Raw genomic sequence first — 72,089 nt, forward strand, 5'->3', positions numbered from 1 at the left:
TCAAGCAAATACCCGAGTTGAGAGATATGAAGTCTCCAACAAGTTCTATAGCTAAAAGATGGAGGAGAATCGCTCAACTAGTGAGCATGTGCTCAGATTGTCTGGGTACTACAATTGCTTGAATCAAGTGGGAGATAATCTTCCAGATAAAATAGTGATTGACAGAATTCTCTAGTCACCATCACCAAGTTAGTAGAACTTCGTGATGAACTATGATATGCAAGGGATAACGGAAACGATTCCCAAGCTCTTCGTGATGCTGAAATTGACGAAGGTAGAAATCAAGAAAAACATCAAGTGTTGATGGTAGACAAGACCACTAGTTTCAAGAAAAGGGCAGAGGGAAGAAGGGGAACTTCAAGAAGAATGCAAGCAAGTTGCTGCTCAAGTGAAGAAGCCCAAGTCTGGTCCTAAGCCTGAGACTAAGTGCTTCTACTGCAAAGGGACTGGTCACTGGAAGCGGAACTACCCCAAGTGATTGGCGGATAAGAAGGATGGCAAAGTGAACATAAGTATATTTGATATACATGTTATTGATGTGTACTTTACTAGTGTTTATAGCAACCCCTCAGTATTTGATACTAGTTCAGTTGCTAAGATTAGTAACTCGAAACGGGAGTTGCAGAATAAACAGAGACTAGTTAAGGGTGAAGTGACGATGTGTGTTGGAAGTGGTTCCAAGATTGATATGATCATCATCGCACACTCCCTATACTTTCGGGATTAGTGTTGAACCTAAATAAGTGTTATTTGGTGTTTGCGTTGAGCATGAATATGATTTGATCATGTTTATTGTAATACGGTTATTCATTTAAGTAAGAGAATAAATTGTTGTTCTGTTTACATGAATAAAACCTTATATGGTTACACACCCAATGAAAATAGTTCGTTGGATCTCGATCGTAGTGATACACATAATCATAATATTGAAACCAAAAGATGCAAAGTTAATAATGATAGTGCAACTTATTTGTGGCACTGCCGTTTAGGTCATATTGGTGTAAAGCGCATGAAGAAACTCCATGCTGATGGGCTTTTGGAATCACTTGATTATGAATCAGTTGATGCTTGCGAACCATGCCTCATGGGCAAGATGACTAAGACTCTGTTCTTCGGAACAATGGAGCGAGCAACAGATTTGTTGGAAATCATACATACTGATGTATGTGGTCCGATGAATATTGAGGCTCGCGACAGGTATCATTATTTTCTGATCTTCACAGATGATTTGAGCAGATATGAGTATATCTACTTGATGAAACATAAGTCTGAAACATTTGAAAAGTTCAAAGAATTTCAGAGTGAAGTGAAAAATCATCGTAACAAGAAAATAAAGTTTCTACGATCTGATCGTAGAGAAGAGTATTTGAGTTACGAGTTTGGCCTTCAATTAAAAACAATTTGAAATAGTTTCACTACTCACGCCACCTGGAACACCACAATGTAATGGTGTGTCCGAACGTCATAACCGTACTTTATTAGATATGGTGCGATCTATGATGTCTCTTACCGATCTACCACTATCGTTTTGGGGTTATGCATTAGAGACAGCTGCATTCACGTTAAATAGGGCACCATCTAAATCCGTTGAGACGACACCGTATGAACTGTGGTTTGGCAAGAAACCTAAGCTGTCGTTTCTTAAAGTTTGGGTTGCGATGCTTATGTGAAAAAGTTTCAACCTGATAAGCTCAAACCCAAATCGGAGAAATGTGTCTTCATAGGATACCCAAAGGAAATGTTGGGTACACCTTCTATCACAGATCCGAAGGCAAGATATTCGTTGCTAGAATGGATCCTTTCTAGAGAAGGAGTTTCTCTCGAAAGAAGTGAGTGGGAGGAAAGTAGAACTTGATGAGGTAACTGTACCTGCTCCCTTATTGGAAAGTAGTTCATCACAGAAATCTGTTCCTGTGACTACTACACCAATTAGTGAGGAAGCTAATGATGATGATCATGTAACTTCAGATCAAGTTACTACCGAACCTCGTAGGTAAACCAGAGTGAGATCCGCACCAGAGTGGTACGGTAATCCTGTTCTGGAGGTCATGTTACTTGACCATGACGAACCTTGCGAACTATGAGGAAGCGATGATGAGCCCAGATTCCGCGAAATGGTTTGAGGCCATGAAATCTGAGATAGGATCCATGTATGAGAACAAAGTATGGACTTTGATTGACTTGCCCGATGATCGGTAAGCCATTGAGAATAAATGGATCTTCAAGAGGAAGACGGACGCTGATAGTAGTGTTACTATCTACAAAGCTAGAATTGTCACAAAAGGTTTTCGACAAGTTCAAGGTGTTGACTACGATGAGAGTTTCTCACTCGTATCTATGCTTAAGTCTGTCCGAATCATGTTAGCAATTGCCGCATTTTATGAAATCTGGCAAATGGATAAACAAAACTGCATTCCTTAATGGATTTATTAAAGAAGAGTTGTATATGATGCAACCAGAAGGTTTTTCAATCCTAAAGGTGCTAACAAAATATGCAAGCTCCAGCGATCCATCTATGGACTGGTGCAAGCATCTCGGAGTTGGAATATACGCTTTGATGAGTTGATCAAAGCATATAGTTTTATACAGACTTGCGGTGAAGCCTGTATTTACAAGAAAGTGAGTGGGAGCACTACAACATTTCTGATAAGTATATGTGAATGACATATTGTTGATCGGAAATAATGTAGAATTATTCTGCAAAGCATAAAGGAGTGTTTGAAAGGAGTTTTTCAAAGAAAGACCTCGGTGAAGCTGCTTACATATTAAGCATCAAGATCTATAGAGATAGATCAAGACGCTTGATAAGTTTTTTCAATGAGTACATACCTTGACAATATTTTGAAGTAGTTCAAAAATGGAACAGTCAAAGAAAGAGTTCTTGGCTGTGTTACAAGGTGTGAAATTGAGTAAGACTCAAAACCCGACCACGGCAGAAGATAGAAAGAGAATGAAAGTCATTCCCTATGCCTCAGCCATAGGTTCTATAAAGTATGCCATGCTGTGTACCAGATCTATTGTATACCCTACACTGTGTTAAGCAAGGGAGTACAATAGTGATCTAAGAGTAGATCACTGGACAGCGGTCAAAATTATCCTTAGTGGAATAAGGAATATTTCTCAATTATGGAGGTGACAAAAAGGTTCGTCGTAAAAAGTTACGTCGATGCAAGTTTTGACACAGATCTGGATGACTCTAAGTCTCGATCTAGATACATATTGAAAGTGGGAGCAATTAGCTAGAGTAGCTCCGTGCAGAGCATTGTAGACATAGAAATTCGCAAAATACTTACGGATCTGTATGTGACAGACCCGTTGACTAAAATTATCTCACAAGCAAAACATGATCACACCTTAGTACTCTTTGGGTGTTAATCACATAAACGATGTGAACTAGATTACTGACTCTAGTAAACCCTTTGGGTGTTGGTCACATGACAATGTGAACTATGGGTGTTAATCACATGGTGATGTGAACTATTGATGTTGAATCACATGGCGATGTGAACTAGATTATTGACTCTAGTGCAAGTGGGAGACTGAAGGAAATATGCCCTAGAGGCAATAATAAAGTTATTATTTATTTCCTTATATCATGATAAATGTTTATTATTCATGCTAGAATTGTATTAACCGGAAACATAATACATGTGTGAATACATAGACAAACAGAGTGTCACTAGTATGCCTCTACTTGACTAGCTCGTTAATCAAAGATGGTTATGTTTCCTAACCATAGACAAGAGTTGTTATTTGATTAACGGGATCACATCATTAGAGAATGATGTGATTGACATGACCCATTCCATTAGCTTAGCACCCGATCGTTTAGTATGTTGCTATTGCTTTCTTCATGACTTATACATGTTCCTATGACTATGAGATTATGCAACTCCCGTTTGCCGGAGGAACACTTTGTGTGCTACCAAACGTCACAACGTAACTGGGTGATTATAAAGGAGCTCTACAGGTGTCTCCAAAGGTACATGTTGGGTTGGCGTATTTCGAGATTAGGATTTGTCACTCCGATTGTCGGAGAGGTATCTCTGGGCCCTCTCGGTAATGCACATCACATAAGCCTTGCAAGCATTGCAACTAATGAGTTAGTTGCGAGATGATGTATTACGAAACGAGTAAAGAGACTTGCCGGTAACGAGATTGAACTAGGTATTGAGATACCGACGATCGAATCTCGGGCAAGTAACATACCGATGACAAAGGGAACAACGTATGTTGTTATGCGGTCTGACCGATAAAGATCTTCGTAGAATATGTAGGAGCCAATATGAGCATCCAGGTTCCGCTATTGGTTATTGACCGGAGACGTGTCTCGGTCATGTCTACATTGTTCTCGAACCCGTAGGGTCCGCACGCTTAAGGTTTCGATGACAGTTATATTATGAGTTTATGAGTTTTGATGTACCGAAGTTAGTTCGGAGTCCCGGATGTGATCACGGACATGACGAGGAGTCTCGAAATGGTCGAGACATAAAGATTGATATATTGGACGGCTATATTCGGACACCGGAAAGGTTCCGAGTGATTCGGGTATTTTTCGGAGTACCGGGAATTACGGGAATACGGGGGAGAAGTATTGGGCCTTATTGGGCCATACGGGAAAGAGAGAGGGGCTGCCTAGGGCAGGCCGCGCGCCCCCCAGGCCTAGTCCGAATTGGACTAGGGGGAGGGGCTGCGCCCCCTCCTTCCTTCCCTTCTCCCTTCCCCTTCCTTGTCTCCTACTCCTACTACATGGAAGGTTTCCTAGTTGGACTTGGGAAAAGGGGAATCCTACTCCCGGTGGGAGTAGGACTCCCCTAGGGCGCGCCATAGAGAGGGCCGGCCCTCCCCTCCTCCACTCTTTATATACGGGGGCAGGGGGCACCCCATAGACACACAAGTTGATCATCGTGATCATTCCTTAGCCGTGTGCGGTGCCCCCCTCCACCATATTTCACCTCGATCATATTGTAGCGGTGCTTAGGCGAAGCCCTGCGACGGTTGAACATCAAGATCGTCACGACGCCGTCGTGCTGACGGAACTCATCCCCGAAGCTTTGCTGGATCGGAGCCCGGGGAGCGTCATCGAGCTGAACGTGTGCCAAGAACTCGGGAGGGTGCCGGAGTAACGTTGGGCTTGGATCGGTCGGATCGCGGAAGACGTACGACTAGTTCCTCTACATCGTGCAGTCAATGCTTCCGCTTCGCGTCTATGTGGGTACGTAGGACAACAGCTCTCCCCTCTCGTTGCCTATTGCAGGTCACCATGATCTTCGCGTGTGCGTAGGATTTTTTTTGAAATTTACTACGTTCCCCAACACTATGTGCTAATGACCTTTCAAGGACTTCAGCAATGGGGATGCGTGTCGTTGAAATGATAGGCATTTCGCCCCAAGTTCTCAGCTTTTCCATGTGAATAGGTCGATCTCAGTGTGGATGAGGTCTTGAGGCGAGACTACAGAACTGACATCTTCAAGTAGCCTGAAGCTTGAGTGAATGTTGTTCATGTAAAAATTCAAGGTGAGACTATTCTTTGTAAGCCATTGTTTTAGCCAATCGGAATGCTTAGTTTAACTTTGTGAGACAGTATGTGAGAACCTTAGTTTGATCCCCCACAGGACCAAATATTTTTATTTTTTAGGTAAAAGTATATTTATAGGCACAAACAGCCCATGCAGGGAAAAGAAAAAATAGAGAAATTGCGCATGGGCCTTTGAGAAATATATGACGGACAAAATAAGCACAGGCTTGTTAAGAGCAACTAATTGAGGAGCGCTCATTCGGGAGCCTCCCTAAGGGTCACTTGGGGTGGGCTGAGAGCGTGCCACTTGGCACGTTCTCAGCCTCTGGAATTTTTTTAAATCTGCACTTGTTTTCGGATTTTTAGAAGTTTTTTAAGCTTTTCGGTTTTCATGGTCTTTCTTACCTATTAGACAAAAAATTGAAAAAAATGCGAAAAAGTGCATTTTCTTTCTTTCATAGGAAGCACGATTTTGCTTCCGCGAGAGGCACGGTCATGCCTATCGGAAAGAAAAAGAGAGAGTGTTTTTCTCCTTCTGCGAGAGTTACGACCGTGCCTCTCAGAAACAGAAAAAATACACGCTTTTTATTTCCCCCAAGAGGCACGGTTTTGCTTCCACAAACCGTGCCTCTCGAAAACGGAAATAAAACATGTTTTTCCCCTTCAGCGAGAGGCATGGTTTTGCTTCCGTGAGAGGCACGGTTGTGCCTCTCAGAAATGGAAAACAAATAAACAATTTTTTCCTTCCGCGAGAGGCACGTGATTACTTCTCGTGGAGGTACAAATTTGTTTCCGTGAGAGGCACAATCGTGTCTCTTTTGGAAATGGAAAAAATATGCTCCCGTCTTGTTTTTTGTGAAAAAAAGTTCATCAAAACCTATCAACATATGATCTAATTTTGAAGACCTCGACGCGAATAATCCAGCAGTGAAAATGGTTCAAGTTTTGGACGCACGGTTTAAGAGATAAAACATTTTGAATAAATGGATCTACAAAAAAAAGAAAAACTCCCAGGTTGCGACAAGTGACGCATATGCTGTGCGCCACTTGTTGCAACATGACGAGGTGGGAGTGACCTTTGCAAGAAATGCTCCTTAATTAGTGATTTCATGATTTTTTTTCTTTTGAGACAATCCTACATGGAGACGAAACAGAGTTTGACGTACCAAGCAACGGACGGACGAAAAAAACATACCAAAATGTGGGAGGAAGAACTTGTTCAGGGCTTTGAGGTATGGAGCCATTGAGGTATAGAATAGGTAATAGGTATATTAAAACAATGTTCATGTTTTTAAAATTTGTTCAGGGCTTTCAAATTGTTCTCGGTTTAAAAAATTTGGTCAAAATTTTTAAAAAGTGTTCATGTTTTAAAAAATTCTTGTGTTTTTCAAATTTGTTCCCTGTTTCAAAGTTTTGGTTCTCAAACTTAAAAAATCACACTAAAAAATGTTCAAGATAAAAAAAGGATTTGTCAAACAAATGTTCACGCTTTAAGAAAATGAAATTTCAAATTTTTTAGAGTTTTTCAAAAAGTTATTGGATTTTCAAACATTAGCCTTCTTTAAAAAGTTATTCACAATTTCCAAACAAATCGAAACAATTCAAAAAGGTGTCTGGATTCTACGTTATAATTACAGTTCTTAAACATGCATGGTCCTCATTTTTCACTAACATTCGTCAACCCCACTAGTTAGCTAGTCTCCCTTACCCGGAAGAGGTCGGAAGTTCGACTCCCGGCTAGGGCTCCCAGTCGATGGTCTATGGTTATTTAACACTGAACGAGACAACAATTTTTTTAATGTAATTAGTACCACCTTGGATAATAAAAATTATCAAAAATAATGATATGGGTGGACAGACCAAAAAAATGAAGAAACTCGCCGTCCTTTATTACAGGTATTCAAAAAATGTTCATCTTTTAAAAAAAATCAGGTTTTCAAATTGTTCTCGGTTTTAGAATTTGTTCAGAAAATTCAAAAAGTGTTTGCGTTTTCAAATTTTGTTCGTGATTTTCAATTTGTTCCCAGTTTCAAAACTTCGTTTCTAATTTTTTTAATGTTCAGGGATTGAAAAAATGAATTGTCAAAAGAATGTTCACACTTTTCAACACAAACGAAATTTCAAATTTTGTTCGAGTTGTTAACAAAATTGTTGTATTTTCTAACAATAGCTATTTTTTAAAAGTTATTCATAATGTTCCAATGAAATTAGAAAAATTCAAAAAGGTGTCCGATCAACGTTACAGTTAGTTCTTAAACATGCACGCTACTCATTTTTCTGTAATGTTTGTCAACTCCGCTGGTTAGGTAGTGTCCCTTACGTGGGAGAGGTCGAAAGTTCGGTTCCTTAGCAAGGGCTACTCTCTTTTTTTGCAAGTTTGATTCCTACCATGCTAACAGGCGCGCTTGCACAACGGCCACTTATGGGCCGGCCAGTTGGGACTCTCTAGCTTTTTGTCGATTTTTTTGCAAGTTCAATTCCTAGCATTCTAAAGGGCACGCTCACAGAGCGGCCACTAATGGGCCGGTCCAGTCGGGGGAGTCTATGGCTATTTGACGTTGAACGAAAAAGTGATATTAAAAAATATAATGATATGGGTGAAGAGATAAAAAATCGGAGAAATGTATCTTCCTTCATTATTAGGTAGAGATATAGATATAGATATAACATCAAGACCTTATATCTTATACTCCCTCCGTTCTGTTATGTAAGGTGTATTATTTTCAGCATTGTGACCAAGACACGAAATTGTAAACATGTTAGGACTAAATCATCCTTGGAATTTTTATGATTAGTGGTAAGTAAATCAATTAGTTCAGGAAAGTAAGAGATGCATGCAATCGACAGAGAGATACTTTCCTTCTTTTGCTACAAGGAGAGATACAGACAATCAAGAAAGAGATACCTTTCATTTTTCTAAAGGGCTAACAAGAAAATTGTGAGGAATTAGAAGAAATGCACCTTACATTATAAAATTTTATTAAAAGTAAATACACCTTATATAAAGGAACGGAGAGAGTAGAATCAATCGCTAGCCTTGTTAGACTGGGTCGCACCATTTATAAGCCCACGACAAGGGAAAGAGCTCGACACCTAAAGAAAGCAGAAGCGACCTCATTAGTAGAAAAAAGAGCTTTCGTTCGGGCCTGGCCAGCCCATTAGTCCCGGTTCTTCCACGAACCGGGACCAATGGATGCATTCGTCCCGGTTCGTGAGCCCAGGGGGCCGGCCGGGGCCTCGTGGGCATTGGTCCCGGTTCGTATGGACCCATTTGTCCCGGTTCCAGGCACGAACCGGGACCAATGGGCCTCGCTCCTGGCCCACAAACATTGGTCCCGGTTCTTGGCTCGAACCAGGACAGAAGGCTGGGCTTTAGTCCCGGTTTCAGCCATGAACCGGGACAAATGAGTTGCCTATATATACCCCGTCGCCGCAGCAGAGCACTCCACAGTGCTCTGTTTTTTCTGGCCGGCGAGAAGAGGGCATTTGCACTAGTAGAAAAAGGGTCAAACGTGAAGCACATTAGTGCCGGTTTGTATTTGAGCCGGCACTAATATATACATTAGTGCCGGTTCCAACGGCTAGCCGGGCCGCTTTCATTAGTACCGGTTCGTGGCGAACCTTTAGCACCGGTTCGTGCCACGAACCGGTACTAATGAGAGTGGTGGCAGGATGTTGTCAGACTGGGGCCCCTCCAGCCCCTTTAGTACCGGTTCTTGGCACGAACCGGTACTAAAGGTCGTCCTACATAAACCCTTCATCCACCCGAGCTCGCTCTGTTCTTCCCCTTTCCCCTCTCCTCTCTCTGTTCTTCCCCTCTTCCTCTCGAGCTCATCACACATTTTGCCCAAAATTTGTCAAGATTTGAAGGCCCCCATCCATTCAAATGATCACAAAGGTTAGCAACTTTGTCCTTTCATCTCTCATTGCTAGATTAGCTCTTGCAATGCTTTATATAGTGATTAATTTGTGAGTTTAGTAATTTGGGAGGATATATATATATATGTGCTAGTATTTGATTTATATGCAATTTGAGGTCAAAAATAACACTTAGTTTGCATATGTAGGTGTGGTTTACTTAGTGCCTTCTAAATCTCCGTCGTAACCACCGTCGATCGCCCGCACCGTCCCGTCGCCGGCACCACCTTGTGGTGAGCCTCTTGTTCATGAAATTTTATATAAAAATTGATGTTTGTGTGATTTGGATATATAGTTACTCGTATAATTATCTTACCCGTACGTTGTTTGTTATACATATAGTGCCATGGTTTTGATATCCGTCCCCGTCGGCCCTCGTCCTTGTTATGATTCGGATGTGGTATATATATTCTCTTTTAAAACTAGTTGCATTTCGTGTTTATGACAAATTATGCCCATCAAGTTGACATAGAAATTTTTTCTAGGAGGTATGTGAACCGGAAATTCCAACCGACCCTATTGTCGAGAGGTTAAATTTAGTTGAAAGAGAAAACGAGTACTTGAAAGAAAAATTGAAAAGAATTGAGGGGGAGAAGATGGAATTGGAGTTGCATGTTGCCGATGTCGTCGATGATCACAAGATCAAGATGGAGAAAATGCGCTTGAAGATTAGAAAGATTAGAAAATATGCCATCGATAGTGAGGCTTGGTATCATTATGCTGTTGGATCCATTGTTACCTTAGTTGCGATCTTGATCGCATTTGTTGTTGCATTTCAATGCTGTAGCTAGAGAGTTATTTGTTTGTTGCATTTAAGTGTTGTATGAACTTATGTAACTTGTATTAATTTGGTCTATTCGGTGTTGTGTAATGAAGATGAGCCGGCAATGGATGTACGATGACCGATGCTCTCCCCAGTTCGTTGAGGGCGTGCATACTTTTCTGCTTGCGGCTGAGGCAAACAAGCGGGCGGATGGTTTTATGCCTTGTCCATGTGTTGGCTGTAAGAATGGTCACAATTACTCTACGTCAAGAACCATTCACGTCCACCTGTTTAAGTCCGGTTTCATGCCCCACTATAATGTTTGGACCAAGCACGGAGAAAGAGGGGTTATGATGGAAGACAATGAAGAAGAAGAGGACGACGACAGCTATCCTGGCCATGGGTTCCCTGAATACGATGATACAACAATGGGGGAAGAAGCTGAGCCGGTAATGCGGGAAGAAGCTGAGCCGGCAATGCGGGAAGAAGCTGAAGAAGAGGCATCAGATGAGCCCGTTGATGATCTAGGTCGGGCCATTGCCGATGCAAAGAGAAACTGCGCAAGTGATTTGGAGAAGAAGAAGTTGCAGCGCATGTTAGAGGATCACAAAAAATTGTTGTACCCGAATTGCGTAGGTGACAAGAAAAAGCTGGGCACCACACTGGAATTGCTGCAATGGAAGGCAGAGAATGGTGTATCTGACAAGGGATTTGGAAAGTTGCTGGTAATGATAAAGGATATGCTTCCAAAGGACAACGAATTGCCCGAGAGTACGTACGAAGCAAAGAAGGCTGTCTGCCCTCTAGGGTTAGAGGTGCAGAAGATACATGCATGCCCTAATGATTGCATCCTCTACCGCGGTGAGTACGAGGATTTGAACGCTTGCCCGGTATGTGGTGCATTGCGCTATAAGATCAGCCGCGATGACCCTGGTGATGTCGAGGGCGAGCGCCCCAGGAAGAAGATTCCTGCCAAGGTGATGTGGTATGCTCCTATAATACCACGGTTGAAACGTTTGTTCCAAAACAAAGAGCATGCCAAGGCGATGCGATGGCACAGAGAAGACCGTAAGAAAGACGGAAAGTTGAGAGTACCCGCTGACGGGTCGCAGTGGAGAAAAATCGAAAGAAAGTACGGGAAGGAGTTTGCAGATGACGCAAGGAGCGTATGGTTTGGTCTAAGCGCAGATGGCATTAATCCTTTTGGGGAGCAGAGCAGCAACCATAGCACCTGGCCTGTGACTCTATGTTTGTATAACCTTCCTCCTTGGTTGTGCATGAAGCGGAAGTTCATTATGATGCCAGTGCTCATCCAAGGCCCTAAGCAACCCGGCAACGACATTGATGTGTACCTAAGGCCATTAGTTGAAGAACTCTTACAACTGTGGAATGGAACAGGTGTACGTGCGTGGGATGAGCACATGGGGGAAGAATTTGACCTAAAGGCGTTGCTGTTCGTGACCATCAATGATTGGCCTGCTCTCAGTAACCTTTCAGGACAGACAAACAAGGGATACCGCGCATGCACGCACTGTTTGGACGATACCGACAGTATATATTTGGCTAATTGTAAGAAGAATGTGTACCTGGGACATCGTCGATTTCTTCCGAGCAGGCATCCCGTAAGAAAGAAAGGCAAGCATTTCAAAGGTGAGGCGGATCACCGGACGAAGCCTCGCCACCGTACTGGTGCTGATGTACATGATATGGTCAAGGATTTGAAGGTGGTCTTTGGAAAGGGTCCTGGTGGACAACCTGTTCCGAATGACGCTGACGGACGCGCACCCATGTGGAAGAAGAAATCTATATTTTGGGACCTGCCCTATTGGAAAGACCTAGAGGTCCGCTCCGCAATCGACGTGATGCACGTGACGAAGAATCTTTGTGTGACCCTGCTTGGCTTCTTGGGCGTGTATGGGAAGACAAAAGATACACCTGAGGCACGAGAGGACCAGCAACGTATGCACGGAAAAGACGGCATACATCAGGGTCATGCAAGCTACGCTCTTACCAAAGAAGAGAAGGAAATCTTCTTTGAATGCCTGCTCAGTATTAAGGTACCGTCTGGCTTCTCGTCGAATATAAAGGGAATAATAAACATGGCAGAGAAAAAGTTCCAGAACCTAAAGTCTCATGACTGCCACGTGATTATGACGCAACTGCTTCCGGTTGCATTGAGGGGGCTTCTACCGGAAAACGTTCGATTAGCCATTGTGAAGCTATGTGCATTTCTCAATGCAATCTCTCAGAAGGTAATCGATCCAGAAATCATACCAAGGTTAGAGAATGATTTGGTGCAATGTCTTGTCAGTTTCGAGTTGGTGTTCCCACCATCCTTCTTCAACATCATGACGCACGTCCTAGTTCACCTATGCGAAGAGATTAACGTTTTGGGTCCTGTATTTCTACACAATATGTTCCCCTTTGAGAGGTTCATGGGAGTCTTAAAGAAATATGTTCATAACCGTGCTAGGCCAGAAGGAAGCATCTCCAAGGGCCGTCAAAATGAGGAGGTCATTGAGTTTTGTATTGACTTTATTCCTGACCTTAAGCCGATTGGTGTTCCTGAATCGCGGCATAAGGGCAGACTGGATGGAAAAGGCACGCTAGGAGGGGAACAAATAATATGTATGGACGGACATTCTCTCACTGAAGCACACTACACAGTTCTACAGAATTCCGCCTTGGTGGCTCCGTATATGGATGAACACAAGAATTTGCTACGCTCCAAACACCCGGAGCGGTCTGATGACTGGATTACACGTGAACAAACCAGGAGTTTCGCCAGCTGGTTGCAGACACGTACCATGCATGACACCTCTATTGAAGATGACCTGTACTTGTTGTCCCAGTTACCATCTTCGAATATAATGACTTTCAAAGGGTACGAGATAAATGGTAATACATTTTACACGATCGCCCAAGATAAGAAGAGCACCAACCAAAACAGTGGTGTCCGCTTTGATGCAGAAACCAAGACGGGAAAGGAAACATATTATGGTTATATACAGGACATATGGGAACTTGACTATCGACGTGGTTTGAAGGTCCCTTTGTTTCGGTGCAAATGGGTCAATATGACACGAGGCGGGGTAACGGAAGACCCGCAGTACGGAATGACAACAGTGGATCTCAACAATCTTGCGTATGCAGACGAACCATTCGTCCTAGCCAATGATGTGGCACAGGTTTTCTATGTGAAGGACATGTCTACCAAGCCAAGAAAAAGAAAAGATAAGGAAGCGAATGCATCGTACGATGAGCCAAAGCGGCACATAGTTCTTTCTGGGAAGAGAAACATCGTGGGAGTGGATGACAAGACAGACAAGTCAGAAGATTATGAAAAGTTTGATGAAATTGCTCCATTCACAGTGAATATTGACCCGAGCATCCCGTTAAATGATGAAGATTTTCCATGGTTACGGCGCAAAGGGACACACGCGAAGAAAAAGTTTCACACCCAAAGATCTGGGATGTGATCGGCTTCACTATCATCACTTTCTTCTGTGTTTCACACCCAGAAGGGAATCTCTGTAATAGTTAGGGTAGTTAATTATGTGTTTTGGCATTTGAAACGCGAAGAAATTTTATGTGCAAACAAATTCTTTCATGCCTTTACTGATTTTTAAAGTTAAGTTATTCACAAACTAGTGATTCACACTAATTTCAAATAATTCAAAATTTAAACTATTCAAATTTGAAAACTACGGGCACTAACAGAAAGTTTGTAATTTTTTGTACCTAAAGCAAAAATATTCACAAAGAAACTCTAAATACACAAAAAACAACTCAAAAATAAATAAAGCAAAAAAATAAAAAAAGCCCGCCTACTAGGCCAGAGCGGCCTGCATACGACTAGAAACCCAACCTGTTGTTGGGCCAGGATGCAGGCCCGCAAAGGCCCAGTAGGCCAACAGGGCAGCACAGAACATGTAGGCCCAGTAGGCCTGCTTTGGAGAGGAGCTCGAGAGAGCTACCGCACGGGGGTTTATAAACCAGTGCGGTCGCCCCTCGGCTAGCGAGGTGGGACTAAACTTGCGCACCGCACCTGCGCCAGCGCACCCCCTTTAGTACCGGTTCGTGGCACCAACCGGTACTAAAGGGGGGCCTTTAGTACCGGTTGGAGCCACCAACCGGTACTAAAGGGGGTGCGGTTCCCGCCGCTTGGCCTGGCCAAAACAGGCCTTTAGTACCGGTTGGTGGCTCCAACCGGTACTAAAGGTGCCTTCTATATATACAACACTTACGAAAATTTCATTCTCCCTCTGTTTCTTCCTCTGTTTCCCCATTGAAGCACCGCCCGCGCGCCCCGATCGATCGACGCCGTCGCCGTCGCGCCCCCGTCCCCGTCGCCGCCCCCGTCCCCGTCGCCGCCCTCGTCTCCGTCGCCGCCCCGGGCCCGTCCCCGTCGCGCCGTCCCCGCGTCGCCGCCCCGCGTCACGCCCCGGCCCGTCGCCGCCCCCGGCCGTCGCCTCGCCGTCGCCGTCGCCCCGCTGTGAGCTCTCCCCCTCTAACCCCTCTCCCTCGCCCCCGGCGGCCACCATGGGCGCCGCCCCTCCCCGAGCCCATACACACACACACAAGCATGATGAACACACACACACGTACATATGTATGAATTAATGCATGTATATATTAGTATATACGTATTTTGTATGTTTAATTAGTTTAGATTTTTTAGATTATTATTTTTTCACTAGTATATATGTATGAATGCATGTTAGATGGATATAATTAGTGTTTAATTAGTATGGAATTTTTTATATAATGTTGTTTTTCAGTTTTTTAATGGATGTATAAAAGTTGTGTTTTCTGTTTTTAGTGTTAGATGCTTAATTAGTATGAAATAGCATATAGAATTTTGACATATGCAATGATAGCATAATTAGTGTTATATAGAAATGTTAGAAATTTTAGTTATCAAAATCCAATCATTAAAAAAATGTTACTTTTTGCGGGCATATAGCTAGTATTTGTTCTCGACGATGCCCGGCCCGCATCCTCGCCGTCGACCCGTCCGCGACGACGTCCGACTGACCCATGTCCGGGACTGGGCTCCGCCGGGCTGGCACTGGGAGGTGCTGCCTGGAGGGGCGCGCCGCTTGATGAGGAACCCGGCCCCGGGTCTCGTCGTCGACCCTGATCTCGTTTGGTGGCGTTCGCGTGGGCCAGTTCGGTGCGGAGGGAGCCGGCCCCGCCGGAGGTGGTACGTCGCCGTGTCAGGGAGGAGGACGAGCACGTCCATCACTACATGGTTGCGTTAGAGGGCGGCAGGTTCTCCAATACCTGGCAGTTTCTTCAGGGATCTCACTTCAGCTATGATCCTGTGAGGGTTCCTTCTCTTTGGGTGTCCACCGCCCGCGCCGCAGGAACCGCGAGTGTCCTAGATTCTTCTGTAGTATTCGATCTTTAATTAGCTACCTAGCCAGTGATGTACTATTCAATATTATATATTATCCGAGACGATGTATTCAAGATTATATCTATTATTCGAGACGATGTATTCGAGATTATATCTATTATTCGAGACGATGTAATTTGAATACTAAATTGTTTTATATTTCTTTTGGCATAGTTAAATAAAAGTTATGGCGGACAATACCGACAGAGAGGGAGAACAGACCATGTTCGATATAATACGCGAGCCAGATGATGATCAGAATGAAGAAGATTATGATGGCTCCGAATTTCTAAACAACACCGGAGAGGGTGATATGATATTCGATCACGACGACCGAATTGATGAAGTCATGACCGGCGAGGTATATATATTTATATAAGCAGGCATCTCGTGATCATCACATGTTTTAAATGAGTTGAAGATATATTAACGAATCGATCTTTCTTCTTTCAGCCATCCGGATCGAGCAAATCTTCAGGCAACAGGACGAAACGAGGCCCGAACAAAAATTTGAAGGAGGGCGTAAAGTATAATATCGAGGCAATCAAACCTAATGGCGAACCATTAGCGCCTAAGAAGATTGCGGACAAGTTCGTTCGTCAGTGCGGAGTTCTTGTGAAGGACCAACTCCCGATCTCCCTTCAAGAATGGAGAGAGCCAGCAAAGCCACGTCCAGATCTTACTTTTGTAGACGACGGACAAAAAAGTCTGCTTTGGGATACTCTCATGGAATATTTCACCCTACCAGATCATTTCACAGAAGCAGATGTGCAGAAAGTCAAGGACGCTGCTCTTAGGAAGATGGCGGTTGCATTCAAGAACCACAAGAATCGTGAATGGGACAAGTACGTCAAGGGAGGAAGGAAGACTCCAGTATTCGAGGGAACACTAGAGAATCAAAGTGCTCATTAGGACAATTTCGTGAAATTCAAGGATTCAGAATTAGCTAAGGAACGGTCGAGAATAAACAAGAAGAATGCCGAAAAAAGGATAAGTTCCATAAGCTGGGGCCAGGTGGCTACGCGGTGGCAATGCCTAAGTGGGATAAGTCTGAGAAAGAGATGGAGGATGCAGGTGTCACTCCGGTTACTAAGAGCTGGCCCCCCAGGTGCAGGACTTGGTTCTATGCACATGGGGGGGAGTTGGACCCGAAGACAGGCAAAGTTTCGACGAAGGCATGTCTGAACGGAGCCGACGATAATATACTTGTTGCAATAGAAGAGGCTCGAACGGGGGTGTTCCAGCCCAACAGAGAGAATGACGAGCTTACGCGTGCCCTGGGAAATCCTGAACACCCGGGAAGAACACGAGGCAAGGGCGCTATTCCGTGGTATGAGGGGTTTTCGGACTGGAACGCCGACTACAGAACCCGTGCGAGAAGGAAGATTGCGGAGGAGAAGCAGAGGAAGATGGAGGAGGAGAAGAGGAAGCTGGACCATGAACGCCTTCAAGGCCTAGAATCAGCGCAGGCGGACTTGGTAGTCAAATTCCAGCGGCAGTAGGAGCAGATCGACTCACTTAGCCAGCAAAGGGGTCTCAGCAGCTGCAGCAGCTAGCGGATGATCCAGCATTGGATACCACCGCCCCATCCATGCCGAGAAGCAGCGTGGGTTCCGCCCCGTTTGACGCAATGCTGGATAGATACCCCGTGGATGACATCGCGGAGAACACTAACTGCGAGCTACACTTCAAAATTAAGAACATATCCTTGAAGGTGGCGGACGGCGTTGCTTATACAAATTCCCCCGATGCAACCTTCCATTGCAACCCGATTCCAGCAGGCTATGCTCGTGTCGTGGTTGATGAGGTGGTGGACCAATATTCGGGGCTAGAGCTTGACATTCCTGGAGGTGACGAGGAGCACACACTCGGAGATGCCAAACATTGTATCATCCTATGGAGAAAGGATTGCATCATCTTTCGAAGGCCACCGACACCGCGTCACCCGACTCCTCGTCGAAGTCCGCCACCGAGTCAGCAGACTCCTGCTCCTCCAAGTCCACCAACGCGTGAGGCCACTCCTCCTCCTCCAAGTCCGGCAAAGTGTCAGGCCACTCCTCCTCCAAGTCCGACACAGCGTCATACGTCCACTCCTCCTCCAAGTCCGGCACAACCTCAGGCCACTCCTCCTCCAAATCCGGCACAGCTTCAGGCCACTCCTCCTCGTCCAACTCAACCCCGTCAGCCGTCTCCGCCGCCTCAGCAATCGCAGAAGAGACACCCCGCAGCTATGGTGCGTAGCGGTACGAGTCGAGGTCATAGTACAGGAAGTACAGGCGGAGGCAAGCGATATAAATATGGTCCAAACCTCACTACTCCTCTTCCTGAGAGGGCTTACGACAGGACCGAGGAGCAAACCAATGCCATAGTGCGGGCAGAAGTCGACGCCCATTTTGGACCGAAACCGCCACCGCCGCCAAGGGAGAAAGTGCCTGTGGAAGTAGTTGACCACTTCATTCGTATGGCTCAACCACCAGCTCCTAAGCCTGTTGACACAGACTATGAGCGCCACATCAGGAAGTTACATCGACAACGTCTACAGAAGGAGGCGAGCTCGAGCTCGAGCAAACAACAAGCAGCTGTCAAAAAATGCGGGAAAACCGTTGCCCAGCTGGGAGAACAGGCGGCGCAATCGATCCCCCCGTTTGTTGTGCCGCCAACAACACGTGACAGTACGCGCGCCCAATATTATTGTGGGCAAACAGTTTATGTTCCCGAGGTGGGCGATGTGGTAATAACCCAGGAGCATATAATGCAGGCTGAAACTCTCAACATCACTGTTGGACAACTCCTCGAGATCGAGGACATGCCTGTGCTTACAGAGGAGGAAATAAAACGGAAATATGCCCGGGGCCAACCTTTGGTCAAGCCAGAAGAGGTCAAGAAGCTCCCAACGAGAATGTATGAATTGCATCAATGGTACATGGACATTACCAAGAGATCCGATCGAGAGTCCCTCATGGTGCAAGTCAAGAAGGATCATTACTACCATCAGAAACCTGTGACCGTTGAGTATTCTGAACTGTTTCAGTTATACAATCAAGACGCACTCGACAAATCTATCGTTAGTTGCTATCGTCTGTAAGTGATTTCTTTTTGTAATTTAAGTCTCAAGCTAGCTGTAGTGATCCTTTCGATCAATCATTACCTGTAATTATCCTCACTATATTCTTTTCTGTGGTATTATGCAGGATGAAGATGTATGAAATGAGAAAAGGTGGACGCTATGGCATTGGGTTCATTGACCCAAACACCGTTAATGAATACACATGGAAAATAAACAAGCATCATGAAAAGCAGGTAGAGGACAGCATGCTAGAGTTCTTGAAGTGCCTCAAATACAATGAAGATATACTACTTCCTTACAACTTCCAGTGAGTCACACATTCTTGTACTACAAATTCTCTATTTTTTCCTACTAGCTAGCTACATGTTTTTGCTTACATATGCCCGCTTAATTAAGACATGCAAACGTATGTGCATGCAGATTTCACTGGATCTTGTGTATCATTAAAGTTGACGCCGGAACAGTTGAAATACTGGACTCACTACTCAAAGCAAATAGTGACTATAACATCTTGTTTGGGATAGTCAACAGGTAATTTCAAACATTATTAACTATATATCTCGACCTATTTAGTTTGTCATTTCATGATATGAACTATTTAATAACGCATTTATTCATTTTATTTGTCGGCGGGCAGGGCTTGGGCAAGGTTCGTCAGCGTCACGGAAGGCGAATGGAAACGACAGCTGAAATGGTTTCGACCCAAGGTAAGTAATTAAGTAGTACTAGCTAGCTAGCTAGCTGCCATCTCTTTAATTATCATGCTTGATTAATTATTATATGATCAAATTAAATTCCATTCTCGTAATAAAAGCCCTGAAGCAGGCGCAGGGGACTGATCTGTGTGCATTCTGCGTTTGCGAGAACATTCGCATGATGGCGTCCGAAAGGAGCAGATCTCAAAGACAGGAATGGGTACGCTTGTCAGAATACTATTCACAATTTTTACGCCATTATCGATATCTAGTCACACAACTAATACACATGCATATTGATCTCCTTCTTAACAGTTCAAAGAGGTGCGGGACAAGCTCCTAGAAACGGAGCGCGTAGAAGCACTTCAAGAGGAAATAGCGGGATTTTTGCTCGACCAGGTCATAAATCCGAAGGGAGAATACTATTACCCGCTACCGCCTCCATCAACCAGGTCATGAACCACTTCCAATTGTCATCGTGCTCCGAAGGCACCAATTAGGCTAATGCCACTGGCTCTGAAGGCAACATGCACATGTAGGAGAAATTGTATATAGCTATACATGTGTGTATGTGTGAATTAATATGGTGGTTTGTGAGACATTGATGATATATATATGATTGGTTCTACTAGAAATTATATATATATATATGCATAACGTGTACAATGTGTAGTATCGTAAAATACCAACAAACAAAAAAGAATTAAAATGGAAAACACAAAATTAAATGAAAAAGAAATCATAAAACCAAAAAAAACCCAAACATTTTAGTACCGGTTGGTGTTACCAATCGGTACTAAAGGGCTCCCGGCCCCCGGAGCTGGCTCGTGCCACGTGGTTGCCCTTTAGCACCGGTACTAAAGGGGGGGGGGCTTTAGTGCCCACACTTTAGTGCCGGTTATGGAACCGGCACTAAAGGGCCTTACGAACTGGTGCTATTGCCCGGTTCTGCACTAGTGTTGGGTGCTCTAGCTCACCTCCTATGCACACGAGGTGTTCGATGAAATGCCCAAGCCACGCTAGTTAAGCTTTCTCCTCTCGAAGCTCGACCTCCAAGCTTCATTTTCCCCGAGATTTGTCTAGGTTTAGTGGTCTGTCACGTCCCGTCCCCGTCTCACCGTCGTCGATCGCCTGCGCCGATCTCGTCGCCTGCATCGATCTCGTCGCCTGCACCACCGTGGTGAGCCTCTTATCTTCTTATGAAAGAAAAAAAATTCTTACTTCAGATAGGTACTTGTCTAATTTTCTTATTTTTCATTATTGCTTGTTATATATACTGCGATGGTTTTGGCATCCGCCCCCGTCGGCCCCCATCCTGGCTATGATTCGGATGTGGTATATATATTATCTTTTATAACTATTTGATTCATTTATTGTTTATGACAATTATGCCCATCAAGTTGACATAGATTTTATTTATGTAGGAGGTAGTTGAACCGGAAATTCCAACCGACCCTATTGTCGAGAGGTTAAATCTAGTTGAAGAAGAAAACAATTACTTGAAGGAAAAAATAAAAAAAAATGAGGAGGAGAAGATGATATTGGAGTTGCATGTTGCGGATGTCATCGATGATCACAAGATCAAGATGGATGCAATGAGGTTGAAAATTAGAAAGATTAGAAAATATGCCATTCATACCGAGGCTTGGTATCATTATGCCATTGGATCAATTTTTACCTTGGTTGTGATTATGATCGCATTTGTTGTTGCATTGAAAGGTTTTACAAAGTTTCAATGTATGGTTTAACTAGATGCTCTAGAGAGCTATATGTTGTTCAATGAGAACTATGTATGTACTTTGCTTTTAATGTGATGGTGAACTTCTATTAATTTGGTCACTTATCTATTCATAAGAGCTATATGTACTAAATTGATGATGTGTCTTTGAATGGTGCATTTTATACACGAAGTGCATCCAGTTTTTGTCGTAAGCCTCTCTACTTTCTTGCACATGCTATGTGGGTTAAAAGATGATACCATGCCAAGTTTCAACCTTTTCAGAGTTCATTTGTAGTGATTTTCAATTTCAGGCTCTTATAGCTCAAAATAATCAGTAAATGCATGAAAAATAACAAATGAAGTTAGAAAGGGTTGAAAATTGATGATGTGGCTTTGAATGGTGCATTTTGAACACAGAAAAAGTATGGAGTTCAAATAAGTTCAAAAAAATGAAATCCCTTTGTAACAGACGAGTTTTCGTATGAAACCCTGATACTTCGAAAGAGATTGTCCGTTTTGTACACGAAGTGCATCCAGTTTTTGCCGTAAGCCTCTCTACTTTCTTGCACATGCTATGTGGGTGAAATGATGATACCATGCCAACTTCAACCTTTTCAGAGTTCATTTGTAGTGCTTTTCAATTTCAGGGTCTTATAGCTCAAAATAACCAGTAAATGCATGAAAAATAACAAATGAAGTCAGAAAAGGTTGAAAATTGATGATGTGGCTTTGAATGGTGCATTTTGAACACAGAAAAAGTATGGAGTTCAAATAAATTGAAAAAATGTAATCCCTTTGTAACAGACGAGTTTCCGTATGAAACCCTGATACTTCAAAAGAGATTGTCCGTTTTGTACACGAAGTGCATCCAATTTTTGCCGCAAGCCTCTCTACTTTCTTGCACATGCTATGTGGGTGAAATGATAATACCATGCCAACTTTCAAACTTTTTAGAGTTCATTTGTAGTGCATTTCAATTCCAGGGTCTTATAGCTCAAAATAATCAGTAAATGCATGAAACATAACAAATGAAATCAGAAAGGGTTGAAAATTGATGATGTGGCTTTGAATGGTGAATTTTGAACATAGAAAAAGTATGGAGTTCAAATAAGTTCAAAAAATGAAATCCCTTTGTAACAGACGAGTTTCCGTATGAAACCCTGATACTTCGAAAGAGATAATCTGTTTTGTACATGAAGTGCATCCAATTTTTACCAAAAAAGGGTTTCCCCACGCTTTGTATACAAAGCAACCAACCGAACCATACATGGATAGGTGCTGGGGCGGAAGCAACACAGTCACACCCAAAACAAATGAAAGAGAAAAGCAAAAGAAACAAATGCCGACAACGGCGGATCAACAAAAATGAAGAAGCCTCGCGATCACAGCGCGCACAAGTGCATCCAGTTTTTGTCGTAAGCCTCTCTACTTTCTTGCACATGCTATGTGGGTTAAAAGATGATACCATGCCAAGTTTCAACCTTTTCAGAGTTCATTTGTAGTTCTTTTCAATTTCAGGGTCTTATAGCTCAAAATAATCAGTAAATGCATGAAAAATAACAAATGAAGTCAGAAGGGGTTGAAAATTGATGATGTGGCTTTGAATGGTGCATTTTGAACACAGAAAAAGTATGGAGTTCAAATAAGTTCAAAAAAATGAAATCCCTTTCTAACAGACGAGTTTCCGTATGAAACCCTGATACTTCGAAACAGATTTTCCGTTTTGTACACGAAGTGCATCCAGTTTTTGCCGTAAGCCTCTCTACTTTCTTTCACATGCTATGGGGGTGAAATGATGATACCATGCCAACTTTAAACCTTTTCAGAGTTCATTTGTAGTGATTTTCAATTTCAGGCTCTTATAGCTCAAAATAATCAGTAAATGCATGAAAAATAACAAATGAAGTCAAAAGGGGTTGAAAATTGATGATGTGGCTTTGAATGTTACATTTTGAACACAGAAAAAGTATGGAGTTCAAATAAGTTCAAAAAAATGAAATCCCTTTGTAACAGACGAGTTTCTGTATGAAAACCCTGATACTTCGAAAGAGATTGTCCGTTTTGTACACGAAGTGCATCGAGTTTTTGCCGTAAGCCTCTCTACTTTCTTGCACATTCTATGTGGGTGAAATGTTGATACCATGCCAACTTTCAACCTTTTCAGAGTTCATTTGTAGTGCTTTTCAATTTCAGGGTCTTATGGCTCAAAATAATCAGTAAATGCATGAAAAATAACAAATGAAGTCAGAAAGGGTTGAAAATTGATGATGTGGCTTTGAATGGTGCATTTTGAACACAAAAAAGTATGGAGTTCAAATAAGTTCAAAAAAATGAAATGCCTTTGTAACAGACGAGTTTCCGTATGAAACCCTGATACTTCGAAAGAGATTGTCCGTTTCGTACACGAAGTGCATCGAGTTTTTGCCGTAAGCCTCTCTACTTTCTTGCACATGCTATGTGGGTGAAATGTTGATACCATGCCAACTTTCAACCTTTTCAGAGTTCATTTGGAGTGCTTTTCAATTTTAGGGTCTTATGGCTCAAAATAATCAGTAAATGCATGAAAAATAACAAATGAAGTCAAAAAGGGTTGAAAATTGATGATGTGGCTTTGAATGGTGCATTTTGAACACAAAAAAGTATGGAGTTCAAATAAATTCAAAAAAATGAAATCCCTTTGTAACAGACGAGTTTCCGTATGAAACCCTGATACTTCGAAAGAGATAATCCGTTTTGTACACGAAGTGCATCCAGTTTTTACCGAAAAAGGGTTTCCCCCCGCTTTGTATACAAAGCAACCAACCGAACCATACATGGATATGTGCTGGGGTGGAAGCAGCATAGTCACGCCCAAAAGAAACGAAAGAGAAAAGCAAAAGAAACAAATGCCGACAACGGCGGATCAACAAAAACGAAGAAGCCTCGCGATTGCAGCGCCCACCAGTGCATCCAGTTTTTGCCGTAAGCCTCTCTACTTTCTTTCGCATGCTATGTGGGTGAAATAATGATACCATGCCAACTTTAAACCTTTTCAGAGTTCATTTGTAGTGATTTTCAATTTCAGGGTCTTATAGCTCAAAATAATCAGTAAATGCATGAAAAATAACAAATGAAGTCAGAAGGGTTGAAAATTGATGATGTGGCTTTGAATGGTGCATTTTGAACATAGAAAAAGTATGGAGTTCAAATAATTTCAAAAAAATGAAATCCCTTTGTAACAGACGAGTTTCCGTATGAAACCTTGATACTTCGAAAGAGATTGTCCGTTTTGTACACGAAGTGCATCCAGTTTTTGCCGTAAGCCTCTCTACTTTCTTGCACATGATATGTGGGTGAAATGATGATACCATGCCAACTTTCAACCTTTTCAGAGTTCATTTGTAGTGCTTTTCAATTTCAGGGTCTTATAGCACAAAATAATCAGTAAATGCATGAAAAATAACAAATGAAGTCGGAAGGGGTTGAAAATTGATGATGTGGCTTTGAATGGTGCATTTTGAACACAGAAAAAGTATGGAGTTCAAATAAGTTCATAAAATGAAATCCCTTTGTAACAGACGAGTTTCCGTATGAAATCCTGATACTTCGAAAGAGATTGTCCGTTTTGTACACGAAGTGCATCCAGTTTTTGCCGTAAGCCTCTCTACTTTCTTGCACATGCTATATGGGTGAAATGATGATACCATGCCAACTTCAACCTTTTCAGAGTTCATTTGTAGTGCTTTTCAATTTCAGGGTCTTATAGCTCAAAATAATCAGTAAATGCATGAAAAATAACAAATGAAGTCAGAAAAGGTTGAAAATTGATGATGTGGCTTTGAATGGTGCATTTTGAACACAGAAAAAGTATGGAGTTCAAATAGTTGAAAAAATGTAATCCCTTTGTAACAGACGAGTTTCCGTATGAAAACCCTGATACTTCAAAAGAGATTGTCCGTTCTGTACACGAAGTGCATCCAGTTTTTGCCGCAAGCCTCTTTACTTTCTTGCACATGCTATGTGGGTGAAATGATGATACCATGCCAACTTTCAACCTTTTTAGAGTTCATTTGTAGTGCTTTTCAATTTCAGGGTCTTATAGCTCAAAATAATCAGTAAATGCATGAAAAATAACAAATGAAATCAGAAAGGGTTGAAAATTGATGATGTTGCTTTGAATGGTGAATTTTGAACATAGAAAAAGTATGGAGTTCAAATAAGTTCAAAAAATGAAATCTCTTTGTAACAGACGAGTTTCCGTATGAAACCCTGATACTTCGAAAGAGATAATCCGTTTTGTACACGAAGTGCATCCAGTTTTTACCGAAAAAGGGTTTCCCCCCGCTTTGTATACAAAGCAACCAACCGAATCATACATGGATAGGTGCTGGGGCGGAAGCAGCATAGCCACGCCCAAAAGAAACGAAAGAGAAAAGCAAAAGAAACAAATGCTGACAACGGCGGATCAACAAAAACGAAGAAGCCTCGCGATCGCAGCGCCCACCAGTGCATCCAGTTTTTGCCGTAAACCTCTCTACTTTCTTGCACATGCTATGTGGGTGAAATTATGATACCATGCCGATTTTCAACCTTTTTAGAGTTCATTTGTAGTGCTTTTCAATTTCAGGGGCTTATAGCTCAAAATAATTAGTAAATGCATGAAAAATAACAAATGAAGTTAGAAAGGGTTGAAAATTGATGATGTGACTTTGAATGGTGCATTTTGAACACAGAAAAAGTATGGAGTTCAAATAAGTTCAAAAAATGAAATCCCTTTGTAACAGACGAGTTTCCGTATGAAACCCTGATACTTCGAAAGAGATAATCCGTTTTGTACACGAAGTGCATCCAGTTTTTACCGAAAAAGGGTTTCCCCCCGCTTTGTATACAAAGCAACCAACCGAACCATACATGGATAGGTGCTGGGGCAGAAGTAGCATAGTCACGCCCAAAAGAAACGAAAGAGAAAAGCAAAAGAAACAAATGCTGACAACGGCGAATCAACAAAAACGAAGAAGCCTCGCGATCGCAGCGCCCACCAGTGCATCCAGTTTTTGCCGTAAGCCTCTCTACTTTCTTTCGCATGCTATGTGGGTGAAATAATGATACCATGCCAACTTTAAACCTTTTCAGAGTTCACTTGTAGTGATTTTCAATTTCAGGGTCTTATAGCTCAAAATAATCAGTAAATGCATGAAAAATAACAAATGAAGTCAGAAGGGTTGAAAATTGATGATGTGGCTTTGAATGGTGCATTTTGAACATAGAAAAAGTATGGAGTTCAAATAAGTTGAAAAAAATGAAATCCCTTTGTAACAGACGAGTTTCCGTATGAAACCTTGATACTTCGAAAGAGATTGTCCGTTTTGTACACGAAGTGCATCCAGTTTTTGCCGTAAACCTCTCTACTTTCTTGCACATGCTATGTGGGTGAAATTATGATACCATGCCGATTTTCAACCTTTTTAGAGTTCATTTGTAGTGCTTTTCAATTTCAGGGGCTTATAGCTCAAAATAATTAGTAAATGCATGAAAAATAACAAATGAAGTTAGAAAGGGTTGAAAATTGATGATGTGGCTTTGAATGGTGCATTTTGAACACAGAAAAAGTATGGAGTTCAAATAAGTTCAAAAAATGAAATCCCTTTGTAACAGACGAGTTTCCGTATGAAACCCTGATACTTCGAAAGAGATAATCCGTTTTGTACACGAAGTGCATCCAGTTTTTACCGAAAAAGGGTTTCCCCCCACTTTGTATACAAAGCAACCAACCGAACCATACATGGATAGGTGCTGGGGCGGAAGCAGCATAGTCACGCCCAAAAGAAACGAAAGAGAAAAGCAAAAGAAACAAATGCTGACAACGGCGAATCAACAAAAACGAAGAAGCCTCGCGATCGCAGCGCCCACCAGTGCATCCAGTTTTTGCCGTAAGCCTCTCTACTTTCTTTCGTATGCTATGTGGGTGAAATAATGATACCATGCCAACTTTAAACCTTTTCAGAGTTCATTTGTAGTGATTTTCAATTTCAGGGTCTTATAGCTCAAAATAATCAGTAAATGCATGAAAAATAACAAATGAAGTCAGAAGGGTTGAAAATTGATGATGTGGCTTTGAATGGTGCATTTTGAACATAGAAAAAGTATGGAGTTCAAATAAGTTGAAAAAATGAGATCCCTTTGTAACAGACGAGTTTCCGTATGAAACCCTGATACTTCGAAAGAGATTGTCCGTTTTGTACACGAAGTGCATCCAGTTTTTGCCGTAAACCTCTCTACTTTCTTGCACATGCTATGTGGGTGAAATTATTATACCATGCCGATTTTCAACCTTTTTAGAGTTCATTTGTAGTGCTTTTCAATTTCAGGGGCTTATGGCTCAAAATAATTAGTAAATGCATGAAAAGTAACAAATGAAGTTAGAAAGGGTTGAAAATTGATGATGTGGCTTTGAATGGTGCATTTTGAACACAGAAAAAGTATGGAGTTCAAATAAGTTCAAAATATGAAATCCCTTTGTAACAGACGAGTTTCCGTATGAAACCCTGATACTTCGAAAGAGATAATCCGTTTTGTACACGAAGTGCATCCAGTTTTTACCGAAAAAGGGTTTCCCCCCGCTTTGTATACAAAGCAACCAACCGAATCATACATGGATAGGTGCTGGGGCGGAAGCAGCATAGCCACGCCCAAAAGAAACGAAAGAGAAAAGCAAAAGAAACAAATGCTGACAACGGCGGATCAACAAAAATGAAGAAGCCTCGTGATCGCAGCGCCCACCAGTGCATCCAGTTTTTGCCGTAAACCTCTCTACTTTCTTGCACATGCTATGTGGGTGAAATTATGATACCATGCCGATTTTCAACCTTTTTAGAGTTCATTTGTAGTGCTTTTCAATTTCAGGGGCTTATTGCTCAAAATAATTAGTAAATGCATGAAAAATAACAAATGAAGTTAGAAAGGGTTGAAAATTGATGATGTGGCTTTGAATGGTGCATTTTGAACACAGAAAAAGTATGGATTTCAAATAAGTTCAAAAAAATGAAATCCCTTTGTAACAGACGAGTTTCCGTATGAAACCCTGATACTTCGAAAGAGATAATCCGTTTTGTACACGAAGTGCATCCAGTTTTTACCGAAAAAGGGTTTCCCCCCGCTTTGTATACAAAGCAACCAACCGAACCATACATGGATAGGTGCTGGGGCGGAAGTAGCATAGTCACGCCCAAAAGAAACGAAAGAGAAAAGCAAAAGAAACAAATGCTGACAACGGCGAATCAACAAAAACGAAGAAGCCTCGCGATCGCAGCGCCCACCAGTGCATCCAGTTTTTGCCGTAAGCCTCTCTACTTTCTTTCGCATGCTATGTGGGTGAAATAATGATACCATGCCAACTTTAAACCTTTTCAGAGTTCACTTGTAGTGATTTTCAATTTCAGGGTCTTATAGCTCAAAATGATCAGTAAATGCATGAAAAATAACAAATGAAGTCAGAAGGGTTGAAAATTGATGATGTGGCTTTGAATGGTGCATTTTGAACATAGAAAAAGTATGGAGTTCAAATAAGTTGAAAAAAATGAAATCCCTTTGTAACAGACGAGTTTCCGTATGAAACCCTGATACTTCGAAAGAGATTGTCCGTTTTGTACATGAAGTGCATCCAGTTTTTGCCGTAAACCTCTCTACTTTCTTGCACATGCTATGTGGGTGAAATTATGATACCATGCCGATTTTCAACCTTTTTAGAGTTCATTTGTAGTGCTTTTCAATTTCAGGGGCTTATAGCTCAAAATAATTAGTAAATGCATGAAAAATAACAAATGAAGTTAGAAAGGGTTGAAAATTGATGATGTGGCTTTGAATGGTGCATTTTGAACACAGAAAAAGTATGGAGTTCAAATAAGTTCAAAAAATGAAATCCCTTTGTAACAGACGAGTTTCCGTATGAAACCCTGATACTTCGAAAGAGATAATCCGTTTTGTACATGAAGTGCACCCAGTTTTTACCGAAAAAGGGTTTCCCCCCGCTTTGTATACAAAGCAACCAACCGAACCATACATGGATAGGTGCTGGGGCGGAAGCAGCATAGTCACGCCCAAAAGAAACGAAAGAGAAAAGCAAAAGAAACAAATGCTGACAACGGCGAATCAACAAAAACGAAGAAGCCTCGCGATCGCAGCGCCCACCAGTGCATCCAGTTTTTGCCGTAAGCCTCTCTACTTTCTTTCGCATGCTATGTGGGTGAAATAATGATACCATGCCAACTTTAAACCTTTTCAGAGTTCATTTGTAGTGATTTTCAATTTCAGGGTCTTATAGCTCAAAATAATCAGTAAATGCATGAAAAATAACAAATGAAGTCAGAAGGGTTGAAAATTGATGATGTGGCTTTGAATGGTGCATTTTGAACATAGAAAAAGTATGGAGTTCAAATAAGTTGAAAAAAATGAGATCCCTTTGTAACAGACGAGTTTCCGTATGAAACCCTGATACTTCGAAAGAGATTGTCCGTTTTGTACACGAAGTGCATCCAGTTTTTGCCGTAAACCTCTCTACTTTCTTGCACATGCTATGTGGGTGAAATGATGATACCATGCCGATTTTCAACCTTTTTAGAGTTCATTTGTAGTGCTTTTCAATTTCAGGGGCTTATAGCTCAAAATAATTAGTAAATGCATGAAAAATAACTAATGAAGTTAGAAAGGGTTGAAAATTGATGATGTGGCTTTGAATGGTGCATTTTGAACACAGAAAAAGTATGGAGTTCAAATAAGTTAAAAAATGAAATCCCTTTGTAACAGACGAGTTTCCGTATGAAACCCTGATACTTCGAAAGAGATAATCCGTTTTGTACACGAAGTGCATCCAGTTTTTACCGAAAAAGGGTTTCCCCCCGCTTTGTATACAAAGCAACCAACCGAACCATACATGGATAGGTGCTGGGGCGGAAGCAGCATAGTCACGCCAAAAAGAAACGAAAGAGAAAAGCAAAAGAAACAAATGCTGACAACGGCGAATCAACAAAAACAAAGAAGCCTCGCGATCGCAGCGCCCACCAGTGCATCCAGTTTTTGCCGTAAGCCTCTCTACTTTCTTTCGCATGCTATGTCGGTGAAATAATGATACCATGCCAACTTTAAACCTTTTCAGAGTTCATTTGTAGTGATTTTCAATTTCAGGGTCTTATAGCTCAAAATAATCAGTAAATGCATGAAAAATAACAAATGAAGTCAGAAGGGTTGAAAATTGATGATGTGGCTTTGAATGGTGCATTTTGAACATAGAAAAAGTATGGAGTTCAAATAAGTTGAAAAAAAAATGAAATCCCTTTGTAACAGACGAGTTTCCTTATGAAACCCTGATACTTCGAAAGAGATTGTCCGTTTTGTACACGAAGTGCATCCAGTTTTTGCCGTAAGCCTCTCTTCTTTCTTGCACATGTTATGTGGGTGAAATTATGATATCATGCCGTTTTCAACCTTTTTAGAGTTCATTTGTAGTGCTTTTCAATTTCAGGGGCTTATAGCTCAAAATAATCAGTAAATGCATGAAAAATAACAAATGAAGTTAGAAAGGGTTGAAAATTGATGATGTGGCTTTGAATGGTGCATTTGAACACAGAAGGAGTATGGAGTTCAAATAAGTTCAAAAAATGAAATCCCTTTGTAACAGACGAGTTTCCGTATGAAACCCTGATACTTCGAAAGAGATAATCCGTTTTGTACACGAAGTGCATCCAGTTTTTACCGAAAAAGGGTTTCCCCATGCTTTGTATACAAAGCAACCAACCGAACCATACATGGATAGGTGCTGGGGCGGAAGCAGCACAGTCACGCCCAAAAGAAACGAAAGAGAAAAGCAAAAGAAACAAATGCCGACAACGGCGGATCAACAAAAACGAAGAAGCCTCGCGATCCCAGCGCCCACCAGTGCATCCAGTTTTTGCCGTAAGTCTCTCTACTTTATTTCACATGCTATGTGGGTGAAATGATGATACCATGCCAACTTTAAACCTTTTCAGAGTTCATTTGTAGTGATTTTCAATTTCAGGGTCTTATAGCTCAAAATAATCAGTAAATGCATGAAAAATAACAAATGAAGTCAGAAGGGGTTGAAAATTGATGATGTGGCTTTGAATGGTACATTTTGAACACAGAAAAAGTATGGAGTTCAAATAAGTTCAAAAAAATGAAATCCCTTTGTAACAGACGAGTTTCTGTATGAAAACCCTGATACTTCGAAAGAGATTGTCCGTTTTGTACACGATGTGCATGCAGTTTTTGCCGTAAGCCTCTCTACTTTATTGCACATGCTATATGGGTGAAATGATGATACCATGCCAACTTTCAACCTTTTCAGAGTTCATTTGTAGTGCTTTTCAATTTTAGGGTCTTATAGCTCAAAATAATCAGTAAATGCATGAAAAATAACAAATGAAGTCAGAAGGGGTTGAAAATTGATGATGTGGCTTTGAATGGTGCATTTTGAACACAGAAAAAGTATGGAGTTCAAATAAGTTCAAAAAATGAAATCCCTTTGTAACAGACGAGTTTCCGTATGAAACCCTGATACTTCGAAAGAGATTGTCCGTTTTGTACACGAAGTGCATCCAGTTTTTGCCGTAAGCCTCTCTACTTTCTTGCACATGCTATGTGGGTGAAATGATGATACCATGCCAACTTTCAACCTTTTCAGAGTTCATTTGTAGTGCTTTTTAATTTCAGGGTCGTATAGCTCAAAATAATCAGTAAATGCATAATATATACGAATTTCAGGGTCTTTAGCAAAAATGATTATCATAAAATAAAATAAATAAGTAATTGGAAACAAAATAATATAAAATTTAATAAAATATATAAGTAGAAACAATATAATATAAAATTTAATAACAGAAATAAATTTTTTGAAACTAACATTATCAAAGTATTTTCTGTTCAAAACATTATAGGAAACCTCTAAAATTTATGAAACTGAAATTATATAAAATTGATGCAACTAAAATTATCAAAGTATTTTCTGTTCAAAGTCATTAAAAGCAAAAAGAATTTTCATGAAGAACCTTTTTTTTAGAAACTTTAATAGCAAAAAGAATTATCATAAAATAAAATAAATAAGTAATTAGAAACAAAATAAAATAAAATAAATAAGTATTTTGTTGTAAGTAGAAACAAAACAAAAAAATAAAGCAAAAAAGAAAAAAAACTAGGGAAAAATAAAAAATTGCCACCTACTGCGCCACCACGGCCTGAATACGACTAGAAACCCATCTATGGGCCAGGATTCAGGCCCGCAGAAGGCCCAGTAGGCCCATCAGGAATAGCAGTTACAATTAGGCCCATAAGCCTGCAATGGAGAGGAGCTCGAGAGGGGTGCGGCAGTGGGGCTTATAAACCACTGCGCGCCCCTCTCAACTAGCGAGGCAGGACTAAACTCCCACCACCACCCCACTGTGCAAGGCCATTGGTCCCGGATGGTGGCACCAACCGGGACTAAAGGGGTGCATTGGTACCGGTTCGTGGCACCAACTGGAACCAATGCCCCCCCCCTTTAGTCCCGGTTGGTGCCACCAACCCAGGCCATTGGTCCCGGTTGGTGGCACCAACCGGGACTAAAGGGTGCATTGGTCCCGGTTTGTGCCACGAATCGGGACCAATGCTCTTGGTATATAAGCAGCACTTGTCAAATTTTTCATTCAGTTCTTCGATCATCCTCTCTGCCGCCGAACGCCTCGCACCGACGAACACCTCAACGCCGCCAGGCTGCCGGACCTCGACGCCGTCGCCGTGCCCTGCCTGCCCCGACACCGCCGCGCCCCTGCCCTGCCCCGACGCCGATGTCGTGCGCCCCTGCCTACGTCGACGTTGTGCGCCCCTGCCTTGCCCCGACACCGACGTTGTGCGCCCCTACCTCGCCCCGTCGCCGACGCGCCCCTACCCTATGTAACGCCCCGAGACCGATGTGCCAGGTGTCGTCCAGTTATTCGCTGTTGTTGCCTTGTCATTGCTTGCGTGTCATGCATTGCATATCATGTCATCATGTGCATTTCATTTGCATACGTGTTCGTCTCATGCATCCGAGCATTTTCCCCGTTGTCCGTTTTGCATTCCGGCGCTTCGTTCTCCTCCGGTGGTCTTTTCTACCTTTCTTTTGTGTGTGGGGATTAAACATTTCCGGATTGGACCGAGACATGCCAAGCGGCCTTGGTTTACTACCGGTAGGCCGCCTGTCAAGTTTCGTACCATTTGGACTTCGTTTGATACTCCAACGGTTAACCGAGGGACCGAAAAGGCCTCGTGTGTGTTGCAGCCCAACACCCCTCCAATTTGGCCTAAAACCCACCTAACTCTGCTCCATCATTTAGAGCGTTTGATCACGATCGCGTGGCCGAAAACCGCAACTCATTTGGACTCTCCTAGCTCCCTCTACCTATAAATATGTGGCTCTCCCGATTTTTCGCGCAGTCCAAACCCTAGCTTCTTCCCACTCCGCCGCCGGACATGTACGTGCCCGCCGGACGCGTCCAGCCTCCACCTCACCCCAGCCAATCGCGCGCCGCCACCTCAGCAGAGCCGCCGCTCCAAGCCAGTGGCGTCGCGCCACGTGTCCTGCTCCACCTCGCCAGCTTCCCCGCAGCCGCACGGGACCGTGAGCCCACGGCCGGCCCGCATAGGCCCGGATCCCCGCCACCGCGCCCGTTCCAGTTTCCCGCTCGAGGGGAGGAGCCCCTCGAGGCTGCAGCTCATCGCCGGGGCCCACGGTGCCGACGCCGGTGATCTCTCAGGCGAGCCCCTCACCGCCTGGCCTTCTTCCCTTCCTCCCCATGCTCTCTCTCATGCCGTCTCTCTCCTACGCAGGGCAACCACCGCCATGGAGCCTCGGGTCGCCTAGTACCCCGCCCGCCGCCGCCGATGGCCGGATCCACCGGTTCCCGGCCGGATCTGCCCGTTCCCGCCTTGCTCTGGTCTTCTCCTCGCCTCCCTTCCGACCGGTGCCGGCGCCGTCCTGCCATGGCCGCCTCCCCTGTTCGAGCAGGAGGAGGACGAACACCCGCTCGGGCTGCCTCCTTCGTCGTGTGGGCCCAGCCCAGCTCCGGTGGCCCACCTCCTCGCCGGCCTGCCTCACTTCCTCCTCTCCGGGCCAAGCCCATGGGTGAGCCCACACCCCAGCGCCCCTCTTGTTTTTTACCTATTGGGCCAGCCAGATTCGGCCCGATTCATGATTTTTTTCTGCGGAACGATTTTGCCCATTTATCCAGTGTAAAAAAGTTTTGCAGAAAAGTCCCTCTAGATCATGCATTTAATATCTCCACAACCGTGCATCAGATTAAAACATTTTATATATGAAACTTGCTCAGAATTTTGTGTAGATTAATAATATCCAACTTTCATCTATGTTTAAAATGTTTAAAATGATGTTTGTTTAAAATTGCTCCTATGCCATGCTAAAATGATTTAATTCATAACTAAATAACCGTAACTCCGAATTTAATAAACTTTATATGTAATTGGGGTAGAATTTTGCCTAGTTTATCATGGTGGCTTTACTTTGCATGTTTAACAACCCTAAAATTGTGTTTAGGGTATAACAGGACCTAATCTAAAATATGCATATGGGGATTTACCGAAATTTGTTGTTTTTTGTTCCCGGCCTCATTTAAACTTGACTAGATAGGTAGTTTTGCTTTGCTTCACTCTCTTGCCATGTTTAACAACATTTAATATTGTTGGGTACATAAACGAGATCGAACTAAATAATTGATGTGGTGCTCCGTCAATATGCAACTCGTTGCATATTGAGCTCCACTTAATTTGTAGTATTGTTTGTGCATATTGCCATGCCATGCTTCATTAAACCGGACATGCATCATACTTGATTGTGCATCATGCCATGTTCTTGTGTTGGTTGTTTACTATGTTGTTTGCTTCTTTCCGGTGTTGCGTCTTCGGGTTGTTTCCGGTAACGTCGTGTTGTGAGGATTCGTTCGACTACGTCCGTTTGTCTTCTTCATGGACTCGCTCTTCTTCCTTGTGGGATTTCAGGCAAGATGATCATACCCTCGAAATCACTACTATCTTTGCTATGCTAGTTTGCTCGCTCTTTTGCTATGCCAATGATACGATGCCTACCATTTGCTTGTCAGCCTCCCAATTGCCATGTCAAACCTCTAACCCACCTTGTCCTAGCAAACCGTTGATTGGCTATGTTACCGCTTTGCTCAGCCCCTCTTATAGTGTTGCTAGTTGCAGGTGAAGATCGGAGGTTGTTCCTTGTTGGAACATCTTTTATTTACTTGTTGGGATATCATTATATTGCTATGTTATCTTAATGCATCTATATACTTGGTAAAGGGTGGAAGGCTCGGCCTTATGCCTGGTGTTTTGTTCCACTCTTGCCGCCCTAGTTTCTGTCATATCGGTGTTATGTTCCCAGATTTTGCGTCCCTTACGCAGTTGGGCTATTATGGGAACCCCTTGACAGTTCGCCTTAAGTAAAGCTCTTCCAGCAATGCCCAACATTGGTTTTACCATTTGCCACCTAGCCTTTTCTTTCCCTTGGGTCGGCCAGCCCAAGGGTCATCTTTATTTTACCCCCCCGGGCCAGTGCTCCTCTGAGTGTTGGTCCAAACTAGAGTCCTGTGCAGTGTCCCCTCGGGGAAACTTGAGGTTTGGTTTTAGTTGTATGGAGCGCTCATCTGAGTGTGCCCTGAGAAAGAGATATGTGCAGCTCCTATCGGGATTTGTCGGCACATTCGGGCGGTGTTGCTGGTTTAGTTTTACCCTGTCGAAATGTCTTGTTGTACTGGGATACCGAGTCTGATCGGAACGTCTCGGGTGGAGGTCTATTCCTTCGTTGACCGTGAGAGCTTGTCATGGGCTAAGTTGGGACACCCTGCATGGATTTGAACTTTCAGAAGCCGTGCCCGCGGTTATGGGCAGATGGGAATTTTTTAATGTCCGGTTGTAGAAAACCTAAAGTCGACCTTAATTAAATGAATCAACCACGTGTGTAACCGTGATGGTCTCTTTTCGGCGGGGTCCGGGAAGTGAACACGGTTGTTGGAGTTATGCTTGACGTAGGTTGTTATAGGATCACTTCTTGATCATACTTTTATCGATCGCGCTTTGCCCTCTCTTCTCGCTCTCATTTGCGTATGTTAGCCACCATATATGCTAGCCGCTTGCTGCAGCTCCACCTCATACTTTTACCTTACCCATAAGCTTAAGTAGTCTTGATCGCGAGGGTGCGAGATTGCTGAGTCCCCGTGGCTCACAGATACTTCCAAACCCAGCTTGCAGGTGCCGATGAGACAGTGCAGTTGACGCAACCAAGCTCAGGAGGAGCTCGATGAAGATCTTGTCCTTTGGGTTGTTTCGTTCTAGTTGATCAGTAGTGGAGCCCAGTTGGGGTCGATCAGGGACCTTTGTCGCTTTTGGGGTTCTTCTTTTATTTTGGTTCCGTAGTCGGACCATGAGTGTATTTGGATGATGTAATGTATTATTCATGTAATTGTGTGAAGTGGCGATTGTAAGCCAACTATGTATCTCTTTCCCTTATTATATTACATGGGTTGTGTGAAGATTACCTCATTTGCGACATATCCCTTCAATGCGATTATGCCTCTAAGTCGTACCTCGACAAGTGGGAGATATAGTCGCATCGAGGGCGTTACACCCTACCCCGACGATGCCGTCGTGCACCCCTGCCTCGACCTCGACGCTACCGCCGCTGCTCCCCTGCCATGCCCCGACGCTGCGCCACACCCCTGCCCTGCCGTCAACGCCGCCGCACCACTGCCCGCCGGACAGGTGATGTCTACTACACAACCTTCTTCTTGTAGACGTTGTTGGGCATCCAAGTGCAGAGGTTTATAGGACAGTAGCAAATTTCCCTCAAGTGGATGACCTAAGGTTTATCAATCCATAGGAGGCATAGGTTGAAGATGGTCTCTCTCAAGCAACCCTGCAATAACAAAGAGTCTCTTGTGTCCCCAACACACTCAATACAATGGTAAATTGTATAGGTGCACTAGTTCGGCGAAGAGATGGTGATACAAGTGCAATATGGATAGTAGATAATGGTTTTTGTAATCTGAAAATATAAAAACAGCAAGGTAACTAATGATAAAAGTGAGTGTAAACGGTATTGCAACGCGTTGAAACAAGGCCTAGGGTTCATACTTTCACTAGTGCAAGTTCCCTCAACAATAATAACATAATTGGATCACATAACTATCCCTCAACATGCAACAAAGAGTCACTCCAAAGTCACTAATAGCGGAGAACGAACGAAGAGATTATGGTAGGGTACGAAACCACCTCAAAGTTATTCTTTCCAATCAATCTGTTGGGCTATTCCTATAAGTGTCACAAACAGCCCTAGAGTTCGTACTAGAATAACACCTTAAGACACAAATCAACCAAAACACTAATGTCACCTAGATACTCCAATGTCACCTCAAGTATCCGTGGGTATGATTATACGATATGCATCACACAATCTCAGATTCATCTATTCAACCAACACATAGAACCTCAAAGAGTGCCCCAAAGTTTCTACCGGAGAATCACGACGAAAATGTGTGCCAACCCCTATGCATAGGTTCATGGGCGGAACCCGCAAGTTGATCACCAAAACATACATCAAGTGAATCACGTGATATCCCATTGTCACCACAGATACGCATGGCAAGACATACATCAAGTGTTCTCAAATCTTTAAAGACTCAATCCGATAAGATAACTTCAAAGGGGAAACTCAATCCATTACAAGAGAGTAGAGGGGGGAAGAAACATCATAGGATCCAAATATAATAGCAAAGCTCATGATACATCAAGATCGTATCACCTCAAGAACATGAGAGAGAGAGAGATCAAACAGATATCTATTGGTACATACCCTCAACCCCGAGGGAGAACTACTCCCTCCTCATCATGGAGAGCACCGGGATGATGAAGATAGCCACCGGAGAGGGATTGCCCCCTCTGGCAGTGTGCCAGAACGGGTCTAGATTGGTTTTCGGTGGCTACGGAGGCTTCTGGCAGTGGAACTCCCGATATATTCTGCTCCCCGATCGTTTTAGGGTATATGAAGATATATATAGGCAGAAGAAGTACGTCAGGGGAGCTACGAGGGGCCCACGAGGGTGGAGGGCGCGCCTAGGGGGGTGGGCGCGCCCCCCAGCCTCATGGCTTCCTCGTTGATCCCCTGACGTGCACTCCAAGTCTCCTGTATTGCTTTCTTTCCAAAAATAACTTTTCCGAAGGTTTCATTCCGTTTGGACTCCGTTTGATATTCCTTTTCCCGAAACACTTAAACAAGGGAAAAAACAGAAACTGCACTGGGCTCTAGGTTAATAGGTTAGTCCCAAAAATCATATAAAATAGCATATAAATGCATATAAAACATCCAAGGTTGATAATATAATAGCATGGAACAATAAAAAATTATAGATACGTTGGAGACGTATCAACAGGCCTGACCGTTGTCCCTCCTCCCTCCCACCCCTCTCCTCTGTCCTTCCTTCATGTATGTGATGATGGTGAAGTTGGTTCAGTGCATAGTTTCAGAGAATTGCATGTTTTCAGCCATGCCCACAAGGTGTTTGATGAAATGCTAGGGCTAGCTAGGGAACTTTAATGCTCAGTGTGGGGTTCATTACACAATCATCAAAATTGATCGCGCTGGCCAACCGATTGAACCCCTTCGGACCAAGCAAAAATTTAATGCTCGATGCGGGGTTCTAGTTAGGGACATGATCTCGATCAGCATCGAGCAATGGTTGAAGCCTAAGGACAAAGACTCTCGGGTGTCTTATGTCAGTGATAGGCAGAAAGCTGATCTTTGGACCGCGCTGCAGGAAAATTTCACCTTCCCGCCAGAGGAGGATTCGGAGAATCCAGTTTAAAAGCCAATGATCAAGGCTTATGCTCTTAAGAAGATGGCTGAGCTATTCAGGAGGTGGAAGAATGAGCCGAAATCATCGTTTGTCGACCAAGACAAGACTCCAGAATTCATTGGCCAATTTGAGAAGGTCAAAGATCAGTGGCCCGCATTTGTCACCAAAAAGAAATCTGAGAGAGCAGCAAAGATGTCAGCGACAAACAAGAAAAATGCTGCAAAGAAGAAGCATCACCATCGCACGGGGTTAGGTGGCTACCTGAAAGCCCGGCCGTTGTGGGACAAGGCTGAGAATGACCTCATTGATAAAGGGATCGAACCAGAGATGCGACGCTGGCCAGACCGTTGCATGACTTGGTTCTTCGGGGTTGGGGGAAAATTGGACCCTGTAGCAGGGAAGTGCGTTTGGACCAACAAGCAGCTGAACACACCCATCGAGAAGCTTCAGGAGTATATCGAAAAGGCACAGCAAGGGACGTTCGTTCCGGACAGAGAGAACGACGAGCTCACAGAGGCCCTCGGGAATCCTGAGCACCCCGGACGGACACGAGGCATGTCAGGCTCCCTTTCGTGGAAGGCTGGATTTCCCGACACAGGCGGTTACAAACACCGGGAGAGGAAGAAGAAAAAGGAGTTGACCCAACTACAGGCACTGTATGCAAGGGTACAAGCGCTAGAGGAACGAGACGAGGCCCGCAGCGCGTGACCTGCCGAAGCTGCTACACCTGAAGCTACCCCGCCATCTCAGTGGAGAAGCAGTGTGGCTTCCACGGAGCTGCTCCAGGAGCCAGTCTTCACGGCTCCTGCTAGCTACCCCGTGGATGCTATCACGGAGTCTCAGAATTGCCACCTTATGACGCAGTGGATGGAATTGAAAGTCAAGGCGGCTGTTGGCTCTGTTGCACCTCCTGAACCTGGCGCAACTTTTCACTGCCGGCCGATTCTAGAAGGATATACTAGGGTGATGGTGGATGAAATCACAGAAGAATTTGAGGACCTCCAGCTTGACCACCCTACGGGTGACGGGGAGACTCGGCTGGGTTCTTGTCTGAAGACACCATGCCTATGGCGGAAGGAGCTCATCAACCTTCCGAACTAGACGCCTCCGCCTCCTCCTCCTCCTCCGGCGAGTCAGGGCACTCCGCCTCCTCCACCGCCTCCTCCTCCGGCGAGTGATCGGGGCACTCAGCCTCCTTCTATGGCATGTGGCGGCACTTCGCCTCCTTCTCCGCCTGCGCCGGCGCGCCCGAGCAGCCACCAGCCTCCTCCTTCTCTGCCTCGCCAGCAAGGGCGGAAGAGACCCGCCGCCGTCCCCGCTTCTCCGGCGCGTCATAGTCCTTCTCCTCCGCCTCGTAAGCAAGCACGAAAGAAGACGGCCGTAGCCGCTCCGTCTGCTCCGGCGTCTAGCAGTACAGCCAGAGGCGAGAGGCAATACAGATTCGGTCCACCTCTCAAGCCTCTAGAGAAGTTACCATATGAGAGGACCGTGGAAGAAAACACGAAGATCGTGGAAAAAGAAGTGAAGGACTTCTTTGAAGGGGTGAAAGCAAAGAGACATCCACCTCCGGAGGAGAAGGTAGACCGGGTGAAAGCAAAGCGCACTATCGATGCCCTGAGGAAACCACCAAAGTCTCCGCTAAAAAACAACTATGAGCGAATTACTGCAAAGGTATATATCGAAGTGGAGCGGTCGGGAAATACTATTAGTGATCGAAGGTTAGCAGAACGACGAGTTGGGAAAAATTACCCAGCTCGGCGAACAAGCAGACCAATCGTGCCCCCCGCTCAAGGTGTCTAGCGATATCGTCGCTAATGATCCGGGGATGGTGCCCGGTTATGGCAATCTTGAAGATTACCTGCCCGACGATATACATTATGATTTCTTGGAGGTGGAAGAACACCAATACCATTACGGGAAGCCTCTTGTCAAAGATGAAAAATCTCTAACAACGATGATGCGAAGATTCCATGATTGGTACATGAAAACCTGCAGAGAGTCTGGGGGGATGGATACTTCGTATCTGAGAGTTAAAGAGGAGCACGACCTTGTTGGAATTGATTTGTTGACTGTTCCATTTGAGGAGCTCTTCCAGTGGTTCAATCAAAAGGCCCTCGATAAATTAACGGTCACTTGCTACTGTCTGTAAGTACTACTTCTGTCATTAAGTCTCTATATATAGCTCAGCTCTTTCATTGCATGTATATATGATTATCCTCACTATATTATGCAGATTGAAGATCGTCGAGTGCAGAAAAGCAGAAATGTATAATATTAGGTTCATTAACACAAATCTCATAGATCAATTTGAGGTTGAAAAGAACGCCGATGATGCTGAGGCCAACTTGCTCAAATAATTGATAATAAATCAAAACAAAGATAAAATACTCTTTCCTTACAACTTTAAGTGAGGGTTACTGTCTTGTGCAACTTCCATTATTACTCGAGCGAGGTTATAGTAATGTAATTGATGAGTTATGCATGCGTGTGCAACTTCCACCATATTCTCCTGGAGATTAAGCTTGAGCAGGGACTAGTAACCGTCTTAGACTCGAGACGAAAATCTCCCGAGACCTATGCGGACATGACTAAAATGTTCGAGAAGTAAGTTCAATCGATCATTATCGCACCATATCGATAACTTTTTGTTCATGTCCTGATATCAAGTAATTGTTTTCTTTGTCTCGCAGGGTTTGGAAAGTATTCACCGCACAAGTTCCGTGACTGCCGGGGGAGCTGCGATGGACATACCCGAAAGTAAGTAGTACTAGCTAGCTAGTTCCGCGCATCACGATCCCGTTGATTCTAGCTACTTTCATCAATGTCATTTATAATGCTTCATTATCAGTTTGATTGACCTCTATTTCTTGTAAAGTGCTTGTGACAGGAACAAGAGAATGATTACTGTGGATACTGCGTGTGCGAGTTCATCTACAACGCGACTTGCAAAGATAAGCGGGGCTACTCTAAAAGATAATTTGATGTGCATAAGCAATAATATTCACAATTTCATTTTATTACACCATCATTTCTGTTGAGTTTCATTCATATATATGTATTAACCCTCTTCTTCAAATTAGACGTGGGAGATGCGGAATGAATTCCTACCAGAAGATCGCATGAAAGCAATTCAAGAGGAATTAGCGGGATTCTTTCTTAACCACGTCATCAATAAAGCCGGAGAATACCATGTGGAACTTGATTTCAGATGCTAGGGGATTGTAACAGATCTTACATATTGTATATGTATGTAGCGAGTAGCGTCGAATAGAGTATAAGAACCGGGACTAAAGGTCAAGGACATTAGTAACGACCCTTTAGTCCCGGTTCCGCAACCGGAATAGATGGGCCTTATAAACCGGAACAAATGGTTCTTTTTCTACTAGTGCCTCTACCTTCCTTCTGCCCATGGCGCTCGACGACAGTAGCAACGCACGCTCCATTGTCCTCTTCCTGATTGTCGCTCTGACGATGTCTGCCTCCACATGGTCACGCTGCCATGCACGTAAGAAGTAGCAACCCCTCCATGATTTTCACTCTGCATCTTTCTGTTTGATCAACTTATAAGGTATACGTAGCAACCCCTCCATGATTTTCACTCTGCATCTTTCTGTTTGATCAACTTATAAGGTATACGTAGCAACCTAAACTTGTTTTGATTCATGCAGTTGCGGCATGGACGTGCGCCAACTCTGAGGCACAGCCCTGTAAGTGTTTGAACGAGTGCAATGCTAGGGCACCAGGAATTGTTCCTCAACCCCGCTGCTGCAAGGTCCACGCGCCACCAACTCAGAGTGACAGCCATGACGGCTGAGCACCGTACATAACTGGCACCTAATGGACCGCCTTATCCAGATTCAGATTCAATAAACATGCCATGTTTCTCTGGAAGAAATTTAATTAGCCGCACCCTCCACTAATTAGCAAGAGTGAGTAGAAAGAGAGGCCGAGTTGCATGCACTGATGCAAGGTATGACTCTGGCAGCTCAATATAGTGATGTTCCTATAATAATGCAATCGGACTTCTCAGAGACATTAACGTCCCTAACAGGTGATAACCTGTCTCGGTTGGCATATGGACATTTGATAGCTGAGATCAAGCATCTTATGGTACTTTGTGAGTTTATTCCGTAGAAAATTAAGCGTGAGCAAAATAGGTAGCAGATTAATTGGCTTTGTATAGTCGTATTGAGAATGCGACTGCTGTATGGCTAGATCGTGGACCATCGTGTGTATAGAGAAACTTTTGCCTCTCGATTGTAACCCTATTTTTATGAAATAAAACTCTTTACCCTCGCAAAAAAAAAGAAGAGTAGAAAGACTGGCTAACAGGTCTGAGATGCATACTGAATTACTGATTACAGAAACAATAGAGACTGAAGCGGGTGAAAACACCGGACCCCCGTATCGACGAACGCCATGTATGGACGACTAGGCTCATGTCGCCGGTCGGTCGCCGGCACGCACCACCGCACCGAAGGTGGCATCGACCAGTGCCTCATCATATTTTGCAACTCTAGATCTCAGCGGGGGGACACTCCTAGGCGGTCGACCCTTCTGTCTAGGCCCAGAGCCCGGCCCTGGAAGCGTTTCAGGGAACTTCTTGACATGGAACGGCCGCCAAAGCTAGGGCGCACGGGGAAAAACGGCCTCATTTTTTTCATGGTTTTTGTTTTGTTTTTTGCTCTTTTTTTTACCTTTTTATACTTTTGAATATTCTAAATAAATATATTATAAAAATGACTCTACATAAAACATTTTTTATGTTGACCAATCATTTAAAAAATGTTAAGTGTATATAGAGACAATGTTTATCACGTATACAAAAAATGTATATAAAAATAAAATAAAATAAAATAAAATGTGTACGAAACAATTTGATAATGTATTGAAAAAATATTAATCAAGAATTAAAAAAATGTGATCAAGCATTTGAAAAAAGGTTGAAAAAGTATTTCAAATTGTTAATCAAGCATTTGAAAAATGTTAAATGTGTATAGAAAAAAAATGTTGACCATGTATTGAAAAATTATGGAAAATTTTGATCATGCATATAAAATGTTAATCAAACATTTAAAAAAATGTAGTACGATTATTTGAAAAATGTTAATCAAGAATTTTAAAAATGTTAATGTGTTTACAAAAAAATATTGACCGTGTGTTCAAAAAAAAATGAATATAGCATTTAAAAAATGGTAATCAAGCATGAAAAATGTTAAATGTGCATAGACAAAATGTTGACCACGTATTAGAAAATGTTAAACTTGTATTTGAAAAATGTTAACCAAGCATTTGAAAAAAAATAAAAGTGTGCATAGGAAAAATGTTGAGCATGTATACAAAATATGTTAATTTTGTATTTGAAAAATGTTAATCAAGCATTTGAATGTTTTAAAAAATATGCATAGAAAATATGTTGACCATGTATTAAAAATATTAAATTTGTATTGGAACAATGTTAGATGTATATTAGAAAAAATTGTATTGGAAAAATGTTAAATCATGCAGCAACAACTACTCAAAGTACAAAGTTATTGGCTATGATTGTCCAAGCTGCTTGCCGACATCAACGACTTGGGTGAAGACTCAATCACCGCCAACTTCTCATCTAGATTGTGTATCTGCTTCTTTAGCTTCTCTCCACAGTCAGGTATCCTCGACACCAGCATCTACAACAATTGTTTTTCCTCAGCAAAGTATTATATTAAGATAGACATAAACATGGGTAGCAAATGCTGGTTAAAATAAATGCAACACAGAGACATGAATTAAGATGCATGATGCAATAGTTGTGTATGTTTGTATCTCTAGGTGGTCACTGAGCTGATCAAGTTCCCTCGGCCTATAACAACCATGACTTCTAGGTTTTTATTTTCTTTAGATATGCTCTACTGCAATACTCAAAGGACCAAGTCAGGTATCTCCAATGAACACAAAAGTAAGGCAAAACAAAGAAGTTGAGGAAGTAAGTGAAACTGGTTAATGGATCTTCAGATTGTATAACAGAACCCATAGGATCCAAATAACAAAAAATGTATACAAAATATAGAGGAACAAGCTTTAGTTGAAACATTGCCAATTTGGTCTCAAGTAAAAGAGACATATAAATCCTTGCCAATTTTCTCTTCAAGAACAACTCGGGGAAGCCAACCTCACTTGGCTACCCTTTGAACTCACAAGGACTCATCAATTTTGATGCGTGAGAGGACGTTTTCGACGGACCAAACTCTTTACATAACTTGATAGTGAGGCTTTGAGTTGGTTGAACACATTTCTAGCTCTGCAAAAGTTGATCAAATCAGTCAATGGATCTGAGGAAAGTGGGATGGCATGGTGAATAAAGGAAACCCTCAAGTTATGTCATGGAACACATACTATAACTTGTGCATCAAACTAGCAAAAATCGTACTAGAACAAAAAAGCATTGTGCTGGTGTATATGGAGGCCCTCATGTGTTACAAATTAGAAATAGAGGTAGCAGAGTAGTCTACCATAGATGTCTTAAGCACATGATAGATTTTGCAAAAATATTCTTCATGGCAAGCTTCTAAATTTGGGTCATGTCAACCACTATATAATTACTTAATAAGAGTCAAGTGGCTGATATTGTGTTATAAGTCTAATAGCATCGATTTTGTATGAGTGGTATATCGTACATCCTTGAAGAAACCGTAGGTGGCAAATGTGCTAGTCCATTACATGCAAGTTTAATTGGTTTGACATAAGCATGGCATGCCATTTGCATCATTCACGACACAAACACTGCTAGCTAGTATGTACACAATGAGAAACACTAGACGAAGAAAAACTGGAAATACGAGAAACGAAGAAGCCAGACAATAGGAATCAAGATAATTGCACGACAAATTTTCCAAATAAAATGTTGTAACAGAAATAGACTATCACTATCAGGCACAATGAGACACGATGCACGACTAGTACACGCACTAAAAGGGAAATGAAATAGATAAACACAATTATGCATGAGAAAATTTAACATGCTTAACTAAAATATAACAAGCATATATTTTGTATCCAATCTTAACAGCGGACCAAGAAACACCTAATCAGGAAATATACACTTTGAAAGCAACTCCTAGCATGACCATGAACCATACATTTTGATCTAGTCGGCATCCTTGTTCCTTCAAATATAAACTTGTCCTCGAGCCCGTGCACACCGTGCCAAGGCATATCAGAGTGGAATGTCAGAATTTATGGCATATTTGAATAACCTAACTATTCTATCTACGTAGCTCGTAACAAATTATGTGGGTGCAAAGTACAATTTACTTTGCAAGTTGTGATCAAATCCACATCACCCTGGATCACTTGCGCTGAACCCATATTGCATGGGTCACTTTCTGGAGGATATTACTTGTGTGGCACCATATAAATCTTTTCGGCTCAAAATACGTGTCTTCAGTACACAAAAATAAATCCTTTCACATTGTAAATCAATAGTTTAATTCACAATAGACATAGAAAGATACTAACAATGACTCATATTCATGTCTAGAGTTATGGAGTATTCAATAAATTAAATCAAGAACATTAAAGATGAGTTATATATAAGAAAGTCCAAAGCCTAGAGCTCTGATTAAACACAAACTATCCACTCAATCGAGATTTATGAACAATAATGGATGCAGTAGGAACCAATAACCACGGCTATCACCAACAACCAACTTTGTAGATGCCGATGAGTTCGCCTATGACACGCTTGTCATTGCAACGGATGCGACCACCCGCAATCCCGACTGTGTGTCGACGCTCAAAGACTTCGACCGCTTGCTTGATTCCTTCCTGGAGTCGTGCGACCGTGTCGACGCATCCTCTCTAGTGTCGAAGAGATCACCCACATCCATCTCACCATCAAAAAATATCCCTAGACTATTGACAATGCTGATGACTACTAGGAGGAGAAGGGTCAAATCCCCATGCTGCTGATGTTGATGACAGTTGGTGTTGTCGAGGAAAAGTGTCTCTACCGATCAATTGATATTGTGCCTTGTTGTTGTGATGTTAAATACTTCGCTTGGTTATTATGCTAATCAAGTGAGTCATGTTGGGCATGAATAAAAGGGTGAAAAGATTGGAGAACTTAATTAGTATATTGGTAGAATGCAGACTAGTCCGTCACAATTCCCTTTTAGGGAATATTTATCTCGATATTATGATCATGATATTATTGTCTAATTAGTTATGGAGAAACAATCTAAGGTATATGTAAAGGCTTGGTCAGGGCCTGACTTTAAATTAATGAAGCCGCCACAACCAATACACACAAAAAATTTAGATATTACATGTTGGGGGAACCTAGCAACATGGGCACATGAGGTATCGACAAATATGATATTCATAGAAGGAAGGGGTTGAGTGCATTAATCTTATGTTGCTAACCGTCACCTAGAATGCTTTTCTGCTCGTAACCTTCACCATCGGCTTCTATTGCTGCAAAAAGAGGATAATTTTGGACATACAGTCAACCCATTTTTTAGGGATGTCCCATTCATTATGAATTTGCTCCTAATGCTCCCCCATGACCAAAATTGAGTTGAGAAACAAACCTAAAGAATACAACACAACTGGGTAGAGTTCCTTTGTAACAATGATGAAAAGTTCCCAAGATAGGATCACTCCCAGTCGCGCAGTTAACCATTTCACGTAGGAAACTTCACATGAATTTGTCTGGCCCACAACAAAAGAAGAGATGTGATTAACATCCTTGTGTACTCCAGAGCACATAACCCATTGCTAGCAAAACATTTTTCAAGGATTTGGTCATTTGATGGCAACTATCTTTTAATCAGTTGCTAATTGAAGACATAAATCTTCAAAGGACTTGTAACTTCCCATATATCTCCAAGCTAACTGATTGGAGTAACCTGACACAACTACAAGTAATTGACCAAATTGGTAAATAGTCCTCTAGTTAATCTTGTAGATTATGTAGCCAGATCAAGACATGCTAAATGATCCTACAACTAGTATCAGAGTAAGCTCTCCTTGTAAAGGTATTCCCATAGTGCCTTGAAAGGCTGATTCATTGCTTCGTCTTTACCTCCTAAGGAGAGTATGGTGCCTAACGAGGGAAGTTTTTATCCTAGAGGCCCTTATTTCGACGGTTCTGATTTTGCTAGTTGGACACATAAGATTTTATCCATATTCTTAGTCATAATTTTCCCATTTGGGAAATTATCGTTGTTGGTATGCAATGTCAATTCATTCAAGGTGGACAAGTTCTGGGTCGTGAAGCAACTCCCAATGAACTGAAGATTATTCAACAAACACTCAAGCAGGTGGCATAATATTCAATTCTTTGTGCCTGAAAGAGTTCAAAAAGATAAGTTGTCTTCAAAGTGCAAAGGATATTGGAGACACGTTGATTGAAATACATGAAGGTACCGTGTCAATGAAGGGATCAAGCTTGGCATTCTTCAAGGTCATCTCAACAAGTTCAAGACAACAGATAGTGAAGAGTCACTGATATGTACTCAAAACTTGTGCTCATCACAAACGAGATCACTAGGTTGAATGGTGAAAAGTTGACCGATAGATTTATAGTCAAGAAGGTCCTAAGAGCTTAATTTCGAATGCAAGTATGACACTGTGTGTAACCTCATCCAAATGATTCTAATTAAAAATATCTCAAGCCTACCAAAGTCATAAGAAGAATTCTTTGTATGTAATGATCTCAAGGACAAAGAAGAGCTTCATTGTTAATTACCAAAGAGTAGTGATTTTCACAAGGCGACTAGTGATGCACAAAAGTCTTCGAGTGTTGATCTGACAATTAACTTAGTGTCATGGTTTGCAACTTCAACAACTTCTACTCCAAGAACAAATTCAAAAGCAAATACTGCAACTACTCAAGATCTAGGAATGAAGAGTCAATAACAAGCAACTAAGAGATAATTTAATATAATTGTTCCAGATATGACTCTGTGCTCTAAGTTGTTCGAAACCCCCGAAAGAAGATAATAATCTTCCGGAAAGAAAGAAGAGAGAAGGATGACCAAAGAGAGTGAATGCACCAGAGAGATAAGTAAATAGAGAAGAAAGGAAAGTACACATATTTCTAAGAAACTCATTAGTCTCAATTAACATCACAATTCTCATATTCCCTATTGCGAGATATAGACTTCCTTCATCTATGATGCCCCGGATGTAGGCTGTGGCTAGCAGCAAAGTGTAGGAGCGGTTTACTTCTGCACTAAGTTTTTCTTTGGTTTCATGGCTATTCTTGTAGGAAATGAGGGTTTCATCCCTTTTGTGTATTTGGGTTTTTATGTCTCCTTTCTTTCTTTTCTTTCTTTATTCTGTTCAGTTTCATTGTACTCCCTCCGATCCAAAAAGAGTGTCATGGCTTTAGTTTGTACTAAAACCACAACACTTTTATAGTTTTATTGGATCGGAATGAGTATTTTGTTTCATTTTCCTTACCTTTAATTTTTGCTTCTTCTTAATTTGTTTTTCTATTCCTGATTCTTTCCCCATTTTCTGAAAATTCATGATATTTTGTAAAAAAAAACTGAGTGAACATTTTTATATGCCATGAATATTTCTTATAACTTGCACAAACAAGTTTTTGCAATTTTTGAAGATTTTTTAAAATGCGTTAACATTTTTTTAAAATGGTATGTACATTTATATATCGTGAACATTTTTAAAATGGGACGAACATTTTATATATATCATAAACATGTTTTAAAAATCAGGTGAACACATTTTTGTATTTCATGAAGATTTTTTTAAATGTCATGGAGCAAGTTTTTGAACATTTGAATATATTTTGAAAAAAAATCACTACAAGAGAGCAGTGTCTCCAAATACATAGCCGGCTACTGGAGCCGGAACCGATCTGAGTTGTCGTTACAGCTTACAGGCGTGTAAGGCCGGCCATCCAATTTTTTATTTTTATTTTTGAAAAACTCCACCCATATATTGATCAAATAACAATAGTATAACAATCGTTCATTACATAATTAGCCACGCAGGGCGAAACAGAATTACATAGAATACCATCAGACATGGTATCAAAACTAAATTTTACTATCTCATGCGCCACCTTATTAGCCTGCCTATCAATCTTAACAATCTTGAGATCAACAATAAACTTGAAGGCGCTGATCGCTTCCATTTTTAGATCCACATAAAGAGACCTGTCAACAATTTCTTTCGCTAGGAAAGATGCAGCAAAGGAGCAGTCAGTTTTCAAGATAATTGGTTTGTGAAGAGAAATACCAATGTACAGCCCGGCGAGGCACGCACGAAGTTCCGCCTCCTCCGCTCCGGAGCACAATCGGATAAAATCCCAAAAAGACACCAGGACTTCTCCTAGATGATTCCTATCGACAACCCCAACGCTAGTAAATCTCAGGCTCTCCACAAAACTAGCATCAACATTTATCTTAATATACTCCCGCTTTGGAGGCTTCCAAACAACACGCTCATTTTCTTTTTGGGGACTAAGATTCTCCCCATTCCCCATCACCCCCTTCCCTTTGGTGCTTTGGTCCACTTGCACACCAGCGTTGGAAGTGGAAAAAGTCTTCCAATAATTATCCACGAAGATAATAGACGCATTCACCGATTCTTTCCCTTTTTCAAAAATCAAATCGTTCCTCAGATGCCAAGCTCTCCAGAACATAAATAACACTTGCTCGCGTACCGGAGACCCCAATTGGTCAAGAAGGATAAGAAGCCAGTCTGGCCCCGTAAATCTAAACAACTCCTCCCTCGAAATATTCCACACATCTGGAAGTCTTCTGAGTCATCGGTCCGCTGCTGCCATTAGGTGTATTCTTACAACATAGGTCTGAATTTGAGGCTTGTAATATAATTCATGAATTTATGAGCTCGAATATCGAGGCTCACAAACTAGCAAAGCACGCTTTATCTCTTGGGGTTGGTCGCCATGTTTGGTTAGGCCAGCCCAACGATCTTAATTTCGTCTCTATAAACATTGTGACGACGTAATAAAGTTTTGCAGTTTGTCTCAAAAAAAAATTAAGTATATTCTTCAAAGGGAAACGTTTATCACCGGTCGACTGGTGAAGCTTTCGGCCGGTCACACTGACGCGCTCCGATTCAGCAATGCCTACCCTTCGATCTCGCGAGCGTCACACAACCTTTTTACCACACAGCCTGTTCAGGGCCCACATGACTCCCTTGTCTGTTCACGCGGGTGGCTCTCCTCTCGTTCTCCTGAGCGCCTACCTTATCCTTTTCTCCATTTTTCTTCTACGAGCACACCGAGCAACAATTCCTACCGCTGCCGCCCATTCATGCCTTCGAGGCTGCCTCCACGGGACTGGAATCAGGTGACATGCGCTACGGTGATATGCACGGTGACATGCGGTTCAAATTCAAATTTAAACATTGTGAATTTTTTTGAAAAAAATCATGTATGTTCACAGCACATATTAAGATAACCTCTAAAAATTTCAGATCAAAATTCGAAACATACATCGAGAAACGAAAAAGAGAAACTCAGATGTGAATAGTCTACAGAAAACCATCCAGAAACTATTCATGACAGATTTCTCTTTTTCGTTTCTCGATGTATGTTTCAAATTTTGATCTGAAATTTTTAGGGATTATCTTAATATGTGCTGTGAACCTGCATAATTTTTTTCAAAATTTTCACAATATTTAAATTTGAATTTGGGCCGCAATATCACCGTGCATGTCACCGTAGCGCATGTCACCTGATCCCAGTCCGCCTCCGCGAGCTGTCTCAGCAGCCACTGCCGCGAGCCGTCGTGAGTTGTCTCAGCCGCAACGCCAGCCCCTACGCCCATTGAAACAAGAGCTGCAACCAGCCGCTGCAGATGCTAGAAATAGTTGCCGCAAGTGTTGGCAACGGCGACGCTTAGCGTTGCTTCTCATCAGGGAAAAACTGCAATCAGCAAGACAACGAGCACCGGTGTTGCGTTAGACCGTCGCTATTTTTTTGAATACGCAAAGCTTGCATATCATTTCATTGATAGTAAAAGAGAAGTAATACAAGAGAGGATACATCATATGACACAAGATGCAAGAGGGCGTGAACATGATGCCCGGAGCAGAAAGACATGGGATGCTCGGCCCAAAACAAGAAAAAACACAGCTAAACCCCCCTAATCCGGCCTCTAGCCAAAGAAGGCGAGGATGCGGGACACAGGAACTCAGACCGCGTCGTGACCTCACGAGAACGTCCGCCCCGCATCCACTGCTCCAGGCTCGATCGGATCAACGTACCCCCACCAATAGCACCGGAAGATCAGGAAGTGGGCAGAAGGACCCGACCTAGTCGGAGCCAGAAGACATAGGAGAAGCACCGTGGAAGTCGTACATAGCGCCCTGAAAAACCACGCCTTGAGCGGCAACCCGAACCAACATGACATCCAGCATCTCCAAAAACAAACACCGGGGACACCGCGAGCCAACAAGATGACGCCTTCAAGAAGGAGGATGACGCAGTGGCACCGTCGCCGTCCGATCCGAGGAATCGGACCTAGGGTTTCCCATGATGCTCGAGGAGGGGCACATAAAGGGGGCCATAGCAACGCCTCCAAGGAGGGAACGACGCTCGCAAGTGTCGCCGCTGCCAGCATCGGCAAGCCAAGCGGCGATTTCGCCCCGGCCCAAATCTGAGCAATCCCATAGCCACCGGATCATGATAAGGAGGCATGGAAACCAAACGTTGGTCGAAGATGACACCACAAGAAAGAGGAGCCACGCCCGGTGCAACACGAAGGCACCGGCGTCGCCGGACACGTGAGCCTTGGACATGGCGCGGGGACGAGGCAGGAGGTGATCGGGGTTGGGGTTGGGGAGGCGGCGAAGCATAGGAGGCCAACACGGGGGAAAGCGACGACGCCAACGATGCCGACAAGCCCGAAACTGGAGAGACGCAAATCCGGACCGTCGGAGACGCGGCAATCAGGACACCGGCAAACCGAGAGGTTGGAGAACGCAACCTCTAAAGCGCCGAGGACCGGAGAAGCACTGGCAGAGGACACCGGCAAGCCGAGAGAACTGGAGAACACGGTCCAAGGCTGCCGTGGCCAGAGCCTCCCTTGGCAGAACGCCCATCGTGGGTCTCAAACACCCGCCTAGCAGTCAGGCCGGCGCGCCGCAAGAGCAGCCGCTGCTGGGGAGCACCACCGGTAACCAAACGAGGATGTAGTCCCGTTGCCATGACCGAAGCTCAGAGAAGACGGCCGCTGCTGCGACGCCACAACAGGAGATGTGGGAGGGCCCGAGGCAGCCGAGGAGGCCCCGGCCTCCAGCTCGGCCAGATCTGGCATGAGCAGGAAGGGACGGAGAGCTTCCTCGGCGCCAAGGACGGGCAGCAGCCGGCTTACTGAAGGGGAGGGAGGCGATGAGGGGAGGGGCGGGACGGCCGGATCCGCGCCGGCGCGAGCAGCCGTCGCCGACGGTGGCCGAATCACGTGGGAGGCCTGGCCGGCGGCAGGAGGCCACCGCACCGAGGGAAAGGCCTCGCTGCCGCCTTCACAGGCACCTGCGCACACTTCGCCGGCTGAGCCTTTGGCGGTGGCGCGACGGGGGAAGGTGCGGCGTCTAGGGTTGCCCCCGAGCCGCCAGGGAGGCGCTGCCGCCATTTTTTTAGTGTGATCGTTTTGCTACAGCCGGTCCGATTTTTTGTTACCATCGTTTTTGTTTTTGGGTACCACCGTCCAGTTTGATTTTTTGCACCCGTCTTTGATTGTTTAGTTGGATGTATATGGGACCACTCCAATGTTTTTTGTTACCGCCGTCTTCGATTTGTGCTACCACCTTGTCTTTGATTTTTTTTCTGGATCCATCTGTTTTGCTCGGAACCACTACAAATTTGCAACCACGGCCTTTGTTTTTGCTACCTTTATATTTGATTTTTGCTACCATTATATTTAATTTTTGCTACCACCCCTTCTTTTGATTTTTTCCCACTGGATCCATTTTCTTGGTGGAACCAGTGAATTTGTCGCTACCACCTCGTCTGCAAACGGCTACAACGACGACTTTCAATGAAAAAGCTGCAAACCGAAGGCTGATTTTTTTGCTGGAACCGGCACTACAATTTACTACGCCGGGCAAACCAGTGAGCACCGGTGTTGCAACCGGCAAGCGACGTGGATGAGCGGCTCCGGCGAGCTGCCAGCAGGAGGCGGTGGTAGGTCATGGAGTCGTGCGCGCGAGCGAAGAGGGGATTGTTTCTCTCTCTGGATCTGATGGTTACATGTGCCTGTATCCAACGTTGTACCGCTGACCGATCCAAATTTTGGCCTGTTGTCCGGCGCCTATGAGTCACCTTCTTCAAAACTCGAAGAACAACAATGCAGACCCACACCCTCCTCTCTGTTAGAGCATCTCTAGCAGACCCTGCATAACGTCGCGACCCGCAAAATAACCGCCAAAATACGGGTCGACGCTAAAAATCCTGCCCGACCAGACACCGCAAACGCGTCCGACCCGTAATTTTTTTTGCGGGGCATGGCAAAAGATCTCCCCCGACTTCTAGATTCACGGGGTGGGAGGCCGACCCGAGCTCGGCCCCTATCCACATTGAGATTTGGCGCGAGGGAAATTTCCGTGCAGCCGTTCTCGCTCCCCCTCCCTTTCGCCACCATTGCCCCCGCCACCGCCCGCTCCAGTGCATCTTCCCCGGCAGTCCTTCGCCGCCATGGATGACTCCCTGCCATCCCCCATCACCGTCGAGGTTGCGCACGCTCAATCCCCTCCGGCGGATCTCGTCGCCGACCATGTTGAGACTTGCTCAAAGAGTGCGAGAAGTGGAAGTTGATTGATAAGAATCCCCACCGAAGAGAGGTTCACTTACAAACATGGATGAAGTTGAGGATGATGATGGCCCAAGAAACTTGAACAAGCCCGATGGCAACAAGAAGACTAAGGAGAAGATGAAGAGAGAGCATGAAGTGTCGAGCTTGCGGGACAAGATTGATGCCATGGTGAAATCAAATGAGTTGATGTTAGCAAAGACGTTGGAGATTAAGAAAGAGTTGGTCGAGAAGAAGGCACGAGAGAAGCAAGAAAAGTGGCAATTGCTTAAGGATGAGGGGCTGCGCAAAACGGCCACTGAGGAGAGAAGGGCACGTGCCGTTGAAAACAAAGCCATGTCCAAATTGCTTGCCGAAGAGAATAAGATCATGACATTGAACCGCAATGACATGGACGACCTCACCAAAGAATGGCATGATATGGCAAGAAGAGAAATCTTGAAAAGAAGAATGGTTGTGTCGCCCAGTGCGTGTTACAGTGCTGGAGGTGTTTTCTCAATGGGGTTTGGAACCAATGTCGTCGATGCGTTTAGTGCACCAGCCGATGATTTCGGTGCGGGAATTGGAACAAGCGACGGAGATGGACTCGGTGGTTCCGATAACCTCCATGGACTCGATGGCGCGGAGTGAAAATCGACCAAGATGATGCCGAGCGTGGTCGTCACTTTTGCAAGACCCCCTTTTGTGTTTGTCCTAGAAAACTAATTTTTTATTTGCGTGTAAACGGTGTTCTATTGTTTGAATTTGAACTCATTTGTCGGAATCAATGTCAAATTCAATAATTGGGCGTCTTCATTTTGCGGGTCGATGCGGAAGTGGCCGAGCAGACCCCACGTAGCCGACCCATAAAAGAGCATATTCACCGAATATCCTTTTTTACGAGTCCGTTTTACGGGGTCTGAATCTGACTTCGCTCGCGCCGCCCCTTATACGGGTCCGGGTTTTACGGGTCTGCTAGAGTCGTTCTTACCCGTGCGTCCCCCTAGCTCCGATTGTCGCTCCCATGTCCGTCCCCAATCCGCCGGCCACGCTGCGCTGCTCCACGCCCCCGACATCCGACCCGACCGTGCGCTCCCGGCTCGACCACGTCGTTCATCGCCCGACAATGGCCTGCTGCGTGCGTCTCTGCACCGGATCTCGTAAATAAACCATGCATGAATGCATGCATGCACTGATCTGAACAAGTGGAGTACACGTGCACGCACGCACGCACTCAAACACTGCGAGCGAGGGAACAGGGGCACAGACGCCACAGTTTTTTGGCCAGGCTAGGAACCTGAAAACAATGATAGATTTTCAAAATGGCCTCGGGGGTTTCGATCGGCCACCCCCACGGGGCCCGACCGCCCGCGACACCGCCTCGGCGAGCCGCCCCACCCGCGCAGCCACGTCCGGCGGCAGCGCCACCGCCGCCCGCCGCGCCTTCCTGCTTGGCCCCAGCAGCGGCCCCAGCATCTCCACCACCTCCTCCGCGCCCCACCGTCCCCTGCTCAGCTCCCCGCACCACCGGTCCACCGTCAGCGCCAATGCCACGTCCACGTTCGCCTCGCCGTTGGGACCCGTCATCTCCTCCACGTCGCCGGCGTCCCACCCGCCCCGCGTCAGCGCGGAGCCTGCCTGCTCCAGGATGCGCCGCAGCCACTCCGGCTCCGGCCCCGCGGAGGTGTTCGTGGTCGTGGCGCCCGTCGGGACGACCTCCAGGAAACGGTCCCCGGCCGCGGCGGCGTCGCTCCAGAACTCGATCCAGCGCGGAGCCCTGCCGGTGACCGAGTCCAGGCTCCGGCGCGCCGTGTTCGACGGCGTCGCGGGGGACGGCGTCACCGGCGCGGACAGCTGGCGCCGGAGCGGCGGCGGCTCGGCCTCGGCGGCGAAGGCGCGGAGGAGGAAGTCGGCCACGTTGGCGCCCGCGAACGTCACGCCGGAGTTGGACACGTGGAACACCGGGTTTCCCACGAGGCAGGGCGTCGCCGGCACGTAATGCCGGCCGCAGAGCGGGACGAGGGGAGGCGGAGGTCGCCCCGCGCGTCGGCCGGGGGCGAGGGGCTGCGTCGCGGCGACCGCGGCGGGGACCTCTTGCGCGGCGAAGCGGAGGAGGCGGAGCCCCGCGGAGGAGCGGTAGTGCGGGAAGTCGTCCCCCGAGGGCACGCCCAGCGCCAGGAGCTCGCGGAGGTCGGGCGGGAGCTGGACGCCACCGAGAGCGGCCTCCACGAGGGCAAGCTCGGTTGCGGAGAGGCCCGGGAGGACGGGCACCCCGGCCGCAGCGAGGTGAGCGAGAACCGCCGCGGAGGAGGGCGCCGCTGCGGAGGGAGATGGAGGAGCCGGGGTACTGGGTGCCGAGGCGCGGGTGGAGAGGCGGCGAAGGCCGGCGGCGTGGTAAGGATGGCGCGGGAGGCCGTGCGGGAGCGTCGGCCGGTGGTAAACGTCGACCATTGTTAGGTCGCCGGCGAAGTCGGTGCTGGAGCAGGAAGTGGTGTTTGGAACTTGGATGCGGAAGGCTGTGGCGGCTTTGGTGTGTGTTTGGTAGAAGAAAGATCCTCGAAGAAACAATATAAGTACTGAGAAAAAGCTAGAATCGAACTATACAATGTCAATATGTGGACTTTAATTTGCACTTGGTATGAATAAGGAAGTAAATAATGTTGTCGCTAAATGAAAAATAATAATTAGAAAAGAATAATTAGGCAATTATGCCATTCCAATTCCAGAATTTTGCATGCCCGGTTACTTTTTTAAGAAATTACTACGTGCTCCATTAGCAACAAATACAATAGTACAAGACCCACACGTACAAACATACATATAACACGAGAGAGGACAAAAGTCCTAGCCTATGTGCAAAGAAAACTCCCGCAAAAGAAAGAAGAATACAGTCAAGTCCCTAGAAGTTCCTGAACACACGAAGCCAAACACCTGAATCGGCCCACCGCCGCCGCCGCAACGAACGCTGGAGAGAGATGCAGGAAGCCACCATCAAATGAGCTGAGGACGCACCATCACCTAATCGGCTTTCTTGGCATGGTGGCGGTGGCGACCAAGTGTTGGCGGTTGTGTGCCCCGGACCTACCTCTGCTTGGGTTGTGCTGCCTCCGGCATCATCCTGTGGTCTGGGCGCTTGTATCGGAGATGTGTGGCCAGCGTTGTTCAACATGATGGCAGACACGACGATGTGCCCGAGAAGATGTGATCCCGTGCAAGGTTTGTGGCTTGTGGCGGCAGATCCGGCGACTCTCCTTCGACTCCGTCGGACGGAGGAACCGTTTCTGGGGCTGAGGTGCATGGGGATAGACCCCGGTCGACGCTCCACAGCAACAATGGCCCGGTTACATTTTTAGGGAACCATGCTTAGTTACTACTAGAGGGTGATACATGCTTTGCCGCCCGTGTCGTGAGATAAGTTTTCTTTTTGCGGGCTCTTGCGGTTAGAGGTGAGCACTTTTACATCGAAAATCGAAGAATTGAACCAAACTGAGTTGATCGATATTCATGTTTTATTCGGTTTATAGTGTTCAGTTTGATATTTCCGTCCCTAATTGTTTGTGTTTGGGCGTATGGCCTGTTTTCATTTTCATACTACATAAACCAAATTAACCATCCATATACACCGAAATGGACCTCCATTTTCCCCAACTTCCCTACTTTGATTGCACTGGTATGCATGACCTTAGAGCATCTACAGTAAGACATAGCAAATCCAAGTCCTCAAACGTCCGCGGACGCGCCCGGGCGCGTCCGAGGACACTGACCGGGTATGCCTTGTATGTTGGCTTCCACACACGCGTCCCTCGTATCCGAAACCTTAAAACCATGCAACATACATAAAACATGACCAACACGCAGTTCACCCTATCATTATTTCATTGCCGGACAAAAGGATCATAGTTCATCGGAGTTCAACGGTGGACATTGCAAACCCATAGTTCCATACTACAAATTACTTAAAACAAAGATAAAATATAATTAGAACGGGGAAGTGCAGAGGAAATCAACACTTCCTCGCCGACGCCTTCCTCTTCTGGTCGTCGGCGCGACTGTGCCTCTCCTCCATGTAGGCGTCGGCGTGCGGAGGTATGTCATCATCGGAGATGGAGGTGGCTAGGTCAGAGTCGAACCTGCACCTTTTGCTCAGCAGCCTGCGGAGCAGGAGGTGCCGCTCCTTCGCATGGCGGGCCGCCTTCACCTTCGCCGCAACCTCTTTGTTTGCCTCGCGCTCCAACAACTCGAGGACCCAGCGGTGGTCGGTACCACTTTCGGAGCAGAGGGTGGTGGTAGTGGGTGGCGTACCTGAATGAGAAGAGCGAAGCAACAGGAGCTGCGCGCCGAGCGGGAAGGGCCGGCGACGTCGTCGGTGCTATGTTGAGGGCGACGGGCGCTAACGAAGTAGGTCTGCCATTGCCGGATCCGCCTTGGTCAAGCTTCGAACGCATCAACACGATGCGGAAGGTGACCTCCTCCACATCATCGGGCTCCGCTTCGCGCAGCAGGCTCGCCAAGTCATTGTCGGAGCCGGATTCCCCACTGGAGGCAGCACTGCTTCGGTCGCCGGCCATCAAATGGGTTCGGAGGGGATAAGAAGTGGAGTGGATGGAGAGGGGACTGAAGTGGAGTTCGGATTGACTATGGTCTAGGGTTTTCCGGATGGGATATTTGTGTGGCACACGTGGGCTAGGCTGGGCCAAGCCGACATGGCGGATGCGCCCAGGCCACCCCATATCCGCCCCATATTTTGGCTGGAAATGAGGGGCATCGAGCAGCCCGGGCATTTGAGGACTGTTGAAGGCACCTGTCTGGGTATTTTTTCACTACCGATCAGTGACCGGGCCGTCCGCCCGAGCGTTTGGAGATGGTTTGGGGTGCCCGACTGTAGATGCTCTTAGGCCTATGTACAATGCACCACGCCACACACAAAACCCAATTCACTCGTGCCACTGATACGTCTGCAATGTATCTACTTTTCCAAACACTTTTGCCCTTATTTTGGACTCTAACTTGCATGATTTGAATGGAACTAACCCGGACTGACGCTGTTTTCAGCAAAATTGCCATGGTGTTATTTTTGTGCAGAAATGGAAGTTCTTGGAATGACCTGAAAATCAACGGAGATTATTTTTGGAATATATAAAAAATACTGGCGAAAGAATCAAGGCCAGGGGGCCCACACCCTGTCCACGAGGGTGGGGGGCGCGCCTACCCCCTGGGCGCGCCCCCTGCCTCGTGGCCCCCCGGTGCTCCTCCGACCTCAACTCCAACTCTATATATTCGTGTTCGGGGAGAAAAAAATCAGGGAGAAGGATTCATCGCGTTTTACGATATGGAACCACTGCCAAGCCCTAAACTCTCTCGGGAGGGCTGATCTAGAGTCTGTTCGGGGCTTCGGAGAGGGGAATCCGTCGCCATCGTCATCATCAACCTTCCTCCATCACCAATTTCATGATGCTCACCACCGTGCGTGAGTAATTCCATCGTAGGCTTGCTGGACGATGATGGGTTGGATGAGATTTATCATGTAATGGAGTTAGCTTTGTTAGGGTTTGATCCCTTGTATACACTATGTTCTGAGATTGATATTGCTCTGACTTTTCTATGCTTAATGCTTGTCACTAGGGCCCGAGTGCCATGATTTCAGATCTGAACCTATTATGTTTTCATGAATATATGTGAGTTCGTGATCCTATCTTGCAAGTCTATAGTCACCTATTACGTGTTATGATCCGTTAACCCCGAAGTGACAATAATCGAGATACTTATCGGTGATGACCGTAGTTTGAGGAGTTCATGTATTCACTATGTGTTAATGCTTTGGTACGGTACTCTATTAAAAGGAGGCCTTAATATCCCTTAGTTTCCAATAGGACCCTGCTGCCACGGGAGGGTAGGACAAAAGATGTCATGCAAGTTCTTTTCCATAAGCATGTATGACTATATTCGGAATACATGTGTCGGTGTCAAAACCGGCGGATCTCGGGTAGGGGGTCCCGAACTGTGCGTCTAGGCGGATGGTAACAGGAGGCATGGGACACAAAGTTTTACCCAGGTTTGGGCCCTCTTGATGGAGGTAAAACCCTACGTCCTGCTTGATTAATATTGATGATATGGGTAATACAAGAGTAGATCTACCACGAGATCAGAGAGGCTAAACCCTAGAAGCTAGCCTATCGTATGATTGTATATTTTTTGTTATGTCCTACGGACTAAAACCCTCCGGTTTATATAGACACCAGAGAAGGTTAGGGTTACACAAGGTCGGTTACAAAGGAGGAGATATCCATATCCGTACTGCCCAGCTTTCCTTCCACGCCAAGTAGAGTCCCATCCGGACACGAGATGAAGTCTTCAATCTTATATCTTCATAGTCCAACAGTCCGGCCAAAGGATATAGTCCGGCTGTCTGGAGACCCCCTAATCCAGGACTCCCTCAGTAGCCCCTGAACCAAGCTTCAATGACGATGAGTCCGGCGCGCAGTATTTTCTTCGGCATTGCAAGGCGGGTTCCTCCTCCGAATACACCACGGAAGAATTTGAATACAAGGATAGTGTCCGACCCTGCAAAATAAGTTCCACATTCCACCGTAGAGAGAATAATATTTCCACAAATCTAATCTGCTGACTTGCCTTGGCAATATGACGTTAGGCCATGGCCCGATGATTATTCGAACCATTTCCTTTAACTAGCCCCGCACATAACGCGAGGCAGTTTTTTGACACGTCTTGTCAAAGCAGAGATCGTGCTCCCCTTATTACGGGATTCTCATCAATACGGGCATGGGTAACCCAACCGCGCCATCGATTACGGCGCTTGGGGGACAAGCGAGTTTCACCAGGCTAATGGGGGCGCATAGTTTCGTCCGCCCATATAAAGGGATAAGGATTCACCTTTTCATCCACGCCTTCTTCCTCCTTTGCTCATCCATTTTCGCACACTCGAGCTCCAGCGCCCAAGTCCGCATTTCCCACCTCAACCTTCTCCAACCATGTCCGGAGCGGGAGGTAGGTGGATGGTCTCCTCCGTCACGGAGGGACACATCAAGAAGCTGAGAAGAGCCGGATACCTGCCCGACGACATCGCGCGCCGGCTCCCAGATGAGGGGCAGCTCGTCCCCACCCCCAGGCCCCATGAGAGGGTAGTGTTCCTTACCCATTTCCTCCGTGGACTGGGATTCCCTCTCCACCCATTCGTCCGGGGGCTCATGTTCTACTACGTCCTGGATTTCCACGATCTGGCCCCGAACTTCATCCTCAACATCTCGGCGTTTATCGTCATGCGCGAGGCCTTCCTCCACATCAAGCCCCACTTCGGCTTATGGCTGAAGACCTTCAATGTCAAGCCGAAGGTAGTGAGCGGCCGCCAGACGGAGTGCGGAGGCGCCATGGTGGGCAAAATGCTCAACGTCACATGGCTCGAGGGCTCCTTCGTGGAAACCATAAAGGGGTGGCAATCGGGGTGGTTCTACATCACCGAGCCACGTGACCCTAAATGGGCAGCGGCCCCCGACACTACAAGAAATATGTCAACTAGTGACCTTTTGTCAGTGACCCTGGAAGAATTGGTCATAGAACTATGACCATTTCAGACCAATTGGTCAAAAGCTGTTTGGGGGGCTCCAAACCCTAAACTATAACGACCATTTTGGTCAGAAAGGTCGTAATTTCCTTACACGAAATGGTCATAAAGCAGATAACACTGGTCTGTTGCCTTATTTCTAGCTGATCATGACCAATATAGATGGTCATAACCTTGTAAATTGTGGTGGGTTGCTATGACTAGGCGCCACCTCATCAGTTTTGCCTATGTGTCATGTCCATGTGGCAGTTTTTGCCCTAGGTTGTGAAGCAACCTATATTTCTGTCATTCCCAAAATTCCAAAAAAAATCTCATAAATTCTTTGGGTCATATATTCATCAAATATGTAAAAATCCTTCCTTGCCTAGTTCAAAACTAATTCAACAATATTCATTTTCCTATTCTGTTCACAACAACACTTTATGAAGGAAGTGCTATTTATATATTCTTGATTGCCCTCGGAATTTTTGGGCACTCTTCCTATCCAAATCATTACCGCATGACAAAATTCAGCTCCATTTGCCTAGCAAATCTTCCTCGGCAAATTTCCAAAGTTTTTGTCCACCTAGAAGCATTGTGAAGGAAGTACCTTTTTATATCTCGAAATGACATGAAATTTATACAGTTCCTTCATATGCCCAAATTATCCCCCTCCTCCAAATTGCAGCTCAGTAAAATCATCTATGTGAGCCCAGGTTCAATTTATATTTTATGGCCAAATTGGCACGTTGCAAAGCAAGTGCTATATAGACCCCTCCTATTACCCTCAAACTTTTCGGGCACTCTTCCATACCCAAATCATTGCCACATGATAATATTCAGCTCAATTTTCCTAGTAAAGCTTTCTCAGGAAATTTCCAAAGTTTCTACCTCGAGAGAAGCTTTGTGAAGAAAGTACTACCTAGGCTTACCCAAATGATATGAAAATTTACTAGCGCATGACCATACCTATGTAACTTACCTACACCAATTTTTAGCTCATTTCATTTATCCAATATCTCTCACTAGTTTTCCCAAGTTTTTGTCCATAGAAGAGCATTGTGAAGGAAGTACTACTTTGGCATGTCCAAATGGTATCAATTTTCTACAATGCTTTCCTATGCGCAAATAACCATCCTCCACCAAATTTCAGCTCAATCCATTCATTATTTTGAGCCCAGCTTCAACATTCATATTTTTGTCCAGTGTGGTACTTTGCAAAGCAAGTACCACCTAGGATCCTCCTTTTGAGCTAAAAATTTCTGAAGACATTCTCCTTAGTAGATGATCATCCTCAGCCAAAACTCACGCCCATTGGCCATGTGCATTTCCTGTACCGCTAATCAAACACTTGGTTGCTTATTCATGTTTGAGCATCGATCGGTCTCCTCGTGAGAATCTTATGTTGTGATTTTCTTCCTAGCACCTACCTGGGGAGTGCCCAACCCACTAGACATGCCTAGGCTGTCTAGAACACATGGCAACGCCACGGTCACGCGGTGACCACCCGGCGGGCATGCGAGTTTACACGCTCTAGAGTTGGGGGCCTCTGCCACCACTCAAACCTCGACGTATCGCCACCAAACCATGTATTTATGATTAAATAGGTACTTATGTAACTAGAAATGATTTTTGGAAAAAATAAATAGCAAACTATGAGGCAGTTGCAGTTCAAATTTGACCCGCTTCCTACTAAATCGGAGGGAATTTGTCTTTTTCACCAGAGGTGGATCAAAACTTTTGACACCCAATCATTTTGTCAATTGTGCATTATATATGGCCTAGTATTTTATAAAATTGATTAGGTCCAATTTTGCAACAAATATATGGTAGGTCCTTCACAAAAATACTCATTTTGGGCACTCGGAAAAATGGAAAATGAATTTTTCGTGCAAAGAAAATGAAAACTTCCTTAGGCAACATTGTTTGGAATTCCAAGATGCACCCTTGTGCACAATATGGGATCATTTGAACAAACTATGCCATGAATGTGGCCATAAGATTGATCATTTGGCTTGAAAGCCATGAATCTTCACGCATGATAGCTCATTTCTGAGAACACTTTTTTAAAAGAATTGTCGTTTTACAAGTTTATTATTTTTCCTGGGAACTTGGCCATATATAATGATACAATGCGAAGGTTTCCCAATTTTTTGTTTTTTTTGAACTTTTTATGCCCGTTTCAAAATGCGGTCAAAACGGCGAGAATGACCGTTCCTAGCTAGTGGTTGAATCTTGAAATTTTTTTGGTGTTTCTCTGATTAAATAGATACTTATGTACCTAGAAATGATTTTTGGAAAAAATAAAGAGCAAACTACGAGGTAGCTACAGTTCAAATTTGACCTGCTTCCTACTGAATCGGCAGGAATTTGTCTTTTTCACGACAGGTGGATTAAAACTTTTTACACCCAACCATTTGGTCAATTGTGCATTAAATATGTCCTAATATTTTAGAAAATTGATTTGGTGCAATTTTGCAACAATTATTTGGTAGGCCCTTCACAAAAAAACCTCATCTCAGGCACTCGAAAAATGGAAAATGAATTTTTCGTGCAAAGAAAATGAAAACTCCCTTAGGCAACATTGTTTGGAATTCCAAGATGCACCCTTGTGCACAATATGAGATAATTTGAAGAAACTATGCCATGAATGTGGCCATAAGATTGATCATTTGGCTTGAAAGCCATGAATCTTCACGCATGATAGCTCATTTCTGAGAACACTTTTTTAAAATAATTGCCGTATTACAAGTTTATAATTTTTGCCAGTAACTTGGCCACATATGATGAAACAATGCGAAGGTTTTCCAATTTTTTGAATTTTTTTTGAATTTTTTATGCTCGTTTCAAAATGCGGTCAAAACGGCGGGAATGACCATTCCTAGCTAGTGGTTGAATCTTGAATTTGTTTGGTATTTCTATGATTAAATAGATACTTATGTACCTAGAAATGATTTTTTGGAAAAACTAAAGAGCAAACTACGAGGTAGCTACAGTTCAAATTTGACCCGCTTCCTACTGAATCGGCTGGAATTTGTCTTTTTCACGAGAGGTGGATCAAAACTTTTGACATCCAACCATTTGGTCAAGTGTGCACTAAATATGGCCTAATATTTTAGAAAATTTATTTGGTGCAATTTTGCAACAATTATTTGGTAGGCCCTTCACAAAAAAACCTCATTTCCGGCACTTGAAAAATGGAAAATGAATTTTCCGTGCAAAGAAAATGAAAAATCCCTTAGGCAACATTGTTTGGAATTCCAAGATGGACCCTTGTGCACAATATGAGATCATTTGAACAAACTATGCCATGAATGTGGCCATAAGATTGATCATTTGGCTTGAAAGCCATGAATCTTCACGCATGATAGCTCATTTCTGAGAACACTTTTTTAAAATAATTGTTGTGTTACAAGTTTATAATTTTTGTCGGTAACTTGGCCACATATGATGAAACAATGCGAAGGTTTTCCAATTTTTTGATTTTTTTTGAATTTTTTATGCCCATTTCAAAATGCGGTCAAAACGGCGGGAATGACCGTTCCTAGCTAATGATTGAATCTTGGAATTTTTTTGGTGTTTCTATGATTAAATAGATACTTTTGTACCTAAAAATGATTTTTTGAAAAAATAAAGAGCAAACTATGAGGCAGCTGCAGTTCAAATTTGACCCGCTTCCAACTGAACCGGCAGAAATTTTTCTTTTTCACGAGAGGTGGATGAAAACTTTTGACATCCAACCATTTTGTCAATTGTGCATTAAATATGGCCTAATATTTTAGAAAATTTATTTTCTGCAATTTTGCAACAATTATTTGGTAGGTTCTTCACAAAAAAACATTTTTCCACTCAAAAAATGATTAAAAATAGCTAGAAATATGAAAAATGCATACAAATTGGTCCTAATCCATAAAATGTGGTCTAACTCTAGTGAAAGTTTGTGTGGTGCCCTTTTACAAAATATTTTTGATAGCTACTTCATTAAATCCCTCTATTTTTAGTATTTGAAAACTATTTTACATCATTGATTTTCTGAACCAATCATAACTCTGTCCACGGATCGATGACATGGCGTCCATCCATCCATCCATCTCTCCATCCCACATCCATCCATCCATCTATCTACAGAAAAGAAGAAAAAAAGAAAGAAAAGGAGATACCCCTCACCCACAGCCCAAACCCTAGCCCAGATCCCCTCCCCCCGTCGCCCCCTTCCTCCCTCGTCCCCATCTCATCGCCGCCATCTCCTCCTTCCTTCCAGATCGCCGCCGCCACCTCCTCCTTTCCAGATCGACGCTTCCACCTCCCTCCGTCCGAGCTCCCCGACGGCCATGGCCTCCCCCACACCCTCCTCCTCTCTCCCATCCCCTTCACTCACCGCGAGCCCTTCTCCCCCGCGAACCCTCTCTCTCCTTCCCGCGACTCCTCTGCTCCACCCGATTCCGGCGAGTTGAGGCGGCTCTCACCGGCGCGCAGCACACCCCCGGGCTCCCCTCGTGCAGCTCTTTCTTCCCCTCCCGTCGGATTCGTCTCTCGCACCCTCTAGTGCAAGCCCGCAACCTCACCCGTGGCTAGGGTTTCGCCCCCTGTTGATTTTTTGGAGGTCGGGCATGGCGCGGGCGGGCCAAGCACCGGCGACGAGGGAGGTGGGCGGTGCTGCTACCTCCTTTGCCAGCCACCGCCGCCGCTACCCGGCTCATCCGCGACCTCCACCTCGCCGTCGCCCATATCCAACTCGCCGACGAGCCCAACCGCCTCCGCCGTCCCCATACGCGCCGTCGTTGCGCAGTGGGTCTTGCCGACGGCCTCGTCGTCCTCCGCCTCCAGCGCATCCCTCCATACCTGCTCCGTCCGTCCCCAGCTCACCTCGCCCCGCACCACCTGCCACCGGAGTCGCCCCTCCAGGTATCTTCCCCCCACCACCACTTCTAGCACCGCCCTTTTGGATTCCAGTATGCGTATCTTTAGTACTATCTGAGAAATTGATGCCTCTATCTATGTTGCAAATCTGGGCTGCTCCTGAACTTGGATGGGCGCTTCAGATTTGATTGGTGCTTGAATTTGAGTGCCCCTCATTTCGGATGATTAATGACTGACTATGGAGAGTATTATGGTTGCATTTTCAGTGTTTTTTGCTGTTTGCTAAAGAATTCAATGTATACAACCATTTGTACTCTAGTATAGCTTCCTGTAGTACTAGAGTGCTCTAGCAAATTGCATCATGCCCAATAATGACATTCCAACAAGGATTACTGCTCAAGGATTAGTGGTTGCTGTAGTATCTTGGAGGACTACAACAAATTGTTTAAATAAACTTGTTTGCATGCTTCTGAATGCTCTGATGAAAGTACAGAGAAAAACATACAGTAAAATAACAGTAGCTACAGGTCTAACAAATGGTGCAAATACTTTGCTCTAGACACTAAGTTTTTACTACTCCAAGTAAATTAATTGAAACTTGTTCAATCATTTGCTTGCTGTTCTTGTCAGTAAAATAACAGTAGGTCCAGTCATTTGCTTGCTGTTCTTGTCAACAGAGATAGTCACATAAAAGGAGTACAGTAGGAAATTAACATTACTCCAGTGGGTACTGTTAATTAACTGAAATATTGAAGAACTTTGCAAATTTACTCAGATTGTTTATTCAGATTGCTTGCTCAACATTGGATCATGCTAGTTGCTTATTCAGATTGTTTATTCAGATTGCTTGCTCAATATTGGATCATCAAAATTGAATCATGCTAATTGCTTGCTCAACATCTATTGTTCTCAGATTGTTTATGATCATCAAATTCTTTTTCTCAGATGAGCAAGTCTTAGTTTATGATCAGATTGTTTATAGTCAACAAATTGATGCAGAGTGAGTACTGGGCAAGGAGAGGTAGCAGCACCTGTGCACGGCGCGAGGAGCAGAACACCAGCTCCTAGGCGGCTGCAGAGCACCATCTCGCCTCCACCTGCAGCAGCACCTGTGCTCCAGTTCCTGGGTGGCAGCAGAGCACCAGTTCGCATTTGTTGCAGCAGATCACCTGCAGAGCACCTCCACCTACATGATGTATAGCATAGTGACACATTTCTGTTCAGAGTATTACGGTTGCAATTTCAGTGGTTGCTGCTTGTTTAGGAATTCCTTGTATGAATTCTAGTTCTTGTGATGCTGGCAATATTACTAATATGTTAAGTTTTCTAAACATGCTTGTTGCTAGCTTTGAAGTTGATCTAAGAACCATTCATGCATTTAAACATTCATGATTTCCTCTGCTGTTTGTAATTGTTCTGGTTAACTGTGCTAGTAGATATTGCCTGGGATTTGTAGCTGGTAGATATTGTGTCATGTCCTATTAGACGAGTTCATTTATTGAAAAATATTTCGCCTGTAGGGTAAATATGTCACAGTAAATTTGTAAAATATCTTCTTTATAGTTTTTCCTTGCATGTTCAGTATTGTGTCTGGCATGTTCATAGAGCCACTTGTGTAGTGAGATGAGAATAACAATTGTACTTCTGTAATGTTTGATCGTATAGACATATGCAAAAGTTGCTTGTGCATTATCACTAGTTTTGATCGCTACTTTACTAATAACTGTGAATGCAATAGTGTGTTGGTGGTCTTATTTTCTTGCAAGTTTACTTTCCAGAACCATCATCTTATTTTCTTTAACATAGTAGTTTGCTATTGACATTTACTATTGAGGAATAAGAGGAGATATGAAGTTTATATTGACGTTTCATGCAGGTCGGGTTACCCAATGTTGGCAAATCAACTTCCTTTAACATAGTAACAAAGATGGGCTCCCGCGCCGGCGACTCCAGGTCAGTGCCCCAACCCCTCCCTCCCTCGTCTTCCCATCTCATTTTTGTTTCCCGTGGTGGCTGCTATTGTTTCTTGTCGGGTTCTGACTCGGTTTGGTTTGCTGCTGTTGTTTATGTTGTGGTGGCGCAGGCTCGCGGTGAAGAAGAGCAAGGCCGAGAAGGACCCCAACAAGCCCAAGCTCCCCCGAGTGCCTTCTTCATCTTCATGTGAGTCCTAGTCTTGGTTCATGGTTCTATTGATGTTGCTTCTGTGGTGTGGAGTCGCGTCCTGACCAAGGATTTGGTGTGTGTTTCGTCTTCGCAGGAACAACTTCAGGAAGGAGTACAAGGAGAAGCACCCTGACGTAGGCAGGTCTCCGTGGTAAGCGCCTTGGTCCCGTTCCGCCACCTGTCCGCCTCTGTCTTGTGCTGTTCATTCGAATTGTTGGTGCGATGAATTTCCTTGTGAATTCCGTGTCCTGGTATGGTTTGGGTTTAGTTCTCTGGCTCGTTCATACCGAGAGGACTGTGTTCTCAGATTGTTGCTAGAATTGCAACAGCTCATTTTGTATTAAGCTAGGATAAACATCTTTTTTAGAACATGGGTTGAAGCAGACTGTACTTGCTTATTGAGAATATGAAAATGAGATATTCTGTTTGCTAATATGAAGATAGCATTGTGTTTAATCCAGTACGGATGATTGTCTTCATTCCTATATAAACTTGTTAATGATGGTGATTTTGTACTAGCATATAAACTTGTTAAATATATATTTTCTAGATTGTCTATACACTAAACCTGGAGGTTTGAATATCTACTCCAGGAATGAAGATGGTACTCTAATGCCTTTGTGTTCACCCTTTTACAGGAGCTCCAGGCCTAGGAAATTTCAAGTTCGAAGCGGCGTGTAGCCCTAGCAGCAAAGATTTGTTCTGTTTGACTGTAATAAACTATAAATATTATAGTACTATAATAGTAGGCATATCTGGGTTGTAATAGACTATGCACAGATTGTAATAGACTATGTACAGGAGCTCCAGGCCTAAGAAATTCTACATTTTTTCTGTTCTATTTAAAATATTGATTATTTGTGTGATTTGAAGACGTGTGAAATGGAAACCTGATTACTGGGCCCATTTGTGAAAATAATCTGAACAATGCTCACATTTTTGACATGTGGGACCAATATAGGAGATTATGACAAGTGGGACCCATCTGACTTGTGGGACCATATTAAAAAATATATACTAAAAAACTAAAAAGGCCATGGCCCAAAATATTAAAAAGGCCAAATTATTGGGCCAGGCCCATGTAGCTAGAGAAAATTAATAGAGAAAATATACAGTAAAAAGGCCGAATTGTTGGGCTAGGCCCATGTAGAAAATCGAATTGGACCGGGCTGAATCTTGTGCCACATCAGATTGCCATGCTGGATGCCTACGTGGCCTGGGGAGGTTGCTAGTGACCAAAACACCACAGTAGACGTATTTTGGTCATAAACTGTTGGAAATATGCCCTAGAGGCAATAATAAAATGATTATTATATTTCCTTGTTCATGATAATTGTCTATTATTCATGCTATAATTGTATTATCTGGAAATTGTAATACATGTGTGAATACATACCACAATGTGTCCCTAGTGAGCCACTAGTTGACTAGCTCGTTGATCAACAGATAGTCATGGTTTCCTGGCTATGGACATGGGGATGTCATTGATAACGGGATCACATCATTAGGAGAATGATGTGATGGACAAGACCCAAACCTAAGCATAGCACAAAGGTCGTGTAGTTCGCTTGCTGTAGATTTTCTGGATGTCAAGTATCATTTCCTTAGACCATGAGATTGTGCAACTCCCGGATACCGTAGGAGTGCCTTGGGTGTGCCAAACATCACAACGTAACTAGGTGACTATAAAGGTACATTATAGGTATCTTCGAAAGTGTCTGTTGGGTTGGCACGAATCGAGACTGGGATTTGTCACTCCATATGACGGAGAGGTATCTCTGGGCCCACTCGGTAATGCATCATCATAATGAGCTCAATGTGATCAAGTGGTTGATCACAGGATCATGCATTACGGTACGAGTAAAGTGACTTGCCGGTAATGAGACTGAACAAGGTATTGGGATACCGACGATCGAGTCTCGGGCAAGTAACGTACCAATTGACAAAGGGAATTGAGTACGGGATTGATTAGGTCCTCGACATCGTGGTTAATCCGATGAGATCATCGAGGAGCATGTGGGAGCCAACATGGGTATCCAGATCCCGCTGTTGGTTATTGACCAGAGAGTCGTCTCGGTCGTGTCTGCTTGTCTCCCGAACCCGTAGGGTCTACACACTTAAGGTTCAGTGACGTTAGGGTTGTATAGATATGAGTATGCAGTAATCCGAAAGTTACTCGGAGTCCCGGATGAGATCCTGGACGTCACGAGGAGTTCCGGAATTGTCCGGAGGTGAAGAATTATATATAGGAAGTGTAGTTTCGGCCATCAGGAAAGTTTCGGGGTCACTGGTATTGTATCGGGACCACCGGATGGGTCCCGGGGGTCCACCGGGTGGGGCCACCCATCCCGGAGGGCCCCATGGGCTGAAGTGGGGAGGGGAACCAGCCCATAGTGGGCTGGTGCGCCCCCCCCTTGGGCCCCCCATGCGCCTAGGGTTGGGAACCCTAGGGGAGGGGGCGCCTCCACTTGCCTTGGGGGGTACTCCACCCCCTTGGCCGCCGCCCCCCCTGGGAGATCCCATCTCCTAGGGCCGGCCCACCCCCCTAGGGGGCCTATATAAAGGGGGGGAGGGAGGGCAGCCGTATCTCAAGCCTTGGCGCCTCCCTCTCCCCTGCTACATCTCTCCCTCTCGCAGAAGCTTGGCGAAGCCCTGCTGCGTTCACTGCTGCATCCACCACCACGCCGTCGTGCTGCTGGATCTTCATCAACCTCTCCTTCCCCCTTGCTGGATCAAAAAGGAGGAGACGTCATCCGCTCCGTACGTGTGTTGAACGCGGAGGT

General features: G+C 44.3%; 1 protein-coding gene across 1 annotated transcript; it reads right to left on the reverse strand.

Annotated features, from left to right (window-relative positions):
• Positions 1-55,967: 55,967 nt before the first annotated feature.
• LOC123181124 (uncharacterized) lies at positions 55,968-57,304 on the reverse strand. The gene has a single exon (XM_044593352.1). It carries the CDS (start codon positions 57,174-57,176, stop codon positions 56,043-56,045), a length of 1,134 nt encoding a protein of 377 aa, XP_044449287.1. The 5' UTR covers positions 57,177-57,304; the 3' UTR covers positions 55,968-56,042.
• Between the last annotated feature and the right edge of the window lie 14,785 nt (positions 57,305-72,089).

The sequence above is a fragment of the Triticum aestivum genome, chromosome 1A (genome assembly GCF_018294505.1).
Source record: "Triticum aestivum cultivar Chinese Spring chromosome 1A, IWGSC CS RefSeq v2.1, whole genome shotgun sequence".
Classification (NCBI taxonomy): Eukaryota; Viridiplantae; Streptophyta; class Magnoliopsida; order Poales; family Poaceae; genus Triticum; species Triticum aestivum.

Coding starts and splice junctions, on each gene's coding strand:
- LOC123181124 (XM_044593352.1), bottom strand. CDS start 57,176: ATGGTCGACGTTTACCACCGGCCGACGCTCCCGCACGGCCTCCCGCGC.